The 72,089-nt window shown below is 37.8% G+C and overlaps 1 non-coding gene across 1 annotated transcript; it reads left to right on the top strand.

Moving 5' to 3' along the window:
- The first annotated feature begins 35,792 nt into the window (after positions 1-35,792).
- On the top strand, positions 35,793-35,900 carry LOC136302800 (U6 spliceosomal RNA). The gene has a single exon (XR_010724143.1). It is a non-coding gene; the product is annotated as a U6 spliceosomal RNA (small nuclear RNA).
- The last annotated feature ends 36,189 nt before the right edge of the window (positions 35,901-72,089 follow it).

Genomic DNA, 72,089 nt, shown 5'->3' with positions numbered 1-72,089 from the left:
ATCAAATTCCATATTATTCTGTTTTCTCTAATTTAAGAGCTTTCCTTTCTGTATTATTTAAATATGCATCTATACATGATAAAATATTTTACTTGTAACTGGTTGCCTATTTGCCAAAAGTATTTCTTAAATCCACCTTCTCCCACAAAGTCTCTCATCTCTGATCTACATAAAAGGTGCATCATGTTAATTCAGATTTGTTAAAAAACCAAACCTGCTCAGCTATAGGATTAACATGTATATAGAACACCACATGCAGTTTGTATTTAAGGTCCATATATGCAGCACAAGTTGCATATTTGGAAACTTATAGCTTTCTGTTATCGTTGGCATTGAGCTAACTAAATGTGATCCTAAAATGATGACAGTTGCAAAATCCTGGATGCTGAAGCTCACAGAGTACCCTCATTGAGGCTAAAGCAAATGATAGAAAAGGAATTTTGAAAGAATAAAGTAGAATAATAACCAGTGAGTGATGCCTTTATATTTGCTTTCTCTGGGAAACAAGGATATACAAGTGAAAATCCAGGGGCCACTTTCAGAGAAGGGTTTGCTTTTCATTGGAAAGGAACAGGTTTGTTTCATGTGTGAGGAGAAGAAAGGTTGTAGCTCCCTATTCCACTGACCTGGATAGCCCATTCCCACACTGCTGCTCTGCAGGATCTGGAGTGACTGATACTGGCCAGCAACCATGGCATGCTCTTACAGTCTCTATCTTTTATGAAGTACCATAGGTGCGCAGAGAGAACCAAGGCTTTTGCAGGGGAAAATTGCCTGAAAAACAGTAGAGGTAAGAGTGAGTGGGAGCAGATGGAGGGCTGATGTGTCTCCAGTTCCCGGCAGTGTTACTGTAGGAGGAGGCACTGGAACTCCTAGCAGTTCCCTCACTTCTTACAAGTCGTCCCAATGAAACCGAGTCTTTCTGAGATGTTTTGATAGGCACCAAGATCTGAAGAGGTGGGCAGGAAACTGCTCAGGGTTCTTCTCTCAGCTCTATTGGGGAGGATTTCTCAATAAGAAGACAGATAATAGTAGCTGTATTAGTACATGAGGGAGAAAAGTAAACCTGCTACACAGTGCAAGCTTTTGACATCAACAAATAAATCATAACACAAAGACAGCAAGCCCCAAAGGTCTTTTATTCAGGTGTTGTAAGTTTAAAACAAAAAAAAAAAAGTCATTTATCTCAGGTAGACTCTGTTTAAATAAAAGGTTCTTGGAAGACAACTCAGCAAGCATATTTAACATTAATGGGATTGGGAAGAATAATTTATGTACATTAGAAAAAAGGAAGCCTAAAAAATCACAAGAACTGAACACAAGCCAATTCAAAATTATTTAGGATCTTGTACAAGTTACAACAGTGCATTCCGTGACTTGTAGCCTAATATCAAATACCTTGAGAAGTTTTTACAAAATCAAAGACCAGACACTGCTCAGCATGTTAGATCTATGGTGAATATGAATCAGTTCCACTCTCTTTTCAGACCTGACCACCATTCCCATGCCAATTGGTTGAAGTTAAATTATACAAATTAAATGCAAAATGAGAATGCAGCAAATAGTATGCACTAAAAAACATGTAATTTCAAAAATGAACATTAAATCACTTCTCTTCCCCATCTCAATCCCTCAGGTACTTCTGCTCTGCCAGGTATCATGTCCTATTGTATCTTTTCTCAGACCACAAGACAGTAGACTTGGACTTTATTTATCTGTCAGAAATAGGCACATCTATAGTCTAAAACAACCTTCTGGCTAAATTTGGATTCTAGTCCTGTTGCAGAATGCCACCTTCCTCAATGAACAGTGCACTTGGCAATAAGGCAGGTTTGGTTTTTTTTTGTTGGTTTTTTTTTTTTTTTCTCCTGGGGAAAGTTGCTGTTATAAGGTACATTAGGTTATTAAGCCCTGACTTTAGAATAATAAATAAAAAACATGCTGTAACTGGCAAAGTTCAATCAGACACATTTATAACAGTTAGAGTACTCATCCTGTAAATCAGATTTTCAAGGAATGTGTTAAATTTTCCATAATCAGGGATCTTTAAGCCAAGACTCAATATCTTATTAAGAGGAATATCTCAATTCTAGCATAAAACCTTAAGCCTAATGCAGGAATAAGTTGGCTAGATCTGTATGGTCTAACTTATACTGGAAAGCAGATATCAGAGTGATTTTTTGTGAACTTTTATCTATGAAAAGGAATGGTAATAGTAAAAATATTAGCATTACAGCTATCTAAGTAGTTCAAGTTACACATGAGAGTCCAGAGTTAAGATTATTTAAACACTCAATTTTTAAGAATACTAGGAATCACTAGGAAAATGTGTTTTGATGGACTCTGTGGACAATATCCTATAGCAAACAGAAATTTAAAAAAGGAGTTATTCTACGTCAGTCTCTGAAAAACAGACAAACAAACAAAAAAGAACAACAACAACCCAACAAATCAACAAAGAGAAAATAAATTAATCAAGATTGCAAATGCAGGAGAATTACAAGCTCCAAATGCTGAGGAAGGATTTGTTCACTAAGGAAAGAAAAATCAACTTCATTTTCAGGAATGAAGTGGGGATACTTTTTTACTACAATTTCATTTTTCTTCAGAGATTTGGTTCACTAGAAAATCCACTTGGCACTTTTTTCATCACCACCATTTATAAAACTGCTTTCTTAATGAAGATGATCTACTAGGAGACAAAGGCAGGAAAAAATTTAGAGCAAAGTGTTTTACTGAAGGTGGAGTAGGAAGTAACAGTCCATGGAGAGTCCCATAGATGGGGAGCTTTGGGGCAGAAATTTCAAAGACAGTCATTGTTGGCCCAATGTTGTCTTCTCTAAAATCAGTGGAAAAACAGTGTTCTTTTTTTGAAATAATGTACTTTAATGGAAGCAAAGCTAGTCCGGGGAGAAGTGTTTATGATAATTAAACCTTTTGTGTTGATTACCAAAAAACATTTTAAGTTTAATGGTACAGTAGTAGATGGCTATCATCATTCCCAGAGCTTTTCTTTGTGATAATTATTTGTCCTGGTTTCGGCTGCCTGCTGGGTTAAACCACGTTATTATAAATCCCTTCCCTTCAACAAGGAGGAATTTTCTTCGTCTGTAGCTTGTATGTTCACTTGGAATCAGGGTGCATAAGCCTAGCCAGGTAGCTGGAAGAAGCATGAGACATCAGAGCCCCTAGTGATTTTGTTGCACAGAATATCTTTTTAGCTAAAAATACTGAATTGAGTGCTTTAACATACATTTTGGCATCTCCTATCACTCTTGTCACCTTTTAAATTCCAGAAAGAAACATTATTACTTGAACGACCCCCCTCAGAAATTAATTTCCATTGTGATAATGCTGTTTAATCTCTTCACTGAAGTCAGCCTACCCTAACATTGTGTCTCATCACTAGACCCAAGCAAGCTCTTCCCCAGACACAGCCACCTGGGCTGGCCAAAGCACAAGAGCTCACATGCTGTGTGCTACTCCAGGTATCAGCTGCCAGAGGATCTCTGCACAGCACCAGATTGGGCATTTTCAGTCTTCTTACTACACCAGCGCATTAAAAATCATGCACTAGGAGGGAAGTACTGTTCTTACTCCCTTTTTACAAGCAGAGAAAGATGATAGTAATTTGCAGAAGTGTTCATAACTATTATTATTTATTATTTTCGCTGTGATAGCATCTATGAACAGTCTGTGGCAGAGCTGGAAACAGAATCTAGCTCTTGTGAGCTTACCAGTCAAGTGCCAAAACCACAAGTCCTTCCTTCCTCCCACACTGCATGTATTTGTAAAGAATTATGCTTTTAAAAAAATATATTTGTAACTGCTACAGCAGTGTTAACTCCCCTACTCCCCCTCCCCTAAAATATTCGGGTATTTGGTGTAGGAAATTAGTTTTTAAAGGGATTTTATTTATATTTTTCCCCTGTAGATCAATTTAATGTTTTCTCCTTTGAAAAGCCCATGAATGGAGGAAAATAATTACCACAACACACATGCACATTCCTAGCAATTACTCATATGCTCATAGTCGCACATTCATGTGCACATAGTCACAAAATTCAACTTGTAAAAAACATTGATTTCCAGGGTACTCTCAGTTGGTGACTGATCAAACGCTGAAAGCATTTAACCTCTCTCACACTCTACAAAACAAGTAAGAGGAAGTGAGGGAAATAAAAAAAAAGAAACTAGCAGGGTTTCAAACAATGGAGTCAAAGAAAAAGGTCTGTGTACAGTTTTTTTGCCACGACCACAACAAAATGTAAGTCTTTTAATTTTTCTTCCTATAGACACCCATATTGCTGTGGATCCTGCTTTCAAAAGTCAAAGTGGGAAAAAAGGGCAGGAAAAGGTCTTAGTGAGCCAGGATAGGAGGAGCCCTTCAGAGTCTTTTAAAATATGTAAATAACTTTTCTGTTGAATGTGTCTCTGATTAAACAAAGCCATTATTATTAGCTTTTAAAAACTGTAATTCTGAAATACATGCAGCAACTTGCCAAGTAACAGCGCTCAGGACACTTGTTCCCTATTCTTCTCGCTCTCATCCTAGTTTTCCTCTCTTTGCTATCCATATTATTCTCATTCTTAACTTTGGGCACCATAATGATTAACCCAGTGGAGCCCAGGTCCTTGACTTGTCTTCTAGAGGCTACTGCAACATGAAGTGCATGTACCTAGCAATAATAGTAGTCTCCAGACAGCACTGAGCACGGTGCTTATTACCATGAGTAGTCTCATTGAAGTCAATGACATTGCTTTGTTCCAGAAGTAGTTACAGTGCAGTTAATGGCACTCTTCATAGTGTAAACACCACACCCTATGAAAGTGTTTAAAACATCAGGACTTTATAAGCTGTTCTGGCCAGGTAATCTGTCTTTATTTGTCATGCTGAGCATCACATATGATTATGACATGATGTATTACAAATTAGAAATGCAGGAACTTCAGCTGTTAGATGTAGGTTTTTTCACTTTTATAGTTGTTTTACTCTTTATAGAAACATGGAAGTTATATTAGAGCTGGAACTCTAAAATTTCTCTGATTTATCTATGTGCCCCATAATCTTATGCACGTTTTTCAACTGGACCATAGTTCAGATGGCCATAATAGGACCACTGGATACATTTAGTGTTTCAAGCATTGTGATACTTGATTCAGAATTTCCAAAGATTTATCTGTCTTTGGATTCAAGGGGTTAAAAAAAATGTCATTCATTAAAAAGAGTAACTCTCAGCGGGGCTTTTTGTGCATGTAGATTTGAAGATCACACTGGAGCTGCAATTATCTCCTAAGTGACCTGGGTCACTTAGTGTTTTTTTCAATCACTATGTGCTTCCCCGAATTTTTTTTTTTTGGTTGGTTTTTGTTTTATTTTTGAGGAAGAAAGAGTTGAGTTTCAGTACAACTGAGTGTTTGGCAAAGCAGCATGTTTGTTTGGAAAGGACTATCTTGCACAGCTATGACTGATTTACAATCAGGTGTGGTGGCCAAAAAGATTAATGAAGAAGCCAGCAATTCTGTCCTTCAGTAATTTCAGTGAAAATTGAACTACCCTGTATGCTGGGAGAGAAGTTCTTAGACAAGCAGGACATGGCATAATATTAGCCAGATGGGAGATCTACCTACATGGGTTTTCCTCCTAAAGGAGTTGAAGTTCTAGAAGAATGGAGAACATCATGTGCCTCTGTGTGTGTGTGTGTGTGTGTGTGTGTGTGTGTGTGTGTGTGTTTGAAGCTGGAAGTGTTTCAACCTATATGTATGCATCAAATTCCTATTTAGGAATATCTTTTTAAGTGCTTATGTATTCTAAAATGCTGCAATGAGAAGAAAAGCAAAATGGATAGAGTGGAAGGTGAAATGGTGAGAGGACGTAAAATTGCAGGGGGTAGGTCAGAGTCACCAGAAGACAAGACAAATACACTAGATTATTCAAGTGGCTAAAGCTTTCTTCTTGTAATAAAGCTCAAAAAGAAAAAATTGCACAAATGATTATACATTTTCTGATAGAAAAAATTCTCTTTCATTAAAAAGAAAAAAACAAAAACAAAAAGTAACTCAACCCAAATAGATCCAGTGAGAAAAACAAAACGAACCAGAAAACTCTTTTTTTAAACTGATTTAGGGTTGCTTAGACATATTTTGTTTCCTTTCTGAGGAATAGGTGTGGCAATTCCTGAATTTCTGAAAAGCAGGGAATGCATGTGCAGATCTCTCAGTTTAAATTTTTGAAACCTGGGGAATTCAAGTTTTTATTTGCCTCCATCTGTCCTACTCTCAGGCACTTACTCAGCAGCATAAAAAGATCATCACATCAACAATTTTTGAAAAAGTTATTTTTTTGTGTCTTCAATGCATTCATCCTTCTGCAGGTGACTCAGTCTAACACTTTTCTTTGACTTGCCAGTCTGTAAACCCACAGAGACCACACATATCTCCCATCTAGCTGATGATGATCTCAGTACCCTACCACTGGTAATGTACACATGACAGTGCAGAAATGAGGTACACAGGCTCTTCCCAGGTGCATCAGTATCTCTTCCCTATGATGGTGAATGCCGGAGTCACTGACAGGGATTCACACACACCCAGGGAGATACAGCTGCTCCCCAGTCACTTCTTACAGCCCATCCTGCTGCACTGCTCCATCCTATCCTTCTGTCTCTGCACATACACCTCATAGATGAGAAACAGGAAAGGCCCTGGGGATTCCCCAGCAATGTGCAACTTCCACAGGGCAAAATTAGGCTGCAGGTCCTAATGTAATTTAACTGTTTGCTTTCCAGTTTTCCAAAGTCTGAAATTTGCTATATCTGTGCTATGAAGTGAGATAGAAGGCATTTTTTTTAATTACTAAACCACTGCTTGTTAAATATGTTAAATATTGTATGTTAAATATTCCAGGGAATGACTTTATAGTGGGTGTATTTGTCAGTGTTTTTCAAGTCATCACTGCAGAGCATATGCAAACGCAAAAGATCACATTCATAACTCTGAGTATTTACTCCATGAGACTGATTTTAAGTGCTGCAATGATTTGATTATTGTGTAGTTTCAGTGAAAATAGTTCTAGTAACTTGGTGCTTCTTATAAAAGTACTTTTAGCACGTATATAAATGAAGCAGCTATTCAGAGTTTGAGTGGTAAATACGTTTAAGAGGAAGCAACTAACTCTTTTCAGATGTATTCTGCAAATAAAACAAAAGACAAAATAGCTGATGTAAATAGGAATTAAATGTTCATGATGATGAGCTGGGGCTCATATTGTATCTCAGAAAAATACATATATCTATCATGTAACACAGACAGTATTTTTAATGATCCTTCATGGAGCTGTGATGGCATATCTTGCACAAGCTCCTGGAAGATCAATTAATAGTTAGGATAAAAGGGCCAAAAATCCACACTGCTGTCTTACCACCCTGAGGCTTTGAGTTCAGCAAAGAAACACAACCCTTGCCAGTAAACTTATCATCCAGGGCTTTGCAGCTGGCAGTCTGTGGAAAGCTTGCTTTAAAAGCTAAGTGTCAAGGTGTGCTCTGAAGCTCCCAGTATGTTCAAAATAGGACCAGGTTCAGGTTTAGACACGCTGTCAGCAGGCAAAGGACTGGGCCTGCTCCTGAGGATGCCCAGGAGCTTCTTTTGGCACATTTAAATGTTAAGGAGCATAAAAGTTAGGAGGCATGTCTAGCCTTTGAGCCAGCTGGAATACGCACTTGTCTCAGCAGCACATTACCTCCACAGCCCACATATGCGCCGCTTCCAATCAGTAAAACAATAAATTCCTTTCAATCTCCTGTGGCAACACTTCCTGAGACATTTTAGTGAGCAAAGTAGATGCTGCATGTAATACTTGATTCGTGACAAACCACTGTCACTTTTTAGGGTGGCAAGGTAAATGTATGTACAAGTTACCTGAAATGTCAGAAAGTAGGTCCCAAAGTAAAAGGATCCTGTGGATGTTTACTTTTGGCAGAGGTGGGCAGTGGGAGGCTGCTGGGCCTTTCTGGCACCAAAGGTAATAATACTCTGCTCAGCTATGCAGCACAAGTGGAAAGCTATGAGCACTCAAAGCAAACAAATTCCCAAGCTCTGCAATGCCTCGGTGTCTGTAAGGGACAGGCAATTTCAAAACAAAAGTTTATCTCTTTTGTTAATACAGACACTTTATCACTGTTGTTAATACCAGGCTCTTAGATACTGCTGTGAAATGATAGCTGAATTCACTGATCCATGTTTACATGCAGTGAAGAGACAGCAAATATATACTAACAGCCTGGTTTACTCTTAATGTAGTATACACTAAAATTTTGAGAGACAATGCAGTAATAAATCCCATGGCAGTTATTTTTCTAAGCTCATGACTCTCCTTATAATTGTTATGCCCATGTCAAAACCTCAAAACGTGGAAAAGGCAGCCTGATCTGATGGAAATGGACAGTTGACAGAAGGCAGATTGCATTTGCTTACTGGAGAATGATTCTCTTTTCCAGGCTGTTTTGTCCTTCTGGACAAAGTGCCAAAAATTATAGGTATAAATGGCAGTTTAAACAAAGCTCAGTTTAAATTCAGATGCTAATTGTGCAACCAGACTGCGTATCAGCACACATTCTGGAGGCACAGGCAGAGGTCTCTTTCCAATCCCTGCATTTGAACCTGGTGGAAAAATCCATCCCTGCTTAAAGGTTTCCTTAAGGAGAGACTAATCTCTGTGACTAGGTAATTATGACATTTTGTGTATCTCCAATAAAATCAAGTGTCTTTATTTTCAGCTTTAAAAGGATAGTATTAAAAAGCCCTAGCCACAGAAAGCTTGTTATGAATATGACCCTTTGTCCCAGGTAGGTATTGCATCAGAAAGAACAGTGGCATACTTGTTGCTTAATTTTAGAAGGAAAAAAGGTTTTAAATTTCACAGCAAGAGAAAATATTAATATTTTTATGTGGAATAATTTCTGAAAATAACTGCTAGTAGAAAAAACAGAAGCACCTGGGGATAGTATCTAACATCCCATGTGGATTACTTGTTGAGGATTTTAATTTTTCATACCAACATACTTGTTCCCATAAGAAACAGGTCTCTGTTTTCTTTTAAAAAGTGTGTCTTTGCTGGTTTTACAGTTTTTTCAGCTTAAAAACAATAAGGAAACTACTTACCTGTCACTTCATTAATTTATGCAAGATATATGTACCATAAAAAGGATTGGAATATATCCTTTTTCTTAGGTCAGGTGAATATTTGAAGCATAGATACCATAATACATAATACTGAGCAGGTGTACCATATGAATAGTGGAAGATAACAGAATCTTAGCATTAATAGGAATCAATTCCCAGTTGTAACCATTTCCCAAAGGAATACAGTTAGAAGTTAAGCATTTTATTTCTATTCTTGTGTCAAATTTGCCTCCAAGCAGATATTTTCCCAGATAAAAACTCTAGCAAGTAACACCTTGGGATCTCCTAGGGTCATATTCCCTGCTCTTGAAAACATTTGTGGGTGTTGGGGGAAAAAAAAAGGGGCGAGGGGGGGAGTAGGGTGGGAAAAGAAGGAAAAAAAAATGACTGTCTCTCTGGATTGAACCTCAAAGGCTTTCTTGACGCAAGTGTTACTTAGACCATGTGAACATGGTTTCCATTTTTTAAAAAAACCCTCTAGATTAAACCATGAACAAACTGTCCATTGAACTTTAATGTTTCTTTGTTGCTTTGATGGTTAGCAGATTTCTGCTTCATAGATTGCCTCTGCCCCATACATTCTAAAAGTGAAATGATACATTGTAATTCAAATGATAATTGTTTTGATGATTTAATTGATAACAGACAGAGGAATAAAATCTCTGTTTTTCTCTGCCATGCAGATGATGTAGCTACATTTCTTAGTAAACATCTGTGTATAATTAAGGGATGTTGCACTAAAACTGTATCTTCCTTACCTTTGCTGTGGGGATTTCTTGAAGCTCTGTAAAATAATCCTGATTCAGGAAAGGAGAAGTTTCCTCTTGTTATCCAAGGATTATTTATCTTTACTTTTAGTGATTTAGGTGCCAACTAAGAGTTATCTGTCCATGTTGTTTTTAACAACCTTGAGACCAATCATGACACATACCCTATTTTTTTTTCTTTCCAAGAATCTCTGCAATCTCATCAGTTTACCTTAAAAAAGAAACCTTAATTACTATATTTTAGTGCACACAGTACCTACTGTATGGATATGTTTTTGCAACTGCAATATTATGTGAAAGAAAGCAAAAATATCCAGTAGAATCACTTCTAGTCCAATTGTTTTATTGTGCAGTAATACTGTATTTTTTAAGAGTTGCATCGTTGTATAGACATGTAAATCAAAAGCAAACCAAGGACTGTTCAAACCTGCTCTGCCTATGTTGCACACAGGGAATTATTCATTCAGTTTATCAGCCATAAAAATAATTGCAGTACATTCAAAACTGACTGACATCTTTTATAATTTTTAACACTAAAATGTCCTGGTAAAAGAGAGCACTGCAATAACAACACCTGATTAGTAGACAATCAGTACAGTAAATTACAGTGTTTGCAGAATAAAACAGGGCTGAAAGAGTTGTAACTTTATGTTAAAAGACTTAATTGTAATTTTGCCTCCTTTTCTCCCCTGTAATGTCTTAGCAATATCTTAAATAGTATGTCTATTCCAAGCTTTGCAAAAATGTCCTCATGACTGCTATTGTCCAAAATATTCTCTTGCTTATAATTTTAAGATTCAAAATAGCACAAATTTCCATCAGTGTGTGGATATCTCTTTCACATACAGCTAAAACGACTACCAATTTTTGGGAATAAACAAATGTTTACAGGAAAGTAAATAGAGCATTTGTTTGTCTCTGTATATAGAATTCCCTTCTCCACCAGCAAAAGAGCAGTTACATGCAAAATGCTATCTACTGTCAGTAGACATGGAAAAATAACTTCAAAAAAAGTTGGATGTCACGGTAAAATAAATATCCTATTTGATTGGATTTTGTGAGAACATAATTTGAAAATATTGACCTTTGATATCAGTGATGCTGCTTCAGAAGTTTTTAAAGTAGTTTCCCAGTATCTAAAAGCCAGGATAAATCATGTGAATCTTCCTGAGTATGTTGTTTTTCTCTGCCATATTATACATAATAGATCTTGATACTTGCATTAGCTCACATGAAAGTCCCAAGGTTCTTGATCATTGGTAGTGATGGACTCCAAGAGACTCTCTGTGTAGCTGTTTGATGGCCATTCCATTCCATGAAAATCATCATCAGAACTAGACAGTGATCTCGTAAGTATGGGCTCAGACAGGCTGGAGGGTACCCTTAAGAGCACGTGGGACTCTGCGTGTCTGAGCACGCCAGGTAGATTAATTCCCCACCACGTCTGCCCAGATAAACAGCCTACAGCATGATTGAGAAGCCGTCTGTCTTGAGAAGCAGCCAGAAGGAGAGGATCTAAATCGCAGTGCAGAATGCTTCTGCTCAGGGTGCTCCAGAGACTGCTCTGCCTGAGCAATTTTACCATACCATAGCTTTCTTATGAATTACTGTGTCACAGATATCGGTTTTCATTCTTTTTTTTTCTTTTTTTCTTTTTTTTTCTTTTTTTTTTTTAATATGGAAAATCAATTAGAAGAGAGGAGCTTTGTGAGAGAACAGACTACAAGTCAATTCTTATCTTTGATTCTCCTGTCTGGATTCCACATACTTGACCATGGGTCGATAACATTGACAATCTCAGCTCAGGAAAGGATCCCAAATGTGGAGCAGCAAGGAGTTACATTAATAACCACCACTTAACTTGGTCTTGTTCCCTCAGACCAACTTCACGATTACTGCCAGACATTTTTGCATGGTGCCTGTTACCATCTATATCTGGCCTATGAATAAACAGAGAACCTCAGTTTTGAGCACTGACAGTCTCTCACTCCTTGAGAAGCGTGTTTATTTATCACCTCATTAAGCTAAAGAAAATGAACAAAATATAAACAAGCCAAGGTTTTGGGGTATCACAAGGGTGGTCTTCTATCGGTATATAAAGAAAATGCTGCAGAAAGATGTAAGCTTTGAATGGTATAACAGGCAGAACTCTTCTTTAGTGCAATCTACCTTATTCCTGTTGCTACTATTATCAATCTAAATTTAGAGAAATATGACAAAATGAAAAAGGAAATTATATAAACAAGGACTTCAACTTAAAAAAGGCACACTCTCCTTCAGTAAGTGCACATGTAGTTCAGTATTTCTCTTGGCAAAGTTTAGGCATGTCTCTAGTTAACAAATATATTCTGCTGTCAGCCCTTTTCAAGAATTATATTTGATGCTGGATGCCAAATAACTCCTTTAACTATTAATAAATAACTCACAGGTATCTTAGCTAGTGTGCGCTTGAGGAATTATGCTAATAATACTTTCTGTGCTGGAGACAAGGGAAATTCCCCCCATGAAAGTTCTACTTTTGCTGACATGTTCTCTAAGCTCTTCTTTCAGAATGGCTTCATTCTCACTAAGAAAGCCATTTAATCTCGTGGAAAATCTGATCACCATTTATCTGCTTCTTGCTGATGTTGGTGAGAAAATTCCTATTGACTCTGGGAAAGGAAAGAATATGGATCCATCAGTTTTGGAGTCTTGTCTAGCTGCTTTCATTACCTTCATGATAATGAGTCTTTGCAATTTGAAAAGAACAGAATAGTCTCTACCCTGTGAACCAAATTACACTATATATTACATGCTACCTAACTAACAATAAAAGATTTTATAGGTAAAAAAGAGCATTAAATGGTACTGTGATTTTTCATGTGGCTTGCAGAGAAGAAAGGATCTCTAAGGGATACTTAGAAAAATTATACTCCAAATCTCAAGGTGTGTCTCTTACTTAGAACATTATTTTTAGTGGAATAATTTTTTATCATGTTTATTTGAATCTATTTCAAGCTAGTCCCTTGTAAGCGCTGCTTTGTTAATGCCGCAGAGAACTAAATGCCTGTTATCTCAATCAGTCCTCCTAACACTGAAGTAATTAATCACTATCAAGTAATACTAGTAAGCCTCTTTTCACATACCATTTCATTCCTAAATTTAGTTAATCCAAGAGAAAATTTGTGGGGTAAATTTCATCCGAAGTGAAAGTTTGGAATAATATTCCTTTAGCAAGGAAAACTACCCAGAAATCAAGAGTTTTAAAAGTGTTTTAATTTCAGAACACACACAGGAAGGGATTGCACCTTGACCACCAAATTCACTGTTATTTTTCACTGTTAATATGCCACAGAGCAGGAAAGAGGAACATGCAAAGACAGTTAATGTAAGAAGGAAAATCATGAAAATTCAGATGACCCTCTTGTCTCTACTTTTGATTTGAAGATCTGATGAGTAGAAGAAACCTTTTTCTCATTTCAGTCACAATTTTGTATTTTCTATATGGTTAATATATTTATTTTTTCCTTGTGAATTTTCTCCTAGGAGATGTTAGACATCGGTCCCTCAGCTTGAGGTTTTGACTCTGTGGGCACATGGGAATTTCAGTCCCCAAATCCAGAGAGTGCTTTTACCAGGAAGGGGAAAGTTCTGGATGACTTTGCCTTTCTCTTTCCCATGTAACATCTTAACAATCTTGTTCCAGAGAATTGTTTAGTGGAGTCTATTTCATCACTCTTCTGGAAAGGATGATCAGCTGAGCAGACTATTATGCAAACCGTCCTCTTCTCTTCTTTACCAACAACTGTGGAATGTTAGACAATTCTACCTTACTGCCTTTATATTTATTTAAAGCTTTTCCCTCTGCACTTTTTGTTCCGCTGATGGTTATTTTACCATGTTCCTATTACTTGCAATAGCATCTAATTTCACATGCTTCCTTGAGAGATTAAACATTTTTCTTCTTTCAAAACTTTGGATTTATTTTACGGTGGCTGCATTTGGTTGTGACTGCCGTGGCCAGTTCCACACGCCCATTTAGGTACTGCTCTCACCTGGTGCCTCTCTCATCACTTCCATATTCCTTTCTTCCTCCACCATTATTACTTGCCATATATGTGCCTTTTCTGAAAGTCAGGTCTTCTGAGTTTAGCATTACTAATTCTGCATCAGATTTGCCACCCTTAATCATATAAATGGATGTGATGAGTACCCATAAAAAAAATTCCACTCATAAGCTTTCCCACACATGTATCTCAGTAATCCAACTTTAAAAGAGTTTTGTGTTAGCCTCAGTTTTTGAGGTCTGTCATGACTGGTTTTCATCAGAATGTATTCAATGGTAATAAAGTCTGAAAATGGTTATCTTCTTGAATTGTAACTACCACATCTTTCTTTCACAGCTGGCAACAATCTTTTAGCCAATCACAAACATGCAAGGTCATTTCTTCTGTCAGATTGTTAAATGTCTGCAGTGAGGTTGTGTTGGAGTTTTTGAGTGAGATTTGCTTGGAGCCTGATATTAGGGACATGCTACAGAATTACTGATGTATTTTCATTTTCTGCTGGAACAGCTGCAGGGAATCTTCCATGTCTCTGCTTGATTGAATGGTCATACCAACAGTTATTCAACAATCAACAAAATTAAATGAGAAGTTTTCTGACTGTTTTATCTATCATCACTAATGAAAGAAAAGAGTCCAAGGGATCTTTGCTCACCTTCTCAGTGCTGCATATAGTAATGATCAACTTCATGAGGGACATTGGCAAATGCAGAGTTTTTTCCTCCCTTCTCTTTTTATTTAGACATTGTCTGTGTCTACCCATGCTTGAATTACATCTAATCTTTAGATGTGCTTTTCTAGTTCACTTCTGGGAGTACAGGGGAAGCTGACTTTTGTATTTCATAATGAGGTGATGTAAAATTCCTGTTGTTCCTAACAGCTGAGATCTATATTGATTAATTAAGCATCGAGACATTAATGTATCAAGGATCAAAAAATTGTAAATGATAAGGTAGAGGTACTGGTTAAGTTTTGTCCATGAGAAATGACCCAAGCTCTTTCAAAATGTTTATGGAGTTATGTAGCAGTGTTAACACAGACATATTTGCAAATAAGTACTTTTTGACAAAACAAATCTTTTCTCACATACAGGACAATCCACCTACTTGGGAGTTACTTTGTCCATTATTGAATAATTAGTAAAGCTTTGCTCTTGTACTGCTTACATTTTAATCTGACTCTTATATATTGTAACAAAGGAAGAATTGTCCGCCTGTCCTGGAAAAACATCTTTGTTTTACTTTGGGTGTTTTTATCTTGACTTCAATGGAAAAATAATTAAGAGGACTGAAATATTTGTCATCAGCCCTTCTTCACTCAATCCATTTCCTAAGGAACTCACAAACTTAAGACAATATATATGTATAAATGTATAAATACCATCAAATTCTGCAATTTTAAAATGGTAGTATTCTAAGAGGACTTATTGATGCTCAACCATGACCATAGACCGGGAAACCCTGCATGCTGCCCAGCACTTCTTCCTGCAACAACAACTTATTCCTTTCGCAAGATCAGGCACTTGCATAGGTTATGCTTCTGCATGGATGTATGTGCTAAACATCTGGAGTCTGGTTACTTAAGGGAAGCTTATTTTCCAGAGTTTCTTTTTCCATTCTGAAAGACATGAAACAGTGAAGTGGACTGTTCCATAGTGGGGAAAAACCTATCTCCCTCATGAGTTGTTGTGGCAAAGGCAGATCTGCTGAATACTCTTGATTTTGTTGACCTTATAGAATGTGCAAACCTGGGGAAAGATGCTCTGAGATTAGTCTACTCTGAGAAGACAGACTATTACAGCAAAAATATTACTGTTAATAGCAATAATTATATCTCATGAAAAGAAACTTAATGATAGGGTTAGATACTTCTTTGATGAGATAGTTTTCAGTTAGAGGAAGATGTATGCACCCTGATTTCACTGGAACTAGAAGAAATGGAAAAAGCATTAAAACCTTGCTCATGATGCTGTTCCCAGGTAAGGCCCATGATCATTTCCTATTACATATTCCCATGCTTTATCCATCACCTATTTTCATCTTCTTTGTCCAGGGCTGTTAGTTCTCTTGCTGCTTCTCCTCCATTTAACTCATATAGTCCGCAAAAAGGTTTGCATCCCCTCAGGGTTCTTGGGTGGTATGCTTCATATCTGATTATGTAATATGTAATTCATCTGGCATAAACGAAATGTAACTACTGAAAACAGGAGCCTGAACAAGCCTATGTGATTGCTCAGCCTTCAGCCTAATGCTCTGATTTTCTTAGCTACACAATATAACACTTCACCTTATTCATATATGACTTCATCACCTATTCCTGAGCACTCGTTGGACTTCAAAATATTAGCATGAGATTAGAATATACTTAATGTTCTCATTCCAAACCATATCTTTCTGAATTTTTGGTTTGGTTTTAGGCAGATTTGTGAAAGATTTAACTCTCTGATGAAGATTGGTTAGCTCCACTGGAATCCACATAACTTGCCCCCTTGGAGAAATAACTCTACCCTGCTTAGACAGTCCATGATTGAGTGAGCTCTAGGATAACTATCTACCTAACAATAAGTTTTATAATAGCTGCTGCTTGTAGGGAGATATTTGCCTTTTGTAGGGAGTATATCATAATAGAATGAGGGAAATGCTGAAAATACCATTGAGTTTGTTCCAGTTATTCAGTGTCAGTATTGCCTCATTCTCTAGATTGCAACAGTCTAGGAAAGGATGATGCCACCCTTAACTTCAAAGACTAGCTCATGGGATAATGAATATTACCTTAAAGAAATTAGATAAATGTCTTTCCACCTGAACTTCACTTTTTCTTTTGTTGCATAAGTAAGTAAGCTGCTGGCAATAGCTAGTATTTTTCTGCTTGGGTTTAAACACTTTTAAAGTCTTATGATTCAATGTATATGCTAAAAATGTTGCAACATTTTCAATTACTAGAGTTAGAATTTATAGTTTTATCTCCATTTTTCAAATATTGAACTTTTCATTAGCCAACAAAGAAAGACATTTAAATAGTCTCTGCCAAAATTCTCCAAGTTTCTGCTGGCTTTCCCTTAACTACTTCATTTTCCTTCAGACTCCAGCATAGATTCACAGTTAACATTATCTAGCAGTCTGCCCAAAAATGAATATCCTCAAGCATTAAATCTTCTCCTTTCTTCTAGATTCTCCTGGACAAGTCTAATCTTCCAAGAGAAATTTTAACCACTGCAGCCTGAATGGCAAGTGCATTCAAGGGATTCAGTTTATAGACTAATTCATCAAAATTGCAGTCCTAAGTAATAAATAACGGAAGATTATTAGAAGGTATGATCTCAGCCACTTATCTTTTGGATTTAGACTCAATTATGAAAAAAAGAAGCAAAGATGTCAAACTGTGTGAGTACTACAAAATATGTGGCAATTCAAGTGAAATCTTCTTTGCTTCAATATGATTTTAATATAAAAATAGCTCTTTGGAAAGTAAGTCTCTTGAATTGTTTTGTAAGAAAACTAAATTAATTGAAAGGTAGCCAAAAAAGTCCCATATCATGGCTCAGTTTCATTAAAATGATGACATTAGAAATGTCATGCCATATAACCTTGAAGTTATGAATCTATCATATGATAGAGAAAGTTTCTGGACTTCCAGAAAATAATGTAGTTGGAATTCAGCTGCTGTAGAATTAATTGTTTTGCTCAGACATCTAAATGATCATGTGAGGAAGAGCATGAATGAAAGAGGTGGACCAGAAGAATTAGCTCAGTAGTCTCACACTGAGCTGCATCTGGTAAAGAATATTGGATTTGGATCAGAATGTCATGGGGAAAGGTCTTGTTGTTGAAAAATCATTGCAGAGTATGTATAAAAAAGTATGCATTAGTAAGTTGAATTAGTACAATAGTAAAGAGTGGTGGAAAAACTTCTGATGAAAATATTTTCCATCAGAAAATGTGATTTTGTCAAAATGTGTTGCCTTTACCAAATTTCTAATCCTACATAGGTTCTGATAGGAAACTTCTTGAACTGCTAAGTTTCTTGACAGCTTACTCCCCAAATCCTTACCAGTTTGCCTGGAAGACTGCTTGTCAGAAGTATCGTTTCTGAATTTTTCTGTGTTACAGGTTAATTGGTTCCTTGAATTTCTGTTCATGAGAACTGAACTACAGGTTAGTACCAGGTAGGTTCTCACCTCTTGACTTCTGTCTCTGGGGTGTTATGAATGACTCTCAGAGATCTGAATGCAATGTGGCTGTGACTCTATCTGGCTCTATCTGGTTTTCTTGTTGCCCCACTGAGAAGGACAGTGTTGCTTTTGAGTTCTGATACTGCAGATATTTCAGAGGACTGATCCACTTTTTGTATTGTACCAGGTCAATTAGTATTCTTTTAAACAGGAAAATTGTTACAAAGACTCAGACTAATATGTCTGGTAGAATTTGTGTTTGGTTCAATGGTTGTAAAAATCAGCTGTGTTTTGAGTGCTTGCAATCACATGGTAGATTCTTCTTAAATATTGTTGAATGTTGGATTACAAACAATATTAATAGTAAATGAAAATATTCTGTAACTTCTGAATTACAAAGTACAGATGAAATTCAACTACAAGACACACATTCCTCTTGCTCTGTCTCCGCTTTGAGAACAGAGAAAACTCACAGGCTTTTCAGACTCAAGCTTAAGAAGAAAAAAACTTAGAAAAAATTAGGTGTGCAGGCAGGAACTGTGTGTGTATCATGAAAGTCCTGGAGCCCTACATTCCATAATGACTGAAAGAAAAGCTACAGAATAAGATTCACCTGAAGTATCTTTCTCTTGAGCCTCAGAGTCCCAATGGACTCTTTTCTAACATTTAGCTTCTATAGATCACCTTTGTGTCAGTTGATTAGGCCAACAAGACTCATGGTGAAGTATCTTCAAAGTTTCATTCTTCTGGATTATATTCCACTGTGTAAATGGTAAGCAGCATCTAGAGAGAGAGAAAAAAAGTAGAATGACAGTAGTCAAATGCAAGTAAGGATTTATAGGTAGATCAATACACTAATTACTAAAGGTTTTAATACAAATAATTTACAAGATTTTTTTTTCCAATTTGTCTACTGTTTGTAATATTGCAGTATTCATGGAATATGACAATTCTCAAAGTGTAACATAAGTTGGCTTAAGTAACATAAACATTTCATAGAAGAGGCAAAGTTTATAAATTACTTTTTTATGAAACAATTTTCCATTCAAATGTTCTTTCTATGAAACTGAAGTGTTTTACAGATTTATGTCAATATTGAAAAAAACCCCAGAAATTTAATTATCTATGAATAAGAATGGAATAAGTAATTTAAGTTTGGGTTTTGGGGCCTCTGTTTTTTGTTTGAAGTTTTTTTTTGTTTTCTTTCAGGGGTAGGTTTCGTTGCTTTTTCCTGTCTACTAAAATTAAAATTCTATGAATTAGATTTTGCTTAAAATTTTTCAGGTCGGTGAAATTCAAATGTTTCTATGTATTTTTTTAAGAAATAACCTTTTTTTTTTTTTTCTGCTAAATGTGCATCTTTTGCTCCAGACTCTCACTCTTTCTATACCAGAGAAATTTTATTTGCCAGTTAGATGTTTCCAACTCTGAGTTCTCATTGACCTTGCTGAGAAGTAAAGATACTCAGTTCTTCACAGGAATAATCATGCGATTGCTGAGTTCAAAGTTTTAGTATCATTTTTATTCTTTAAATCTAAAAGCGAAAAAAATGCCACAAAAATTTACAGCAAGAATGCAAGTTATATAGAGTGATTTTTCAAAGGGAGTAGCCCATTGCTTTCCTGTAACTATGGATGGTTTCTGAATGTAGAAAATAGCTGCTTCTCCAAAGAACTCGTTTTAAGAATGAGATGGGAATTTTAAAAGCTATTTTTTAGGTGTAATCAAAATAATCTAATTTTGATGTAATAACTTTTTAGATTAGGGTTTTCAGCTTGGTGATTGTGATAGTAACCAGCATTTCCAGCCATTCAGTCTCCCTTGATACAGGGTTCTCATTCCCAGCCTGTGCTGCCCACTTCCTCCAAGATGAACATTTTTTAGGGGAAATTCTTGAAAATTGTATTTCCTTCTTCCTCAGGTTTATTTTAGCCTAACTGTTTCCATGATTTTGTTCACAGTGTGAATGTAAAAATCCCTCAGTTAGTCCATTTTTAGATGAACAAGCTGGTGACAATAAATAACTTCAGTTCTTGGGTGAGGATTTCCAGTGCAGTCTCAGATTAGATGTTCTCCTCTCTCTCGGTACAATTCCCAAGCCCCAGCAAACCCCATGTTGCAGTCATAGATTAAAGTTGAAAAAAACTTGTCCTTAGTCAGACTTCTGTAGTTGAACAAGTGAGTGTGCAGTATTCATGTACAATGAATGTTATACTTTCTTTGAGGGAAGGGGAAGAGGAGATAGAATACAAACCAGTTATTAACATGTTAACCCACCAAGTGTTTACAACTGTGACAATAAATATGTAAACTGTAGCTTTTCTGTCCATTAGCCACTTCACTTTTCCACTAAAGAAAGAAAGCTCCACTCAGTGTTGCCCAATCCTTTAATGTGTCCCATAGATCTTTTTCAAAGACTTTCCAATTTATAAATACATCTTTTAAGTTATGAGTACCAGGATTGGACATATTTCAAGCTTCAATAATGCCTGGTACATTAGCAATATCGTAATAAGGGAAAGGAAGTACTTTGCCTTATTATAATTAATAATTTAATTAATTACAGCAGAGGTCACTGTCAAAATGAGAAATAGGTTCTTCTGCTCCAGGCTCTACACTGTCCCCAAAAGGAGGATGCTGCTGCAGCCTATATTCTTCTGAGCTGAATGTCTTTGTATGTTTGACTGTATGAAAACGCATATTTTTTATTTGTATCCCAGTTAGTGAGTGAATGAAGCTATATGGTCTCATTCTCATCTCTACATTCCAGTTTTCTGTAATTTCTGTTCAACCTGGTGAAGTATTACTTGTGTATTAGAAAGCACCTTTGACTGTATTTTAGCTTTTCTGTATACTCCCTTCATAATTGTCCTTCTGCTCTCTTTATCAGTTGTCTATTCAATCCCTTTTTCCCATATTAGTCTCTATGTATTGGTAAGTTTAAGTGCACATACACAGGGGCACACAAATATTGTATGCATGAGTATTTTTAAGAATGGCTTTAATTTTCCTTCTAAGCTAAGTTGGCTTATTACCAGAGCAGTTGTCCTTCTTTATTGATTGTGGCTTCTGGACATCTAGTAAAATATTCTTAAACAGTTTCTAATTATTCAAATTTTTCTGTTTAAATTCTTTCTCCCAGTAGATTTGGCTTTATTTGTTCTCAACTTTGGAAAGCTGACTCTTTTAAAGCTCCAAGTAATTCAGTAGCTGCCATAAAAATTCTGAAACAAAGCCCAAGGAAGGTTCCTGACCTTCTCTTGGTTTGGTTCCAGAAAGAATATGAAAAGGAGGATGATGCACAATCTTGATTAAAATTAATAAGTTTCTGAAAGAGAAAACTAAGTTTTAGAACTCATAGTAGATTTTAATGGTTGGGAATCCTGACAAGGATTGAAAATCCTTGTAGTTGATAATGCTGGACATCTCATGAGCAGTACTATTGAAATGGAAAGTGCTGATATCTTGGAGAAATGGACTCTGGAATGGTTGTCTGTGACAGTAGCGTGAACTCCCCTGTTTTTAACCTATTCATTAGTACATCTCATTATGACTGAGAAATGCCTGTGTTATTGTTACCAGAACAAAGATACCAGTTTGATTGTTACTCTTCTGCATCGTGGTTCTGTCATGGTTTAACCCCAGCCAGCAGCCAAGCCCCAGGCAGCTGCTCGCTCACTCTCCCACCAACGGCACTGGGGACAGAACTGGACGGGTAGAAGCCAGAACACTCATGGGTTGGAATAAAGACAGTTTAATAGGGAAAGCAAAAGCTACATACACAAGTAAAGAAAAATAAGGAATTTATTAAGTGCTTCCCACTGGCAGGCAGGTGTTCAGCCATCTCCAGGAAAGCAAGACCCCATCACATGTAATGGTGGCTTGGGAAGACAAACACCACCACACTGAATGCCCCCCCCCCCTCCTTCCTCCTTCTTCTCCCTAGCTTTGTATCCTGTGCATTATGTCCTGTGGTCTGGAATACACCTGGCTGTGTTTCCTCCCAGCCTCCCAGTACACTGTATTGGGTTGGTATGCCCAGGTTCTGGGCATACAGGGGTGGCTTCTGTGAGAAGTTGCTGGAAGCTTCCTCCAAGTCTGACAGAGCCAATACCAGCTGGCTTAAAAGTGGACCTGCTGCTGGCCAAGCCTGGGGCAACTGGAAATGGTGGTAATGCCTCTGTGATAACATATTTAGGAAGAAGAAAAAAGTTATTGTGCAGTTGTAATTGTGTCCAGAGAAGAGCAGTGTGTGAACATGTGAGAGAAACAACTCTGCAGACACCAGGGTCAATAGAGAAGCAGGAGCTGCTCCTGCCAGCAGAGCTCAGATTTCCGTCCAGCCCATGGTGAAGCAGCTGTGCCCCTGCAGCCTGCGGAGGTCCACGGGGATGCAGAAATCCACCTGGAGCCTGGGGAGGAGCCCCACCTGGTGCAAGTGGATGCCTGAGAAGAGCCTGTGAACCCATGGGAAACCCATGCTGGAGCAGACTCCTGGTAGGACCTATGATGCTGTGGGGGACCCACACTGGAGCAGCCTGAAGAACTACACTCTGTCGAAGAGTGACTCATGTTGCAGCAATTTGTAGAGGACTGTTGCCTGTGAGATGGACTCACCTTGGAGAAGATCATGGAGGGACCCCATGCTGAGGCAGGGGAAGGACTCCTCTCCCTGAGCACTGACAGAAACATCATGTGATGAATCGCCTGTAACCCCCATTCCCTGTCTTCCTGTGCCACTCGGGGGAAGGAGGTAGAGCTGGGAAGGAGGGAGGAGTGGGGGAAAGCTGCTTTTAAGGTCTTATTTTACTTCTCATTATCCTGCTCTGATTTTATTAGTAATAAATAAAAGGATTATCTCTAATTCAAGTTCATTTTGCCTGTGACAGTGCATGGTCTGTGTCTGTCCTTATCTCAACTCATGAACCCACTCTTCATTATATTTTCTCTCCCTGTCCAGTTGCAAAGGGGAGTGATAGAGAGGCTGGAGTAGGTGTCCCCATCCAGCCAGAATCAACCCACTACAGTCTTTTTGGTGCTGAAACCTAGGAACAAACCGGGGACCACTATCTCCTCCCCAGTGTGGCAATATGAAAAACAGAAGAGGCCTTGGCTCTGTGTAAACCCTGCTCAGCAATAACAAGAACATCTCTATGGTGTCAACCCTGTATTCAGCACAAATCCAAAACACAGCCCCATAGCAGCCTCTGTGAAGACAGTTAACTCTGCCTCAGCCAAAATTAGCACAGGTTCTAAGGGAGAATACTATACTTCAGTTTTAAAAACAGAAAGTGAAATCATTTCATTCAGAGAAATAGATCCTGTAGTTTCATTTTCCCATGTACATCACAAACTCTAAGCATCAGCTATACTTGGCCACGAAATAAAAGTGTTCCTTGAGATCTGGACTGCAGAATTGTTTCGAGAAGAAACATTCTTCATTTTCTCAGCCTGGCATATTCATGTTGTATTGGTTAAAAGCATTCTGAAGAAAAATCACCAAATATGCGCTTACAAAAAAGGTAGCCAATGATGAGAAAAAAATAGGAAGTACAGTCCAATTGTCCACGCAGAATCAAACCCTCTTATTACTCTTCCATTGCCTGTTAAGTAATTATTGAAAGAACTTAAAGTTTTCTCTCAAAACAATACATTTTAAAATTTAGATAGCTGTTACTTGGGAGTTTTAACTAAAATTCCAAGGACAACAATATACACTGTTTCTATAGATATTTTTATTAACATAATGCAATGTTTGGTTGGGCTTTTTCTATTTAAAAGAATTCTTCAGATATATTCAAAGACATTCCTGTGAACTGTGGTAAGAATCAGAAAGGCCATGCTACCACTGCCAGGTCTTCAGAATTCATAACACTTTTTAGCACTTGGCCTGGTAAGAACGTTGTGTGGAAGGTCAGCTGATAGCCCACTTGACTTTTTTTGAAAGCCCAGCTTCTTTAAAGTTTAGTACGAGTGACCAGGGTGAAACTTGCATGCTAGATCACATGAAAACTTTTCCTACATGTAAAATAAATGCTTCTGCTCTTGTTTGGTTTTTCATTTGTGCATCCATTGTGCTTTTTTTTTTTTTTTAACTTCAGATAGAAATTATGAAGAAAAATACAAATTTCTTCTTAGACCAATTCTTTTACGTAGTTGAACAGTCAGACAAACAAAAACGTTATTCAGGGTATCCTAAACAGTTGTTTCTTCATCTGTTCCTTCAACTATTTGCAATTGTCTTCATTCTTTATTTTGTAGATTCTTTCTAATCTTCACTATTTCAGAATTATAGGGGTCAGCTTGAGAGTTAGAATTCTTTTTCTCATGTTGTAAAATTTCATTTGGAAAAGCCAAGGGAAACAGCAACAATATACTCAGGAATTATTGATGATGAAGGGAAAACTAAAATTTGATTTCCTTACATCTGCTTCTAATAACTTTTCTAAAAATTATATTAGTGGATCAATGTTGAGTTTTCATTTCTGTTCAGATACTAGGATCTGCATGTATACTTTGCATCTTGCGCCCTTCTAACCATGGTTTTGTTGTCTCCATTATGCCTATCTCTCTGCTGTAAAATAATTTTTTCACAAGAAATTTTTTTGCCAAATATTCCATGGTATTCTGTGGTAAACTAATCTTTTGTTGGAACACAGAAAAAATTACATTGTGAGAGTCCTGCTTGTACCCAAGTGCCACTATGATGTGAATTGTTTCAGGATGGAGACCAAGCTGAATGCTCTTTCCATGTTGCAGATCAAATGGACATGTTTCACAGCAACACAATGAGTCAATTTTTTGGAGCTGTTTTGAAGTCTCCATTCCATCTCATTCAATTTTCAGCTGCCTCCACTTGTTTAGCCTCTTATCAGCTCACATATATCGCAAGGATAAGACACTCCTTTAGCCAAGTTAATTACACTGTCTTCATCCCATGCAATCATGAGCAGGCCTGGTTATTTTAATCATCTTCACGCCTACTTTCTTATACACATTTTGCTTCCACAGTAGCCATTCTAAAATGTGTGAGCTGGACCCTTGCCTAGAAGTAAGCTGATCCCTGCATTACCCTGAAATGTTCTCACTGCGTTTGCTTCTAATTGGGTAATGTGAAGCACTGTTTTCATATGTTTTTCGTTCCTTGCTATCAAACGTTCCATGCTTTTTTCATGACATGATTTATAAGACTTCCTTGTCACCTACATTCCTGCCAATTCTCCCAGAGATTCATCTCTAAATTGTTCTGTTACTTCCAAAGTCTCACCCTCATACTGCTGCTAATTGAATATTTGCATACCCTGTTCCTTCTGTCTGGAACTCCCAGCCCTTTTAACTCACTGGATGTCCTTTGCCAAACACTTTTAAAAGTCAGGCTGAAACTTTCCCCTTTGAATATTGCTTTTTGTGTTCACATGTAATCCCTTTCAAAATGTTCAGAGCCCAGAAATGTTTCCACATCCAAGTGATCAGAAGTGAGAGATAACAGCAGGGTTTCAGGCCAAATCAGATATAGAACGATCTGTGAACCTGTCATTTCCTTGTAGAATTATACAACAGTGACAATCTCATGATGATTATGTCACATACACTGACAGAAAATCAGGATGTCCTCCTTGTAAAAACAAATCCAGGAGGTCCTTTATATTCCTGAGCAGGTACAGGCCTGCCACATTTACATGCAGCAATATATTGGATAGCTTAAGTTGTTGGAAACTGAAAGTCTGCAGTTTAGCTGCAGATAGGAATTGTTCAGTTATCTAGTTTCAAAGCAGTAAGTCCATGAATTAAATTTAATGTAAAAGTTGCATGATTAGCAAAAAGTTAACAGAAAATCCTTCCAATATGTCCAAGGACGCAGCCTGATCTGCTCACATCCCTTTCTTTCATCACGTTTTCAGCTCCTTCTGTTCCTCTTTAAATCTTGCTGAGTCTTGCCACAGATTTTAGGTCTCGTCAACCTACCAGTGTTGTGCCAATACATAAATGACATTATCAACTTAACATCAGAAGCTGCTATTAACATATCAGTGTAATCGCCGAGATAGAAGCAGTTTAAAAAGATGATCAGTATAATACCTGCCTGTCAAATTAGGAAAATAATAACCCATGGTTGTGGGTTTTTTTCACCATATTAATTCTACACCAGCATTTCTGCTAACTTGATTTCATAGCTTAGTCGTCACTAGAGTTGCATTGGAGAAATACTGAATTTCTGGGAACTTTAAAGAATAAACCATGTGCTTACCAAATAGAAGAATTTAGTAAATAAATGGCATCAATGATTGTTATGAACAGGAATTACTTATGCAAGGTTTTTCAGAATTGGAATAAAAACTTTGCTGAAAGACAATAGCATATTAAGAATGTAACAAGAGATTAGCTGTGCAATAAGGACAAGGACTGGCTTTTAATTATCTAGAGATTTCATTGCTGGTCAGACTCCCTTCATAACTACCGCAGAGGGGGCAAAAAACTATTGAAGTCACACACAAGGGTCTAAATTACCTGCCACACCAGCATATGCCAAAGGTAATGCTTGCAAGTAGCTGGACTCGCATTAACATTTGACAAATTTCCCTACTGCAAAATTTAATAAATAGAAAGGGATCTTATATACTCTTTTTCATTGTAAATAGCTTACTGAAATGATAACCATGGTTTACTTTACAGTTTTGTCTTTCAGAAGTTTATTTCACCTCCTGAAGCTTCTTTTGATTTCTCATTGTACTTGAGAAGGGGTTTGTGCCTTCCAACATTTCTTAGGAGGGATACATGCCCTAAAACCTTTCAGAAGTGCAACCACCTGAAACCTTTCAGAAGTCCTGCAGGCAAGCACCAATGAAGCAGCAGCTGTCTGCATACTCTCTCAAGGAATTAGACAAAATAAATTCAGCTTTGTATCTAGATGCTGCAATTAGAATCAGGAAAAGAGGATGTTAATGGTTTAGATGTAAATATTGAAGTGAATATTTTATTACAAAAGGCAGATAACACAGACTGTTACATGCACATTTATTACTCTATTTCCTCTGTTGATTGTGTCTCTTGTGTGATTTTGGAAGGGTTTAAGTAAATCTTAGGTTATGAGTTCAGTTCTTAGCACTAGATTTGATAAAAAAAAATCTTTAAGTAAATTAGTGCAAGTTCAAACTGGCACAGTTTATTTTAATGTTTTCAGTTTAGGCGTCCCAGTATGTGGCAGCTCACCGTGTGCCCTGCTGGGAGGGAGGAGCTGTGCCTGCACAGGAGCTCAGGGCCACAGCCATGAGCAGAAGCTTCTGCTGGGAACTGCTGAGGTCAATCTGACTTTATACTGTGCATGTATTTCGAAGCTTTCACTTCAGGCACAGAAAATATTTGCAGGTGGTGAACAACCTACAGCATATCATGGAATAAAAGAAGGAGAAGTTTCACTTTGCAGCTCTTAAACACAGAAATCTTCACCTTAGTGAGTTCCTAGCTGGGTCACAGCTGGAACAGAAATTGAATGCCCAATATTGGATAATCTGATCTTAAGGTTTCAAATAAATGCAGAAAGGAATTATAACTGATCTCTACTCACAGAGAGCTACTGAGCACACAAAACACATATTTCTATTGTAGTTGCTTACATCAGATTTAATTCTGGCCTCACATTTAAGCTTTTACATGGTTTTAAATGCTTGCTGCAAAGTCAGATCTTTGAGAAAGACATATGAGTGGCAGAGAATAAATATTTTACATGGAATAATTACTTATTGCCTGAAGTCTTTGGCATGCTATCCTGCAAGAAAAAAAAAAAAATTAACACATGCCAACCACACCTACAAAAGATAAGTACCGTCACAAATCATACTCACTCATTCCAAGATTATCATTTGATAACCACTCCAAATTGCTGTTGAGATAATAGCACATCTTTTGATGTTACTGGCAAAGTGCAGGTAAAAATATTTCTGTGTTTGTCTTTCACCATTAGAGCTAAGATTTTACAAAACCTAACACAAAACAAGAGCCAAAGTATAAGAGGAAGAATTCTTTCTCCTAGTAAATTAGACACATTTCAGCATTCTTTGGGGGAAAAATGCCACCTACTAGAAATAGACTATTAAGTGAAAAGTGTATAAACACAATTAATTTTACTAGGCAAACTTTAGAAATATTTGGTACAATCTATTTAGTTTAAGCTTAGTTTTCTTCAAGGCTTTTGGAAAATACTTGCAGCAGAATAGGTTCTTCCAACAATGAGAGAAGCTAAGTAACTTCTATCAGAAAAAATACAAATGGTGTGTATCTTCGTGACAGATTTCCTTGACACCTCAAGTTCACATCCATTCAAATGCTGCCTCTCTAACATCCCAGGAAGCTTGAATCAATGTCAGGTTTACACCAGTACAGAGCAGAATATCTGGTTTATCAGTTTAAAACAATGGGATCCTTTATGCAGGGAGATTGTGACTCACTGCCTTGTTTGTCCTAGCTAATGAGAACTAACAGCACTGTCTGTAATGGATGTGCCATGGATATTACTGTGGGAACGTGCCTTCAGGAAGATATCCAACTATCTTCAACTGTGTAGTCAAAGATGATTGTTATTAAAATAATTTTGGAAACTCATGTACAAGTTGTACTTGAATTGCACAGTGAATAAGTTAGCGATTGTTCTAACTTATCAAAGTTGTTCTGCACATATGTTCAACATGCAGCTTGTTGGCATTTTGGTGCTCTGTACGTGTGTGGGGAGAGGGGTGTGAGCAGACCTAGTGTGCTGACTCATCTTGATAGATGGATTGGGTTTTATCATCATTGAATCAGAGAAACACTGCGTGGTTCTCCAAGATGAAATAGCTTGAGGGAAAAGAATAAACATCCTGCATCGGACCTTACAGTAAATCAGACCAAGGAAAGGCTCAATTCAAGTGACTGGAATCTTGTTCAGGATTTCTGCCAAAGTTTGGTACGCCATAAATGAAAATCTGCAGACTAGGAGATGAAAATCTGTTAAAGACCCTTGATTGTGTATTTGCTGTGTGGGAAACTCTCAGGGGCAACTCATCTCCTGGTATTTTTGTTCCCCTTCTAGGAAGGCAGAGATCCAGAGCAGAGTGTGTAGGCTTGACCATTTCCTGCAGGAGCAGAGTGTTGAAGAAACCATCTGGGAGGAGAACATCTTGGTAAGGTTCCTAAACTGTGAAGAGTTATAAATGAAACTCTTTGCACCAAGCAACAACAGCAACAGGTATTTGGACACCTTCAACATTGTAATAATTTCTTATACATTTCCTTTTAAGAAGGGCTGTGATCCTGATTTTGTGTTTACTTTGTTTGCTGTGATTACTGATTCATCTAGAGCATACAACCACTGACAGGGTACAGAGGCAGCATGTGCTTGTTACCAAATGAAGACATGCATTTCAGATTATTTTACAGGACAAAGTTTTGCTGGAAAGGTCAGGACTATGAAGTATTTAGTAGGAAAAAACACAGATAAGATAAACCATAGAAGCTAGCAAATCTGCTTTTCAGTTATTCATAACGCTTCTTTTCCTGGTCATGCATGTTGTATAATGTCTGTATGTTCTCCCGCATGCACTATAAATTTTGTACCCATAAAAAAATATTTGTATATGTCCTATTGCCCTCTATGGATAGCGGGGGAAGATCTGAAACCTATCCCTCACCTTAGCTAATAGGAAAAGTTTTTAAATGTGTAAAAAGCTTCCTTTAAATCTCTGGTGAGAACTGCTACATTGAAATGCACCCACCATGAATCATGTCAGGGGCTTTTATTGCAGAAATGACCAGGTGTAAATGAGCAGAAATTCAGTGAAGGACTGACATGCAAGTGCTCTTTATATTGTTACAGACTGATTTGAAAATGCAATCTTCACAGAAAAAAATGCAGTAAATGTAAAGAAAAAGAAGATAAATTGAAATAATAAGTGAAAAATCATGTATTTTCAACCAGAACATAAATGTTTGCATTCTGAAAAGAAGCTGAAGCACTGGCTGAGGTCTTCGTGTTTCCATTCTTCTCTTCTAGCTTAACTCTTAAACTAGAGCACACCTCCTCTAATACAACTGTGAATTTGTTTTTCCAACAAAAACATCGACATTTTCCATTAAAACAAATTGCAAAAACCATGAAGGGTACTTTAATCATAAACCAAAAGCAATAAATTTCCATTACTGAGAACTAAAAGGGCAGTAGATGCTTATTGGACCTTTCAGGTGAGACGCAGAATGGGAACATCATGGAGAAATGGGATGTCTGCAATATCTTTCCACTGTGCTCATCCACTACAAGACAGTGTGCAGGCTGGTAGTAACATCTGTGTTGTTACTTAAACTGTCTTAAAACGCAGATGCTAAGACCATTTGATTTCCTCAATCTATGAGGCATAATATAGACACAATCAGTCTCCAGTCTGTGCCCAGCTTCATCAGAATTGAGCACTACTTACCTGTGCAGTATTTTTGCAAACTACATTTCTTATTATTATAACCTGGAAAGCTGATGTCTAAGAAAAAAAATTCCCATGTAGCTATAATTAAACAGGATTATGAATATTAAGTAAATTGATAAGACTTTCAAAAAATTTTATGGATAATGTGGTTCAGAAAACTGAAAAGAAAAAGGAACTTTTCACCTAGTGTGGAAATGAATTAGGAAAAAATCCCTAAAAATAGATCTTACAATCTAGATGATATTACCATCAATAGATACCTTTCTGCTATTACTATTCACTGTCTCATATGTCCCTTATTTCTCCCAGCAGAGAACCAGAAAGCCTATTCTCTGAACTGGACTGACTTGGCATGCTGTACTGGGAGAAACCTGCCTACCTGAAGAAGGGCAGCTAGGAAAGCCCTGGTAGCAGGGCTGAGGGAGGTCACCTTGCTGGGGCTGTCTTTGCATTAGGGAACCCTCAGTAAACCAGGTAACCTATGGAACAAGAGGAGCATTGACACATGTTTGGGGCCTTGTGCAGGATGAAGATGTAATTAGCCATTAAACATTTATAACTAGTATTAATGAGCCATTAAAAGGATGGGAAACCCTGAATTGCTGTTCTACTCCTTTACACTTATTATCCTGTGACATCTCAGTGGATTTGGGTTGGGAGTATTTGCTTGTTAACTTTCCATTTATCTCAGGCACGACATAGGTAATCCAATAGTAATCTGCCCCACAGAGCCCCTACACTGCATTACTTGTCAGCTGCCTTTTGGAAGCAGTTCAGCCTGTACACCCATGGCAAACAAGATGAACAGTTGGTCAGTGGGTTGTCCGAAAAGGCAATGGACTGTGTCTATTAAAGTATGTTTGGCAGCACTCTGTCCAGAGTCACACATCACACACAAAACTTCTTCTCAGTTGGAAACACAGACAGAATAAACTCACGACTTTCTGGCAGAAACTCTGTAGACATTTTGTTTTTCTCACCCTCCCTTTCCCCTTGGTAAACAATGTATTATCCTCACTGGAAATGTAAGGCATACTGAGACACATATCCTTGGTACCCATGTGGGTGAAGAGGCAAAGTTTTGACATCCTCCTGAAAAGTGTGCCGTTGAGCATTTGGAGAGTAAATAAGAACTCCAATATCATTCTTCATTTTCAAAAGTACCTTTTTTCTCTACATATTTCAAAACCCAGCGCTCTAAATCCATAGAGGCATGTAGTGCTTGCATAGAATGAGAGATGCTTGGCTCTTAAACACAGGACAGGTCATACAATCAAAATCATCCTTTGCATACTTGTAGTCTAATGAAAGTTTGGCATTAAAAGAGGCTAGAAATTAAATCCCCTATGTAATTTAATCAAGCTTTGGTATTCTTCTGAAAATTTAATGTTATAATACATTTGATCTCAGTAAATATTAACTATCTGCCTGAATATCACTTGCCACATTCTGACACCAAATCTCAACAATACCTTCCTTGCATTGTTTGGTAGCAAGAAGGGGCCCGGCTGAACTGACAGCCTTAAAGTGTTTGTTGCTACCCTAGAAGCTTCTGGACAGTCATTTACAGTGCCACTACAATTATTTCATAATGCTAACACAGCCATGAATTTGATATGAAATTGCATTTAAATTAAAATAATTCTCTTTCAGTTCAGCTCTCATCTAAGAAGTACCTGAGCCTCTTGATTCAATCACCTCACTATGTCAGATTGCCTAGAGCTCATGATAAAATGGCTCTAATTCCCTTTTTTAAAGGTCATGTAAACATCTGTGCTCAGTGAATTAGATGCAAATTCAATTCCCTATTCATAAAGCTTCCTAGTTAAGTTTCTTACCTATCCCTCAGTTGCAGGTTGCATCTGACAGCAGAATATTGACTTTTGAACTTTGGTCAAAGACATAATTTAACAAAGAAATAACAGCCCCCTGCAATGTAGAGAATACAGACAAAGGGAAGTGAAGCTACATTTTTTCTAACAGGTTCTCATTATGTAGGTCAACTTACTTTTTAACATGACTGTTCCATGGTTTTATTTGGGGTTTTTATACTGTGTTTTTGTAGGTGTGGTATGTGCTGAAGAACATTATATAGATATCTAGGTACCCATGGATGGGTTTTATAGAAGATGTTACTGTAATTAAGAACTGCTTGAATGTCCTTCCTAACAAGGTGTGCTAAAACAACAACAACAAAAACAAATGGAAATAATGAATGTCAGTTTTAAGTCATGTCCATCAAAGATTGAATCAAACACACTGAACAGTTCACCATTTCAATAATAATAACAGAGCAAATATTTTTGATTCTGGCATTTCAGTTCACCTATAAATAATAGTTTCAGTGCTGATTTTCATAATCCTCCAAAGAAAGTTATGACATTTATGGCTGTGTGTTAGATCTTTCCATATAAGTAGTGACTAATTATCTGCGTACACTTATTCTGACTTTTATTACCTCAGTTCATCCCGTAGGTCTGTGCAGAATGGTACCTTATCTCTGACTGGGGCTGATGATGGAAAAAAAAAATCAGCAGAGTGTCAGCTTTCCCCAGACACCTACTTGTAGTATCCTGGAAATATCTGGTCTGAAATAATCCTGAACTCACTGTTTAGAACTTTTCTGCTGCTCCAGACTCAAAATCTGAGGATGGTAAGACCCAGAAAGTCACCAGGTTTGTGCAACAGATTTTGCAGACAATGAAATCTCAACTTCTGTGTTCGCCTCTGGGTTTTCAACCTCTAAGTTGCACATTTTCAAGAGTTTTCAAGACCAGGACAACAGAAACATCTTTCAAGAATGTGAAAATCTCAGATGAAAACACACAAACAAACAAACTACAAAGCATCAAGTCACCCACATCTGTTGTCATGCCTGGTAAACCACGAGATATAAGAGAAGCTATGGGATTTTCTAAGGCAGACTGTTATTCAGGGAACTTTGATTCTTACCACAGGCAGTGCTTTTCCAGGTGCATCATCCTACAGCCAAACCCTGCTGTGGGAAGATCCACAGTTCTTGTTAGGCCTCAAGGCTTCTCAAACTGCATGGAGTTACAGCACTGTTAGAAAGGAAAAGGGAAGTTTCTTGGTACAATGTTTTGCTGAGTGCCATGACAGGTTGTAACAATGAGGAAAAGGTAGTCAGAAAAACATTTCTAGGGGGCTGATAAAGAACCAGCATAGATATAAATTCATCATTCTTATCAATAAACCACTCCTTGCAGACTCTCCTGGTATGCCTACCAAAGATAAGGCATATAGCCACCTCATGGGCACTGCGTGAGATGAACCAGCACTCCCACCCTTAGGTCAGAACAAGAACGGGGTTTTAGCCATTTATCTGCCTTGAGGTCCCACTGGGATCTTGGTACCTACATTTTTTTCCTTTCAGAAATAAATGAATGCAAAATTGGCCAGCAGGTTTCTTAAAAAAATAAAACTAAATAGTAACTGGAAAAAAGATTAAAGGAAATTAAACCTAACAATTAGTGCATCTGAATAGTTCATATCTTCTGCTAAAATCAAGTATTTCAAACCTTGGTCTTACCTGAAAAGTTTAAAAAATTTAGTCAAGAAGGTCTCTGGACCACTAGAGTTAATTTTCTTTACCCAGTCTTGGGAAAGAAACGATATTCAAAGGAACTGCTGACTTGCCAAAGCAATTGCAGCATTTAAAGAAAATGGCCCAGGAAATGATATATCAGTTATTCTGATTCTAATCTTAGGAAAAAAAAATAGAAAGCTGGACAAAGTCAGCACTCTATCAACAGGGAATTATGCGCTAAAAATAAAGCAATATCGTTCAACGTTCTTTCAGAGAAAGTAGTTCTTGTCAAATTATCTTCTTTAGGATTTTCTTTTATAAGATTATAGGTCTGGTTGACAAAGGTAGCTGTGTTGTTACAGTCTAATCAAATTTCACTGAGACCTTTGACGTACTACACATGACATTGTGTTTTAAAATGCTGCATTATATGTAATTAATAGAGCACAGATTACATGATTTAAAAGCCACTTGACTGATAGCACTCAAAATGTGTGCATTAATGGAAAGGCATTAATTATCTGGGCCATTACTAATAAGACACTGCAAGACTCTTGGTCCTAAGCCATTTTAACCCTTATTTGAAAATAATCGGAATTCTGGGCACAGTTTGAACAGGACAAAATGTTGATACTGTGAAAAGCAATCGGGAGTCAGTTGTTAGAGTGCGCTGAATCTCCTGGATGGGTGGCCTGAATTCAGCAGAAGTCTGAACACATTGCAATACTGTAAAGAGGGACCAAAAGCATGTTGTGTTGTGGAGCTGCCAGCCCATGCCCCCAGAGAAAAGAGCCTATGCATCTTCGGAAGCATGAAAAACTCAGCAGAGTGTCAGAAAATGGATGCAAAGGAGAAACCTAATCTTTGACATTCGGCAGTTTTTTTATGGGGAGTCAAGGTGGTGCCAGAGTAAACCCTGGAGAAGTGAGTGAAGAGGAATAGAGCTGAGAAGACTATTTGTATCCTTTAGGGAGATTTGTGGGGCTAGAGCAGCTGTGGGGAGAGGAAGTTAGAGAGGGGGCAGTGAGTGGGGAAGTGGGCATTTCTGAAATGTGGCTCCTGATGCTTTTCATAACCCTCAAGCCCATTACCCATCCTGCAAGTGTCTGACCATGGCTACTCACATCCAGCACCCTTCCCATTGCCACACTCAGCTCCTCACCCTGCAGCAGCTGGAACAGACTAGAGGGCTGGCAGCCACCACTGGGACATCAGATTTCCCCTCTCTAAGGACTCCCTAGGGGAAACAAATAATATAGGTCCTGTGGCTCGAAATCAAATGGTACTTGTGGTCCTTTCTGGCTTCAGAATCCATGAATCACCCCTTGCTTCCTGGGTGAGCTTTCCTTTTTGGTTAAAGGTCTACTGGGGAAAAAAACAGAGCTGATTTCTAAACTCTTAGCAAAACTCAAATGGTCTTGTAGGTCAGATAATCTCAGCCTGGTTAGCTTTGTGTTCCTGTGCCTCTTCAAATGGTATTTGGTGTTTCCCAGAGAAAAAGGACTGGAACCAGTAAAAGGACATAGGAAAAGGTTGCAAACGTGCATGCAGGAATCCTTTTTTTATAGCTATTTACAATGGCCAGGATCTCTGTGCTTAAGCTCTCCATGACATTGAAAGTAAAGATGGTGTCTTGTATTTCACTTTGGTAGTACATTCATAAAAATTGGAACGATACAGAGAAGATTAGCATGGCTTCTTGGCAAAGATGACATGCAGATTCATGAAGGGTGACAAAAATTTTTTGAGCCAACAATGTGCCCAGCAGAACTAGGAAAGTGTTTGTCCCTCTGTACTGGGCAGTAGAGAGGCCACACCTTGAGTCCTGTGTCCAGTTTTGGGCCACTCATTACAAGAAGGACATAGAGATGTTGGAATAAGACCAGAAAGGGCAACAGAGTTGGTGAAGGGTCTGGAGCACAGGTCTGATGAGGAGCAGCTGAGGGAGCTGGGGGTGTTTAGCCTGGAGAAAAGGAGACTCAGGGGAGACCTTATCCCTCTCTGCAACTCCCAGAAAGGAGGCTGTAGCCAGGTGGGGGTCAGTCTCTTCTGCCAGGCAGCCACTGACAGAGAAAGAGGATGTGGCCTCGCGCTGCACCAGGGAAGGTTCAGGCTGGAAATCAGGAAGAATGTCTTCACTGAAAGGGCTGGCCGGGGGAAGTGGTGGTGTCACCATCCCTGGAAGTGCTCAAGGAAAGGCCTAATGTGGCACTTAGTGCTGTGGTGTAATTGACAAGCTGGTGATCGGTCAAAGGTGGAACTTGCTGATCTTGGAGGTCTTTTCCAACCTAAATGATTCTATGATTTTATGATCTACTTAGTTTATGGCTCGATATATCTGGAAGAATTTCAGTCTAGTATATTCTTTTTAAACATTAAAACATTTCTCCTAACAGCCAATAGTGAAAAAACCCACCCCAAAAGCCTTTACTGGAGTTTCATTTAGTGCATAGATCAATTAGTTAATTGCTCCAAGCTAACGCAAATCCTCAGCACTTTAATTTTCAAAATCTGAACTTCTACATAATTTTATTAATAACCACTACCTTTATAATGGGCCAAATTAAGCCAAAATCCTTTGTGCAAGGGGAAATAATATTTGGATTTAAAAAATCCATGTGAGACTTGAATTTGTTGGTTAGGACTCAATACTTATTAAAATTAGACAAAATTCAACAGACCTTTGATAATTACATCAAAAGTTTGCATTTATTTGATGTGGATTGTCTATATTTCATTGTTACTGTCTTAAAAGATTATTTATGTTCAAAGAGATAGAAAAGAGTATTAATATTTAAAAAGTGGAACTGTATGGGCAAACACTGATTCAGCATATGATTTGATTTAATAAATGTTCACTTTATTCTGCTCAAAACCATGACTTGTGACATTATTTTTTGCATAAAGAATGAGCTACAAAGATTCTTAGTAAAATATATTTCTAGTGGAACAAGAAGTTTAGCTTGTTTACTGGGGACTGGATTCAACAGCATTTGCTTAACAAGCTGGGCATTAAGGAACCACATCAGTCATATTTTCATTCCAAATTTGCCACTGGTTTACTGAGCAAAGTTCCTCAGAGGAAAAAATCTGATTTCATAAAAGATCACACACACCAGCCTTAACAATCTGAGATGCTGTACTGAAAGTTGTCTGGAAATTCAGCATATTTTATGCGAGAGCAAAAAAGCTCACAGCTCACAGCTGAGTACGTGGAAGGCACAGCAGTATTATAAAAGGGAGCGATTACCAAAGATGTCTAGAGATAAAGTATGACCTCAGCTAGAACACTCTGGTATTTACTTTTCCATTCTAGAGAGAGTTATACAGCACTTCATGATTTCAGTATGCAAAGAAGCAAGGTTTCTGAGCAGTTCGGCAAAAATCCTCAGTTGACTGCAGGCTGGGAAAAATAAAAAAGGAAGGATCTGAATAAAAATCATCTCTGAGTGAAAAACAGGAAGCAGAGTGCAGCTATTTTTTCATTCCATCATGCAGAGGATGTTTATTGCACTTTAAAGGTATCCACATTAAAAAACCCAATTCAACAAAACTAGCAACCAAACCACTCCAATATTATAAAGTTCCAATTATTTAGGAAGCATTTAAATGACAGTTGACTGTGTAGCCTTACTGCAGACTCAGTGTAGACAGCAGAGAAACTTTGTCTCATCCATTCTTATTCCTCTGCTCTGGTCTCATGAGACCCCACCTGGAGTACCTCCAGATCTGGGATTCCCACAAAGAAAGGACATGGGCTTGTTGGAGAAAGTCCAGAGGAGGCCACAAAGACAATAACAGGGCTGGAGCACATCCTGTGATGGTGGGTTGGGAGATTTGGGGTTGCTTGGCTTGGAGAAGAGAAAGCTCTAGGGAGACCTTGCAGCAGATTTCCAGTACCTAAAGGGACAACAGGAGACCTGGAGAGGCACTTTTGACAAGGACATGTAGTGACAAGGGGGAATGGATGGCTTTAAACTTAAAGAGTATAAGTTTAGATTGGACATAGGGAGGAAATCTCTGCAAGGATTGGACGAGGTTACCCAGAGAAGCTAAGAATGCCCCATCCCTGCAAGTTCAAGCCCCAGAATGGGGCTCGGAGCAACCTGGCCTAGTGGAATGTTTCCTTGCCCAGGGTGGGAGGATTGGAATGAAATGATCCCTAACATCCCTTCCAACACAAGCCAATCTATGATTCTATTATATATAGGTAACAATGGATTTTTTACATAATCTTCGGTTCAGGGTGCCTATTTTTCTTTCTTACATATTTGAATCTCTTACTATATTCAGTTATTTTATTTATTTTAATGGTACTCCTTAAATATTATTCCACAAAATTGAAGTAGGGTATGATTTTTGCTCTTCTTTGAAGTCTAATGATGGCATTGAGAGACGTCTATTGAAAGACACATTAACACCTTGTTTTCGCACAAGAAATAATCATTAAAGATTCTTAGTTTAATTAAGTAATACATTTAGCTTGCTGGCTGATCATTTATCATTTGTAACAGCTCAGTTCAACGTATGGCTCACATCAGTTCTGCTTGCAGCTCCACAAACAAAAGGAGTATCCCAGGGGTATCCTGTGAGTTAAGGTAGTAGGAAATGCAAAATTGCTGACTGACCCTCCTTGCAATGCATACAATGTATGCAACCAAGCAAGACAAAAAAGCTCTGTGTATTTTCTACATTGCAAATTCCTGTCCACCCAAGCTAACCCAGCTGCAAGAACCAGTCCAGCTGTAGAAGCTTCAAGTAGTTCTGAGCATAACTTTGAAGAATGAATTCCCTTGTGCTGCTGCAGAATTGCTCCTGGTGCCTAACCTGCTCAGTTATCTCTGCAGTACTCACTTACCCACAGAAAACATGCCCACGGTGTCAAAGACTGCAGTAGAATCTGTCTTGGTTTTACTTGGGCAACCACTGTTTTGTTTTTAATCCCACAGTGTTTTTGTTTTGATCACTCACCTTGAACTTCTGCAACAAATAGGGGAAGAGGTCTATAAAACGTTGTTTACAACACATTTCCATTCAGTATACCATCCTGACTGAGTCCCAGGCTCAGGCCTTGTTATGAGTGAGGTAAGAGCACTGGTGGGGGAAAAAATTATTGAATGTATACAGGTAATTAGAGCTTGGATCTTTGCTTACACAAAGGGCTGGTGGAGGCAAGAATGCAGGCTAATATTCTTTTAACGTGTTACCTTCAAATGTAGTGCCTTGGAGGGTTATGTGTGTCTATGTAAATAAAACAAAAGCCAGAAATGCCAAAGTATAAATGGACAATACTGAACTCCTGAAGATGGCAAAAGGCAGGCAGTATAGTTTGTTTTCATGATGTGTGATTCCCAGGAGCCACAGCAGATTTCAGCAGGGGAAACCTACCAGAGAAGTCCTCTTGGATGCAGATTACAAGATCTCTTAGGAGCTCTCTAGGAGTAGAGAAGGGTTATTAAAAAGAGATTACTTCCAGGCTGTGACAAACTTCTTGGCACAAGCTAAAGGTGACTTTTCAGATGTTTACAACTAGTTTGATAAGATTTTCAGAAGGATATCATTAAGCACCTCTTCAGCACTGAGGGTAAACTTTTCTCAACCTGCAGGTTCTTGAGACAGATTTTGAATGTGCAAAAACTTAACAAAGTAGCTGGTAGTTTACACTTTAATAATCAGCATAGCAATATAACCTGTTAATCATAGTTCCAAAGATGTCTGAAGTTTTCCAGGAAGAAAAACTTCATGTGCATACCAGACATCTGAAATTAATAACTCTACCTCAAAAGCTACAAAGCTAGGTGGAAGCAAGCACCTCATGATTAGAGTGGTTTTGGTCCAACACAGCAAAATAACCTTATTGGAAAGTCAGTTCAGTGAAACTGTATTTTTTCTTAGTATAAATCAACAATCATGATAACAATCTACTCAGGAAAATGCCAGATCTCAGGATGGTTAACTAATCAGTATATGTCTTTGAAAGAAAGAGAAAAAAAATTAATTCCCTCTTCTTCGAGTGAGCCATAGATCTGCGAGTCTGACATTTTCTTTGGGTAAAGTTTTGTGTAGAGGGGTTTGCAATTATGTTTTTAAGTCTAAATTTCACTTCAACATGTAAAGGAGTATTTAAAGGGCAATTCTCAATAATCAGGAAGATCAGTGCCTAGTCTCCTGAACTGGAAAGTATTTAGAAACTAATTACTGAAAATTCTGCTCATGCAAGTTCATGTAACTCACTTGTTTATTGCTACACAATAGAGAATTGATGAACAACGTAGGTGGAAAATACTGTTCTCAATAAAATAAAGATGAGGGAAGGTATTAATGTCTCTCTCAAATATGTATATTTATCTTTGATATTAGTGTGATTTCCATTTGCGCATGATAAAAAGATCAACATTAGAATTCTAAGGGTTAATGCTAACATAGCTTCCCTTTTTACATGCACAAATAGCTGGGAACAGTTTTGCAGAGTATGTTATTTGGTAACAAACATGCATTTAACTATCAGACTAACAGGTACATTAATGTATGTTGATGTTGACATATCCACATTTGCACCCATAATTACTTGCAGATGTGGACTATGGCCACAAAAATGGCCATATTTTAGATACTACTCTTCAAGTCTACAGTATATTTTTATTCTCTAGTGATTCTGGCATGAGATTTTTTAAAATACTTGGATTCCAGTTAGATTTATGCCCCTAACTCAGGCAGGTGTTTTTTGAAATTTCACCTTGAAAACACACTTGGAGTTGTCACTTTTCAAATGTACACAAGAATTCCATCTGCCTTTTCAAATTAACACATCTCAGCCTTTGACTTTTTTATCTACAGGAAGGTTATTATGAGATGTTTCTTCCTGCACTTAAAGGTTTTTCTCTATTACTTTGCCCCCCTTGGGGCTCTTGAACTCCTCTCTAATCACAGAGGGTTCTTCACGGTGCTCTGCTTACATGCAAAGCAAGAACAAGCAAACAAAAGCTGTTTGGGTACATCATCATACTTTTTATAAATTGGTGAGAAAAAATAGAGAAGTTGCTGATTTATTTCACTACAATAAGAAACCCCGAAATCAGGAGAGAGGGAGGAAGGAATCCTCCAAATTCTGTCCTGTAAATTTGGATCAAAGAGAGGGTCCATGGTAGGGAAGAAAACAGAGTAATAATGGTGACAGCGCTTACAACTGCTGCAGTGCTTTCACAATGGTACTGAACCATACTAAACACCAAGACAATGGTGATTTTATGGCCTCATGGAATGGCAAAGAGACATACTGCAGTTATAAAGCAGTTATAAATGAATCTGCTTATTCATACAATGGTAGTCCATTGTAAGTCCATAAGTCTAACAGCTCTCTGACTCTTAGAGAGTCAGTATTATACTCTCTGCCTAAGAGTTTAGGTGCCCAAAAGCCTTCATCATGCCATCATGCATCTGAAAACAGGCCAGATTTCACTCTGGTGCTCCTTTTACCAGAAGAAATATCAGAAATCTTAGGAGTCTCTTGGCAAAGCTGGCAGTGGTTGCCTGTGGCCGCTGGGTAAGGCAAGTTCTGTGTACAGCTGTAAAGCCTCAGATGCCAGATGAAGGAAACCAATATTGAATGATAACTCCTAAATGTCTCAGACTATCTCCCATATTTTGTCCTTCATCCTCTCATCCCTTCTGCCTATCTTATAACAACAAACCCAAAAGGATTTGATGTGCACCTAATCAGCCACCAAATAGAACGTGACAGAGCCACATTGGCCACATGGGCCACTGGCTAACTCAGAAAGTTGTTTTCCTAAAAAAGCCACAGGAATTTGATGTAAAGGACACTGATGTCATTGTTGATATCCTTCCTTACAGTCATCACCGCATTGAAATGGCTGAGGGCCTAATGTACTTTTGGTGTAAAGTATGGTGTAAAGTTGGGGGCAATTTTCACAAAAAGCGAATATGAGGAATTCTGGGGGAATACCTGTGCTTATTGGGAAAAACACAACTACAGATCATAAGACTTTCTTTTATTCTGCAGGCTAATGAGGTCCTAGGAGTGCTGCAGAAGAGACACATCAAGAAATTAATCTCTGGGTTTTACATGCCAATCAAAGTTAGGATAGCATCCTCAATACTAGATGAGTTTCTGTGCTGCAGTACTTTTATTAGGGTCAGAATCAAAGTAGGAAGCCTTTTATGAAGAACAGTGGTCTAAGACACCAGTCTAAAGCCAAATGGACCCTGGAACTGGCCTCACATAGTTACTGAAACCTTTTCTCCTTTGCACAGGTGACAGATGACAGTCCTTATGCCCCATTCAGTACAACAAATAGCAAGAAGAGAGGGATGAAAAAGCCAAAAATTAAAACCAAAAGGTTTTAGCCCTGAGGGGAAAGATAACAGCAAGAGAAAATGAAGTGCAAATGTTAAATGCTAGTCATGGTGCTTACCACACCATTGAAGATGTTGAGATATAATGGTGATATGTGTAGTAAAAGAATCCATCTAGAGCAAGGGTGGACTTGTTCATGGAATTTTGGTGTTTCTACATTCAACCTTCTCAACATGTAATGCACTCATGCCTTCCACCATTGTAATTAGTTATTTCATTGGTATGTTATGAGACTAACAAATGCTTCTACATTATTTTGTGTTCCTCAGAGAGGGAGGATTTTGAGCTACACCCAATAGAGATGAAACCAGGTTTTATAGAGATAAAAATATCAGAGAACAACAATTCCAAATGGAACATAGATATTGAAGGAGACTCAGTCTTAAAGACAAGAAAAAAGAAAAAAGAAAGTTGGAGGTCTAACTTACAGTGTGGAAGCTAAAGAAATAAAAGAGTGTAGTAATGTAATGACTTGTTTGGGTCAGGACCATTTTGTGGAAGGATAGCAAAAAAAATCTAAAATGAGAAAATAATGTAGAACCAGTGCCTAGGTGAAATACTTTTTATTAGATTCATTGATTGGGTTATGATTTTGAAAACAGAAAATGAACCTAAATCAAGCAAATAGAAACTGATTCCATTTAAGATAAAGCGATAAAAAATCAGATATTCCACCAAACATTTACAATTCAAAAGGACAATCTTTGATGAACTAATGGAAATGTTTAATAAAGCCCTTAGAACTAGAATCCCAAGGGATCTGGCTATAGATGGAACCTGGAATTTCAAAGTCAAAAGTGTTGAATCTTACAGAACATTTTACTTTAAACTAGAGAAAAATTTGAAAGAACTCTCCAGTAATCCGGAAATGAAAGATGCTACTTTAGGCTGTCAAAAGAGTTTCTGTGTTTGGCCTGGAAGAAGATATTGAACTATATGCTATTTACTTTTTGAACCATATAAATTGAGACTAAAATACACAAGGAAAGAAGTTGGTTGGCTTTGCAGTCAAGGTAAAAAGGAGATTAAAGATAATCTAGGTGTGGCCGAAAATGAAACAAATTTTGCCTCAGGTTTCAAAAAGGACAATTATGTTGATTTGGGAGGAAAAACCAGAACGTTTCATGGCAGCTTTCATTTACACACTCTTGTTATCTCAACTGTGGTGGAAACAGAAGTCATGAATCTTAATGCACTCAAGTCAGGGGGATTAGGGGGTCTTCCTTGCTGGATTTATGAGAACACACCTTTCAAATCAAACACCAAATACTCTGCCTACAGTTAAAAGAGGAGAAAGTAATCAGGCATCTGTAAGCCTGTAACTCTGTAACTCTGTAGATTGCCTTAGGACATATTTTGAAGGAAAAAATATTTAAAGACAATTTAATAGGATGTAAAACAACAAGGATTTAATCAAATGTAGATCATCCTAGACAGAGTTTCTAGACAAAGGAAGAGCACTGGATTTCATATATGAAGACTTCAGGAAATAGTGCCAACTATGAAGCTTGCAATTTAAAATCAAAGAAAGGAGTAAAGAATCTGTGATGTCAAGTATGAAACTGTCAGGCAAATACTGGTAGAGGAACTGGATATTAATTACTGGTAGAGTTCTTCAAGATTCAGTATTGAAACAGATGGTGATTAATAGTCTAATGTCTGCTTTTCACTCAGGAAGCAAGGAAGCAAAATACCAATCTGCTTATACCTCTCAACTTGGTACTTTTATCAGTAGAGGATAACCAGGATATAATACAAAGTATCTGTATATTCTTGAGTGACAGGATAGCAGCTCATAACAGAAAGTTCTGCTCCAGGGTGAGAGCTTATCAGCTGAAAAAGTTGTGAAAGGACTTCAGTAGACTAGCTAATTGCAGAATTATATAAGTTGCCAGTACAATGAAAACTCCCACTATGGTTGTATTAGGTTTATTTTTAGAAAAGCCTGGGCACTGTATGATGTCTTGCAATACTTTCGAACTTTTCATTATACATGTTCAAGAATTATGAATTAAAACTTAAACAACAGAAAAGAAGAGATATTAAAAGATCATGCCGGCAAGATACATGCTGACTGAAAGAACACGGCCAAGAGAAATAAGACTGAAATATAGACTGTGATGTGCTTTACATCTGTGAATACAGGCCAGTTAAACATCAATAAGTACTACATTCTTAAGGACACTGGTTTTGATGAAAGTTAACACAATGGCAATAAACTAGAAATGCATTTCACCTAGAACTTACTAGAACATTTCTAGTGACAGAGAAAACAAAGGTACTTTGTGTTTTAAGCTAGAACTTCAGCATTCTAATGCAGTAAATTCTATGATCAACAATTTTAATGACTGAACTCCATAATTCTTGCTACTTCTGTATTCCTAAATGAGAATAAACATTAAGTAAAGTATTATAAATCACATGTCTGAAACCCTAGTATCACCTAGTCCAAACTCAAGAATGACACATTTCTTGTTTACATACCTACCAATCTGGAGGCTTTTACAGCAAAAAGCTTGATCCTGAGAACTATGGTTAGTGCAGTGGAAGCACTTTGGCTTTATTTCTTTTTTTTTTTTTTTTTTTTTCTGGCTGAGCATAATAGTGAGGAACTTCCTATACGGCTTTTATTAGTGCATGTGTTCTGAATCCCCAAACCTAAAATTTGCATAATTGTCTAAAGATCATTGGATGTGTGTGAAAATTTCACAGGTTGAAACCCTATAAATGTAAACTTACAGGAAGAAGAACATGGTATTTGCTCAGAATTTCCAGAAAACTTAACAATGTAACTATCTCTTATGAAAATAGGAAAACAGGCGGGAGGGCAGAAGGAAGGAAGGAAGGAAAAGAAAGAAAAGAAAGAGAAAGAAAGAAAAAGAAAGAAAGAGAAGAAAGAAAGAGAAGAAAGAAAGAGATGAAGGAGAAGAAGGAGAAGAAGGAGAAGAAGGAGAAGAAGGAGAAGAAGGAAAGAAAGAAAGAAAGAAAGAAAGAAAGAAAGAAAGAAAGAAAGAAAGAAAGAAAGAAAGAAAGAAAGAAAGAAAGAAAGAAAGAAAGAAAAAGAAAGAGAAGAAAGAGAAGAAAGAAAGAAAAGAAAGACAGACATCAACTCACTTCATGGTCACTCATGTGTCAAAGTCTTCCTCACCAGCTTAGTCCAGCCTGTCTCTTCACCAAACCATATGACGCTTTCCCTCATCTTACACCACCCATTCCTCTAGTTTTACTTTTTCCAGAACTAATTAATAACACCTTCTCGTCACTGTCCTGCAGTGTCCATGCACCTCTGCACCCTCAAATTGTGTAGGTGGGTCAAGGACTTTCTAGATTTATTTAATCTGTCAGAAAGCAAGACTATGACTGATATTTAGGTCAAATCTTATATCTCATTAGTATAACTTGCTGACATAATGCTGCATTATAGTCAGGCTTCTGCATATGACTTTTTGTCAGAGTTGCAGCCTGCAATTTTAAAAGGAAATAGCCTTGAAACTATTATAAAATGAAAAATCTTAACTTTATCTTCCTTGAAGTTCATGTCAATAGACTTTGAAATGTGTAGAATTATATGTCCTATATGTCATGGCTTAAATAGATCATTCCAAAATGTCAGTATTTTTTGTTCTCACTTAGCTGTTCAATCACATTTCTACACTGTACGTGAAATTATACTTCTTTCAATTCCTACAGTCTTACAAATACAAAGAAATTGTAGAGGTTAGCAAATGCAATTATGATTAAAAAAATCTGTGGCATTTCCTTAAAAAGCACTCTTAATAGTGAAAAGTTTGTATATACACCTAGCCCCATACCCCAATCCAAAATTAAAACTAAAACCAACCCAAACCAAGACAAAAAAAAAGAGACAGTTTTCACAAATTGGAAATGTTAATAATTTACTCTATGTTGAATAATTACAAGAAGTTATAGTGTTCTAGCTAGAAATAAAAATCAAGTCAATGATATTATGTGTGCATGATCAATTGTCATTTGTGTTGGAGCTGCACCTTCTTTTTTTAGATAATTTTGGTAGTTATTTTCCAGTTTCCATCTGGAGAAGGCTGAACACAGAGTATCTGATTGGGAAAAATCATACTGGCCATTCAGAAAGAGAAAATTCCAGTCACAAAATAAAACTGGCTGGAGAAGTAATAACTGAGGAGCGGTGTGGCAGTGAGGTCTGTCAGTGACAGAAATCACAGGAGGCAGGCATGAACAGCCTCCCTGGCCACCTTGCTCAGCAGTCTGAGGAAACCATTATGTTCTGGCCAAAGAGAGAGCAGCGTGGGGAGGTGAAGAAATCCCAGTATGAGAAATGAAGTAGAGAAAGTCAGCAAAGCTGAGGGTAAAAAATTCACAGGGTTTGCAATGTCACCTGTACATTAAAAGCTGAAATTCTCACTGAGTGCAATGGCAGAGATAACTGGCTGGCCCTTCAGAAGTGAAGGCTGCCTTCCTCAGAAGTAGGAAGGAACTGAGAAAGAATTGTTTTCCTTCTTATCATCAATGTTGTCCATTTCCTTTTTGCTCTATGGGCTTTAAATTTTTCCGGTTCCATTTCTGTCCCTTCTCTTCTAAGTTGTTTCTCTTCTAACTACAAGGACAAGTGAAAAAACATCATCGAAACAAGAAGACTGAGCAAGTTGAATGATTTGATAGTCTGGAAATTATTAAGGAAGTTCTTTCTGATATAGTTGGAAACACAGCTATAAAATCTGGTGTTGTCAGATGCGATTTTTTGACTTTGAAAAAACATTGTTCTTGAATCTTTGGGCTAGCAAAACTAACTCAAGTCACTGAGTAAAATGAATGATTTATCCATCGCCTAACCAGCAATATTTACTGACCTTTGCACATCGATTTGGGCTGCACAAAAGCTGTATGGATGTGGAAATGAAAACCCCAAAGTCCGTATGTCTATTCCAGGTCTAAATTCAGATGCACTCTTAGGAATTCTGTAGCATCGCAACTGGTGAACATGCATCTTTCATCAGCTGCAGAATGGGGTTGGAGCATTCTGAAGGATTACTACTTTTATGTGCTATTTTGAAAGAACAATTATTGTACGTGTGAATCAGTAATCCAGTGGTATTTTATAGGCAATCAGTTTTGTGATATTTATTCATTTCCTCCATCCCCTGTCTAAGCAGCTTAGGGAATTTCAGGGGGAAAAAAATGAGAAAATGATGAAAAATGCATAGTTAAACATTCAGTCATGAAACACTGAAGTAAAGGTTTAAGCAACCTAAACAAAACTAATATGTATTCTTGGCATATGGATCAAGTCCAAACCTTAGACAACATTTTTCATTTCACCATACAACAGTGTGAATCTAGTTTCAAGGAACAATATCCATAAAAAATAACAGTTATTTAAAATTTTTTCAGTTATCCTTTTTTTAAAAAAATAATTTCTAATTCATAAATACAATGGAGAAGGCTGTTTATATGAAGTCTCTCTCAAAAGAAAGCATTTAAACCAAATATCATGCTAGGAAAAATTTGCAGTCATTAAGAAGCTTGCTATGTAGTGACAAAATGCTCATTTCCAGTCCATTTCCAAGAACAGCGAGTTTGGTTTACCAAACTATCTAGGTCTACATCCTTGCCATCAAAAATATTACAGGAAGCCAAAGATGCTGGCGTTTTTCTGTCCAGACCTGGGTGGGTATGACGATCGTAGAAGATTCACGAGAAATTACTTGCCAATCTGTTGGTGCCCTCACATCAGCCTTCATAGTCAGCCCATACATCAGAGGAAAGGCAGAGGAAATGGTTGCTCTGCCTAGCATGGGTTGCTGTCAAATAGCTCAGTGAGGTGTCCAAACCAGACCTGTGAACTGAGATGGCCTAATGTGCCCCATGAGGCCATGGATCATTTCTGCTGCATAAAGGCCTCCACTGCTACACCTCTTTCAGCTTTGCAATCTGAGTCTAGGAGTAAACTAAATCACCTGAAAATAGTTCAGGCATTGATGTATGCAGCTTGCTTATGGACTGAGAAGCAACAAGGATACCTCTCTGTTCTCTTAAAATTTCTTTTAAATCACCCTGATTCTTTAAAATAAAGCACAGCAATCAGCTAAAATAATTTAAATGGTTTGGATTTTCTGTTGAGTAGCACACAGAGACATGTATAAATATACATATCTATGCAAATTCAGAGAAAAGCTGACACATCCTTTTACCTTTTGTGAGAGAATCATTAAATTTTATGTGCAGGCACCTCTATTTTAAAACATGAAGCTAGCAGCAGAACTACTTGGCTTTTCCAAAATCTTGCCTCAGCCCTCAGCCTCCAGATAAAATATTAATTGCTGATACTTTTATTACAGAATCACTTCATTAATCCCAGATACTACCCCCATATATGAATGCATTATAAATCGGTTCTGGGATTCATTAATCGACCCAGTTAATTTGATCCCTAAAAGCCCATAATTGCAAATGTGTAAAATAAGTTGAAAAAATCTGTTGTGAGCAGACGTTACCTGAACGGTGAGTGTAAAAACCTTCTATAAGCCTTATTCCTGAGATTTTTCCTTTTAAATTTAAAAGGCTTTAGAAAATTTACGCTAAAAGAAGACCAGGAGAGTAACGTGTGAAAACCAAGGAGAGCCGATAACCTTTTATACCAAGTTATTTCATTTATCTATGTGACCTAATCTAACCTAATCTAATTCAAAACCTCCACTGGTATCTGTCAGAAAAGCATGTGTAGCAAAGCAGGCTGCAGTCACAGAGAGAAAAAAAAAAAAAAAAAAAAGTTGAACAAATGAACAAAAAAGGCCTGAATTCAGCCCTTTTTGAATTCCAAATTGCGCTTTAAAGAGTCATGTATGCCAGGGGGTGTACCTCTTAAGAGAGAAAGGTCTTCCACTTTGGAGGAGAGCAAGCGCCCTTAGTGTATGCAGCACCCAGGGGAAAAAGAGGTTTGAGAAGGTGAATGGCTGAGTTTGTATGTGTTTTAATAAAGCATTTCATTTGGAAGGTTTTTGCAGCATTCACACAGATTGAGTTTTAGGGAGGAAGTGACTCTGCCTGGCCTGCTCTACTGTCAGAGGAAATAAGTGAAACTAAAATGAAGTGATAATATACTGTAGGAAATTTAAGAGAAAGAAAGGCAGAGGAAAAATGGCAATCTGGGACCATACAGCTGATCCCCAAAATAGACACAATGACCAGTGCCAAAGTAGCTGCCAAAAACAGTAGATTGTAAAATTACCTAATACCTATGTCATGTTTACTTTATATTTACATTGGGGAGTGGGCTCCCCAACAGACACAATACTTGACAATATTTTTGTTCACTGTCACTATCATTATCCACCATCTGCTCTGCCAAATTTCCTTTCTGTTCTTTTTTGTGCATTCATCAGCACAGTAGTAAGTAACTACCTTAATGACTGCAGCATATTGCTTCTGGATTAGCAGCAGATATTGTACTATTCCTGACTTATGGACAGAGCTGTAAGTAGGAGACCTGGCAGGGGGTTCCATTTAAAATCCTTTCCTCTTTGCAAAAGGAAACAGAGTACCTTGGAATTTTTTGTCCAAACTCACTAGCAGGAATGTGATCTATGGGTTGGCTTGGGAAAAAAAAAAAAGTACCTCCTTCTGTGAAATTCAGTGAAGTACCCGCCAGCTCCACAGAGATGGCTGAATTCTGACAAGATGTCTTAGTGTGATGGGTAGCCTGAAATACTGGCAGAGAGCTCTGCTTTGCTCAAAACCACAGATAGAAAAAACCACAGCTTTGAGAAAAGGGCAGCTTTTGAAAAGGACACGTGTTTGCTGACTGAACCTTGTGGGTTAATATGGTGACCCACAAGCACAAGAAGGCCTTTTTGTCTTTGTAGTCTGTGGGTAGATGCAGCAGCGGGTAATCCAACCCTGGCACATCTTTACTTATTCTTTGCTTTGAGGCCATCTAAAGTGAGTTCTCCAAAACTTATCTCAGTGCTCTTTTTATGTGTGCTGAGCAGACTTTTTGTTATCGAGTTTAGTCAAATACTGAAAAAGTAGGCAGGGGTGGGTTTTTTCCTTCTAAAAAACTGAAAAGCAAACCACTTTTTTCAGACATCTTGTACCAAGATAGGGGCAGGTAGGGGATGGGAAGGGAAAAAGCTAAGTAAATGTGAAGAAAGAAAAAAATGCAAAGAATAGCCAAGGGAAATTTGGACTGGAAAGATGCCTCAAGAGTATCATGGCATAAGGAAATATAGCAGAAAAAGATATAGATGTATATACATTCAAAATATATTATGGAAAGTTTCCTACTAAAAACACATTCAAAAATAGTTACTTCTGATTCACAGAGAGAGGAAAAATGAAGTGATCTTAAGCTTCAGGGATCCTAGGATGGAGTGCTGCCAGGCTGCTTGAATGCAGGCAGCTTCAATGCAGCCCAGACAGGCGATGGGCTAAAAGGCATAGGAGCCTCATTCTGTTCCCACTAAATTCAATGGCAAATTTGGACTTTGAAACAGGCATGGAGTGAGCAATTGTATGTAACAGTCAGGGACAGCAGCAGTTAGCAGTGGTGTGAGAGCTTTGTTAATATGCTTGTGCCTGGATCTGTCAGTGAGATTTTCACTCCTCTTGGCTAACTGTCCCTGAGGCTGATTCCACCAGCCTGTGGAAATTAATCTAAAGTAAAAGAAAGACCAGAACCCAAAGCTTGGAACTATCAGTATGCAAAAAACTGGTGCCATAGTGACACTTTCTTAGGACTTTCACAGCCCAGAGCTATGACCTGACTACATCAGCACCAGTATGGAAAGATAAATCAGAAGCGACTTAACTCTTCTGCAATTGTGCTAATATACACTGACGGGGAAAGTACTGCATATTTCTTGATTTTAGCTGCAGAATAATTCCAAACTCATGCCAACCTACTCAGCAAGTATATGGCTTGGCTGCAAATGTTCCTAAGTTTTAAAATGTGCATTTGGTGCAAACATGTGAGAAGCTCAGTAGTACCAGCCTCTAAGGGCCTCAGAGTTTTCCAGACAGTCTCCTTCAGGTACGCCTTTTCTGATTAAATCACATATTATGAAGTGTAAAAGCAAACATTGCTAGATGATTATTATCTAAATATTACTCTTCTTTATACATTAGCTTTTGAGAAGCATTCTGGATTGGGTGTTTTCTCTCACAGCCAGTGACAGGAAGTTGGACACTACTATTTTTTCTCTCTTTGGTATTTTTGGTGCATATATATATATATATATACACACACACGCATACATATATTTACCATTTTATTGTCATACAGAATGAAAGGAACTGTGCTTTTACAAACGACAAACTATTAAATATGGTCATTGGCTAAACTTCCAAAATTAAGTACCCTTTTAATGTGTCTCAGGGTTCAAGATACCCAGCCCTGAGATTCCTTCTAGGGGATCTAATTTCATACTGAAGTGCGTTATTAACTGAACAACTGCAAATGGAGAAAACTATTGATCACATGGGAGAAGACAGAGGATCTAGAGAAGTGAAATGCATACTCTGAGCTATCACAGCAGGAGGTAAAGCTCATACTGGTGTTGCAAGTGGGTCTAAGTGGCATAGCTCAGAAGTATGTGGTGTCAGCTCGTGGAAATGCACTGGGAGGAGGTTTGAGGAGGAAGTCTTGCAAAAACCAGGTCCCTTGGCTTTAAGAGCTTTGAAAACCAGCAGGGACTGCTTAAAATAAATCCTCTAGTTTATAGACAGCCAACATGAAGGGCTCAGGCGAGAGTAATATGAGCATGGCTGCTCAATCCTGCGAGCGAACATGATGCTGCATTGAGGACTAGATGTAGTTTTGATGTTTTTCTCAGAGCTAATAATGGAAGTAGCAATTCACTTTCTCCAGAGAGAGGAGTGGAAGGCATTTTAGTAGCTTGAATATATTTGTGCACGGGGGCCAACAAAAATGGCAGGATAGGTTCAGAAACTCTTCATGGAGTTGTTTTTATGCACACAGAGTGGCAGCATTTAGATCCATATTGTAAAGAAAAAAATGAATGTTTTTTTGGAGCAGCTGACTGCAGAGAAGAAAGATGGTAGTACTCTTGTGGGTCCTATATCCTTGTAGATGCACAATGTCAGCTTCAGCTGTCTTAAACCAAACCCACAAACCCAAAGACAGTCCTACTTTTTAATGACTTTCTGAACTTCAGCAAGGTCATATGCTTTTGGACAGTAGGAAATTGTTACCCAGTCATGTTTCTGAATTTTCCTAGTATCACTACTTATGTGTGTAGTTGAGAAAGACCTTCCTTTTATATCTCTTGAAAAGGGAGAACATAACATTATCACCACCTTTTTTTTAGTACAACTGCAGAGAGACAGCTTTGCTAAGATATTTAGACATTTACATCTTGTAACAGGGTCTGCAGAAATGTTACAGGTGTTAGACAGGCCCTTGTTCCTCATTAACAACTCATTGTTCAAGTTGTTGCAAACATTACTCTACATTATGAGACCTGGGACTTCAGAGAGAGTAAAGTTCTACCCAACTCATCACAGGTCTGATCCTCTTAAAATGAGAGCATGCCTAGTTTTAAGATAAAATTTAAGAAAAGTGTATGCTCTAGGATAATGTCCAAATTCTCACTCAGCAGATGAGCCTGCTGTAGCTCAAGATGATCTGTCAGTCCCCTCAGCTGGACAGGGGAGAGAAAATATAGCAAAAAGCTTGGGGGTCAAGATAACGGCAGAGAGAGATCACTCAGCAGTTACCGCCATGGGAAAAACAGGCACAACTCAGGGAAACTTAGTTTAATTTAGCTCAAATCAAATCAGGGTAGGATAATGGGCAATTATCTTCAAACTTTTAAAACCTTCTCCCCCACTGCAGCTGTGTTCTCCTCAGTGGGAGGACTCCTCACTCATCCCCTGCCCCAGTGGGGGTCCCCACCATGTGAGGCACTCCTCCATGAACTGCAATGTGAGTCCTTCCCATGGGATGCAGTTCTTCATGAACTGCTCCCACATGGTCCCTTCCTCAGGGGGCAGGGAACAGAGGGTGCCCACATGGCTTCCACAGCTCCTTCAAGCACCTGCCTACTCCTACTTCAGGGTCCTCCATGGGCTGCAGGTGGATCTCTGCTCCATCTTGCACGGCCAAGGGCTTCAGGGGCACGGCTGCCTCTCACAGGCGACAGGGCAATCTCTGCCTCAACACCTAGAGCACTTCGTCCTCTTCCTTCCTCACTGACCTTGGTGTCTGCAGGGCTGTTGCTCTCACATATTCTCAATCTTTTCAGCTTTCATTGCCATGTTTTTTCTCCTTAAATACATCAATACCTGTCTTGGTTTAGGAAGACAGGTATCTGCTAGGTAAAATTACAATCAGAGGCTCTTTGGCAAAGATTTGGGAAATAGGAATAGCAGTTTTTTACTAGTATGTAATACAAAGCAAACAAACACAAAAAAACTCTCCCCCCACCAAACAACTACAGCATTAATGACAAACGACAACAGTACCAAGAACCTTGAGGGCTTTGTTTCACAAAACCCAGGGCAGTTTGGTTTCGGTGTCCCTTTGGATCCTCAGAGCACCAAGCTGGAACAGTGGAAAAGTCCCGGGCTGGTAGCTGGGATGGCAGGGTGTCCCGGCAGGCAGGGGCAGGATGTCCCGGCAGCGCAGGGGGTGCAGGGTCACGCTGCAGCAAGAGGAGCAGCGCCGAAGAAGCCGAAGGCGAGGCAGAAAAGCGGCCCAGCTTCCGCGAGTGGCAGAGAAAAACTCAGGATTCAGGTCGAACCGGTGATAGTAGATTTCCCAGGACTGGATCCCTTTGGCCACAGTGAAACTCCTCCAGCCAGCAACAGCCGTTCTCCGCTCGGCGTGCCTTGCGGCGGCTGAGCTCCTCGAGGAGCGGCAGACACGCGTCTCCCCGAACGCCGGAAGCAGAAAAGCCCGCCGCTGCCTCAAGCTTTGTCTTTTACTTGCGTTATCTCCCCCTTCCACCTTTTGTCCACCTCTTTGTTTCGGTTAAGTACTCTCAAGTATCCAACACTTGGTCTCCTTGGTAACTTGTGGGGAAAAAATTCTTTAGAGAAAAAAAAGGAACAAACCTAACCCTCAACACCACAGTCACCAATGTGCTTGGCCTTGGCCAGCAGTAGATCCATCCTGGAATTGCTGGCATAGATTCTGTTGGACATGGGGGACACCTCTCACAGAAGTTTCTCACAGAAGCCACTACCAAAACCTTGCCACATACCTTGTCTTGGTTTGGAAGCTTATAGGATTGGTGTGGAGTCTATCTAAGACTGGGATGTACAACCAGGACAGTGAACAGATAGCACAGGATCCTTGAGTATGTTTAGGCAACTGTCTAGCTCACTATTCAACATATAGTACAGACTAATATTTACCTTCCTACTCAGGCTATCACAGCAGATTGCAGGTGGCTGCTTCTTTGGTATCTCAAACAAAGAGGCTGTGTTATTCAATACAATGGTTTGCAATGAGAAACCCTTTTTTACTTTTTTTTTTATTTTATTTTTCTTTTTGTGGCACTAGGATTTTGCCAGAATCACTTCCTTTCTCTCCTTTCCATCCCCTTGAGGTACAACTAGAAGAGATCTATTTTTCCATGAGTTTCTAAATGAGAAACAAGAAAAGCGATCTGGAAAGCATCACTGAGCATACTGAGTTTTTAAATTCCTATTTATTCTGTGTGAGCACAGTAGGATGAAATGCTCTTTAGACCTTTAAGTGTGCTTGAATTGTACTCAACCAATTGCCATTCCTTGTTCACAAAGGCTATTGAAGTAAAACTGCTCCCATACCCACTAAGTTGAAAGGAATCCTTCAAACACAGAATTACTTGTATTGTATGTACATGAGAAATTGTTTTCCTGTCATAAGGTTATCATAAAATAAACAGCAGAATCTGCATGAAGTACACATCTGACTCATGCCTATTCATTCAGAGGGCATGCTGTCTGCACTTAGCTCCTTTTTTCTTCATTATGTCCTTCAACATATGAAGAGAACAGAAAGAGACAAAGCAGATCCTGACAATATAGTATCTGACCAGAAGGAATATATGCAAAGTATAGGATGAAAAGCCTTTGACATATTCTATAAACAATACATACAAATATCTCCCATCAACAAAGGCAAATTAGGAGGAGAATCAGCAAACAAATATCATAATAATATTAATAATAATAATAATAAATCAAGTATTTAAATATAATTTTCATCTATCTAAAAGTTGCATTAATCATGACTTTTGAGCTCATCAAGAGAGGACAGAGTTGAAATTTATTTCATGTAAAATAAAGGCATATGTTTGATCTAAACACAAAGTCTAAATTTAAAAAGTCGGATTGGTTCCAGTCAGCAGAGGAAAGTAGCAGTTTTAGGCACAGTTCTTCAGCCTGTTTCAAATATTACTTTTGTGTGAGTTAACTGTTGAACTCCCATGCCCAGTTCTTGCCATTTAATATATGGAGATCTAGAAAGTCAGCTCAAACACACCCTCTAGACTACAGGCATTAAAGATCAGTATGATGAATCCTATCATGGAAGTCCATGAAGTCTCCCAAGGATGTAGGATTGATACTTATTCTCAGCAATTATTCTCTTTATAGAAGGCTTGAAGAACACTCAGACACATTTGCAACTTATTTTACATGTAAAATGTAGAGAAGAGTGTATTATGAATATAGATAATTACTATTATGAAGATAATATGGAGAATGACTATTAGGATTTTAGTGAAGTTCTGCCTGATCATTTATGGAACACAAAAATAGAAAAGTAGAAAAATGTGGACATTTCAACCAATCTTTTGGCCACACACTCTTAAGAAAAACTGAATCACCTTACTATATAAGTAAATATCTGGTTTCATTCGAGAGAGGCAAGATATAATTTATCTCCCAGGGCCATTACCATGAAAGTATGTAATTCACACTACATCCTGTTCCACTTTTTACTAAGACCAAAATGAACAAAAAGTCAGTATTTCCTATATTTTGCTTAACAGTTCTCAACAGCACATAGGAAGGAGTTTGGAGAAAATTCTCTACATTGAGGAGTAAAAGGGTGTGGCTAACCAACACCCACAACTATGGAAACTGCATTAATTCAAAAGCATCTTACCAATTTTATCAATACTTTTAGTCATTATTTGAAAACATCAAAATGGTCGGCAACATCTAAGGAAACAAAATTATCTTTAATTTTTTGTGATTTCATCATCAGAAAATCTCAACGGCTCAACTCTGCCAAGAACCTAAAAACCTAATCAATATTCTCACAAAAAATTTCAGATACCAGAATAAACTTTGTGTAGATTTTCTGCAAAATTTGCAGCATTTTAGCGTGCAATCAGTGCAAAGAAATATTCATGAGGCAGATCTCTGCATTATTTGCCAGCAACTAATCAAAACATAAACAGAAGCAAGGAGTAGGATGCATGTAGAATGTGGAGCTATTTATCCTTTCTCATCTGCAGTATTTTGTTAAAAATGTATTCAATCTTTATGTTTATTAATCACTAATATTACTAGAAATTAATTGTCAAGTACTTTGCTCATTACATCAGTTTATCAAATATATGTAGGTTATGCTCCCAGCTGGAGAATTCAGCAATGTCTTGAATGAATCTTCTACACGCTTGTACTTTACTCAATGACACTCAAAACAATTTTGGTCAGATGGCAAAGATTTATTTTGTCACATTTGTATATATTTGAAAATCATGTTTCCTAGATTAAGATTAGCATTGAAAGCCATTAAGATTGTTTTTATATTCAGAATTCAGCATAGCTTTGCTAAAAGTTTCTTTTCTTGAGAGCTGAGTAAATTTATTTCTGAATCAGAAACTCCTGCATATGTAGTTTAGGATCTCATTCCCTTTTTGCAGATTAATGCTTTTCCTTTACTTGTTATACATACCATGAAAATTTCTGGAAAACAAAATTACTTTTTGAATTGCCTTTTGGTTTTCCTGTTGCTGCTTTTCACACAACCCATTTGTTCTGAGTTGATGCTGTCATGGGTGAGATATACTCTGCATAAGAAAAGTATTCTTGCCTAAGTATAGTAACTCTTGGTCTGTGCTTTACAGTTTGGGACTCTTTTTTTCAGTACAGAAGAAGATAGCCAAAATATTTCATTACTATCTTTATTAACAAGTTGAGGTATTGGGGGTTTTTTCTGTTTGTCTTACCCAAGCCGTCAAGCTATATTTGATATTAATCCGATCGCAACTTTGAGCACTCCATTATTCTCAAGACCTATAGAAAGCTATACAGCATATAGCTTCAGCTATTGCTTTAGATATAGCTGTATTGCTTTATCTTTCTTACAATTAATCTATACTGTATATATATTTTAACTAAGTCCATTAATTTTTTGTTGGTAAATTTCATAGGGATGAAAAAAAATTTCATTCAAATGTTGAAGATCAGAAGGACATTTCAGTTACCAGGTTTCCTATTCCATCCCTAAATTGTACCTGTATCAACAGCTTTGTGAGACAAGATTTATTGACACCAAAAATACATTTTTCAACAAGCCATCAGTTTGATTTGTGGAGGCAGGAGCATGCCAAGTTGAAAAGTCTATAAAAAGTAGTGCTGAGTCTCTGTTTTGTCCTTGTTGACAACAAAGATATCTTGTGTGATTATAGCTTTTGGTATTAAAAAAACTCAGAGGCCAATTTTTGCCAGGTGGCTTGGTAGCCTGGTGGGGCTACATTTCCCAAAAGAATTCAAAATCTAAGGTTCCATTTTATTTCACTTCAGAGTAAACTTAGGCTTGGGTATTTGCTGCTAATTTTTCACTTCACCAAACATGAGTTTAACAATGTCTTCAACTTATAAATAGGGATGTATTAAAAGGCCAAATCTGCCAGTGAGGACATAATTAAAAAGCGTGGAGATGTAACAGTTCTTCAGGGCCTTTTCACAGCTCCAGCCTCACATACCCAGACACTCAGACAACTTCTTGAGCAGTAAACAGGAGTGGATTAATCTTGTGTTAATGCATCAGAACAAGGACTATGCGACCTGGTGGAATGAAACACAGTAACATACAGATGAATGCCACACTTCGACTGACACTACAGCACAGGTACAGCTTTGCAGTCCAGTCATATATATGCCAAGGCCTGAAAACTCATCGCCTCAGTTGATGTAGTGACAAAATCTGGCCCCATGCTGTTCAGAAGCCAGAAGTTTGTGCAGACCACACAGTGCCCTAATTTTTCAGGCTAGTCTTGTATTTCTCAAAAGCATGAGACAGAAGGCTTTTTCATTAGAAATAAGATATCTGTAGCTGCCTCTCAGCTGCACATAATTTCTAAGTGTGCTGTATTTTGAAGTATGACAGGATTCAGGTGACCACAGGGAAAGCCTTCCCAATAAAATACATTACTATGTATAGATAGTCTGGCAGCAGAGTAGAAGAAATAGAACAGCAGTACTGCAGAGGCCCTTTACATGGTCTCATATATTGTGCATCTGGTACATAGAGTGTAATATTACTTTAGAAGTGCACTGGCACCACCAGACGTGATATGTGCATTTTCCTATTTATCTGAAAAGTGCTTCTTGGTGTCTGAATCCACTGTTGTTTCTGAGGTTTTGTGACCATGATCATTAAAGGAATGTGTTTTTTCAGCAACTTAGTTATGGCAGAACACAGTACTTGGTAATTTGTACAACTTAATAGACATTCATATAGCTGTACAACTTCAATTCATAATGACCCTGGGAGGTAATGTAGAGAAGATAAAGTAGAAAGTATAAGTGAATTGGTGTTGCCTTTTCTAATAATTGTAAAACCCATAATAATAAAGAATATAGTAATGATAATCTGCCGGTGCTCACCAGTCCACCTTCAGTCCCTTTCTCAAATGAGATAACAGTATGACCATAGGAACAAAGCCACCTAACAGCACAGCAGCAAGCTGCAAATATCAAACTGCAAATCTCACCCTAAGTGCTTAAAGCACTTAGTCACTACAGAAGGAAACTGAAAAGCTCATTTATTAAATCTCTGTCCTAGGAAACCCACATGGAAAAAAAAATCTAAATCTCATACAGAAATATTCTTTTGCTAGGAAGACATATCTGACATATGATGCACACCTGTGAGGTGGAGATAAACTAGGAGATAGAAAATTTTCACTATATTGTATAAAGAGATACCAAAACAAAGCCTGTTGGTCTCATTCCAAATCTCTCAGTCCTTATTAGTTACAAGATCAGCCAGGGGAACAGCTATTCCACAATGAAAATGGTCATAAATGTTGAATTTGGAAGTGCCTATGAATAAAGTGACTTTCCAGGATACTTGTGACGAAGTAAATAAATTTCATTCAATAGGAAAATGGTCCTTGCAGTTTCTGAGAGTCAATGTCCTGTGATTTAAAATATATAAAAGGTTGATAGAACTCAACTGTCCTATGCAGTCTGATCTTTTTCAGTTGTTTAAACTTATATCATCTCTCCAGAGCAGCTAGAATTTTCATTGAATTTCTGTTACTGACAGAAGAAACAGGCCACAATCCAGCAAAGCACTTAAACACAGCTTAGCTTTAAATATGTGAAGTTGTATTGAAACCAATGAGAATACTCTCATGCTAAAAGTAAGCACATGCTTAAGTCGTCCACTGGATCAGGGCCATAAAATAATGCAGTTTTGCTAATAAATAACTTGTCCATCAGGATAATTTCCATTGAGACTCATGGATTTTTTTATTATTATTTAAAGCTACTTACTGTCAAAAGACAAGGAAATTCTGATTTCTTGTTCTTGTTTCTGATCTCTTGGTTGTGTTGTTGCAACAGTGGTATGAGATCAGAATCAGAAGTGAGGCTTCTAAGAGGGCTATGTTTCGCATACAGGACTAATTTTATGATCCAAGAGGCATTTTCTTGTGTGTGCATTCACACAAGCAGAACCTGGAACATTTTCTTAGCTGACATAAGAAAGTTTCCAGAAAACAGACATACAAATTAAAGCTTCTGAAAGGATAGACCTAATTTTCCTCACACACTAGCCTGGGATTTTAACTAGATTTTTTTTCCATGTACATACTGTAAACCTTATGTTTTCTAAATGAAGAAGAAAGAATAGCTTAAGCATGCTTGTCATCTGGATATATCTCTTTTGTCAGGATCCAGATAAAAGGGCTAAATTTAATAGCTTTCTTCTAGCTGTCTTAATTCATTGCCAAATAAACATACTCTTCTTTATTGTTTTACAAAAAAAAAAAAAGTCTGTTTGGTAAAACTTATGTAACCTACTTTTACTTCTTAAAAAACTGAAAAAAGGGAGATTTTTTCCAATGGCATGAAAAGCCAATTAGGATTGCCAGGAAAGTGTGTAGGGAAAGCAGGAGTATGCCATTTGGCAGAGTGGTACAGAAATTGGTACCTCACCATCTAGAGTCAAATCTGGTATGTGATGGAGTTGATCTCTCTGCTAATATATTACATTTTTGAATGATGCCCGGAAAATTGTAGCATGAGCTGTAAACTGCCAGAGAGTGACACTGGAATTATAAACCCTTTGAAGAAGCATTTAGACAAAATAAACAGAGGCCAGACCATAAGAGGCATAATGGGCTGCTTCCCTTTAGTCAATGCAATAAAATGTTGGAGAGAGTTGACACTGAAGGGGAAACTTCAGGTAAGTCATGTTCTGAGTGACGAACACAGACTGGTGAAAAGGGAAACAGATCTGTTCCAACAGAACTCTGTGCTTAAAACATGGTATGGGAAAATACTTCAAAGGAATAAATTTTTCTTAAAATAAACTTCTAAACACTTTGCTTTCTGCTTTGCAATTACTTTATTGATAAATATGTTTTATATTTAAAAAATCAAGAATGTTTCTAATGATATTAAAGAACCATATAGTTCATAATTATTACAGTTACCATCCAAGTGACTGAGGGTACTGTGAGATGTCATAGCAGCTGTTGGGCAGCGCACTCAGCTGAAGGGACATATTTTTAGGAATATATATTGGAAAGGGGAAGGAAGAGAGTTTGATTAAAATGTAGAGTGTATTGGGTTTGTGTGGCACGGCTGTGGTAACAGGGCCATTAGAGGAGTAGCTTCTCCGAGAAGCTGCTGGAAGCTTCCCCCATGTCTGACAGGGCCAATGCCAGCTGGCTCCAGAACGGATCCCACTCCTGGCCAAGGCTGAGTCCAGCAGCAACAGTGGTAATGCCTCTGGGATAATGTGTTCAAGAAGAGGGAAAAAACAGGGCAACTGCCTCTGAAGAGGCAGGAGTGAGAACATGAGAGGAACAGCTCTGCGGACACCAAGGGCAGTGGAGAAGGAGAAGTAGGAGGAACAGGAGGCGCTGCAGGCGCTGTAGCAGAAATTCCCCTGCAGCCCTTGGTGCGGACCATGGTGAGGCAGCCGTGCCCCTGAGCCCAGGGAGGTCCATGGTGGAGCAGAGATCCACCTGCAGCTCCTGGAGAACTCCATGCCAGAGAATGAGAGAATGACTTGGTAGGCAACTGGTGTCCATCCAGGATCAACCAACCACAAAGAAAATTACTATTTGAAGTTACAGAGGCCAAATGAAATCATGGACAAAGGCTCATCTCTGACGAAGGAAGAATCAGGCTCTATTTCCTTTCACAATTTAAGATTTCATAAGGAAACATTGAAGTACTGTATTGTGTCTGCTATTTGACATCTAGATGGCAAGTGATCATAATATTCTCAGGAAATTTTAATCAGCTTGCCTTTAACTAAGTTGATACTGAAATTTTTCAAGTCCAGCACTGTCAGCAAAGCAGATGCTCAAATGACATGAGGGAGCAGGAAATGGATTGTGGAGTGTCCAATAGAGAAGGGTTTATCTACATAAAGAGGATGGGACTTCAGAGAGACTATGTTGAAGTGTGTGCATGTTGAAGGTGAGTTTTACCAATAGGGGCATTTGCAAATATAGTCACAAAATAGCAAATCTGAAATTTAGCTACCTGCAGAGGTAAAATAGACAGCCAATTTGCAGCAGTTCCCAAAATGTCAATTACTCTCTTCTATTATACTGTAAATACATCATCAATACATCTGTGAAAAAGGATTTCACTGCTCTTACAAGTGCCCTGTGCATCATTAATCAATTAGGCCACAGTGAAAGCCCAGAGTAAGAGCTGAGCAGCAGCTGGTGGAGAAATGGTTCCCGTACTTGAGAGGTAACATCTCCTACTGAGTTTTGCCACAGGGTGAACATCAGAGTTTAGCTGGAGTATAGCTGCTGGGAGAAACAACTACAGCAGTCCAGTCAGCAAGGCAAAACATTCCCTTCAGAACTGATGAATTTTTGAATGCTTTTGCTTTGTCTAACATGTGAAACTGGCAAACACCTATGTAAAAAAAGATTGGCAGCAAACCCACTCACCTGATGTGTGAAAATGCTGTGAATGGCTTTTGTTCATGAATTTTATTTATGCAGTGACTTCAGCACAGAGAATACTTGAATTTGCATCTTCTAGGCTTTGACAGTGTCCTGTCTGATACTTGAATGAATTTATTTTCATTTTGTACAGAAATCTCTGAAGACATACCTTTTCCTGCCAAGTTCTTGATAAAATGTATGTATTTCTAATGAAGAAATCTCTTTTTCAAGCATGAAAAGTTTTCAGAAACTTCCTTATAAAAAAATCCCTAGAATTGCCTCTTCCTGAGGGTGCCCCACATCTTTATAGACAAGTTTACAAGATGCCTGCCAAGAACAGGACTGTGGTCTGGATGCCTCTGTCATGAAAGTCTTAAAGAATATTTTACAGGAAATATGTGTTGTACTGCACACAGGTAGACATATTATTACAGTAATGAAAGCTCTCCATGGAACTTGTGCAAATTAGGTATTTTCTGAAAATTTGTTCCCTCACAGATGACTGGACGCTGTCATGAGTTCTGCTGAAAATGTACAGGATGGAACAGAATCCAGTTTCTATCCGTATTACCAGTTTTGCAAAGCTATAACGAGAAAGAAAGAGTAAAAACTAGTTGGACAAAAACCGCCAAGTTATCATTCAATACCAATAGATTTTTAACTTAGAAGTCCCATTTTAAGAAAGTTCCTTTTTAGAATAACACTACTGTTTCAAGGACTTATATAAAACCCAACACTGTTGACCCACCCTATTAAATAGTCCGACTTCACTAGAAAGAGCCTCTTACAGTGAGCAGGTGAGAAAGAAGGAGGGCTTTGCTTAAAAGCCTAGAAGATTTTGTAGTTAATATAGGATGTATTGTACACGTTCAGACCAAGCCTGGGATTTGCTGGATCTCAGGAACACTCCTAAATGTGGGCAGTGTGTCCCAACTATCCCCCTTTTCAAGAAACTGGCTTCTTTTGCTGCCGCACTAGGCAGGAACTGTTTATCTTGGGCTTCAAGTAGCCTTTTATAACCCATTGCTCCTCAAGATTATTAGTCCTCCCATTTGAACAACTGCTGTGCATACTTTGTATCTTTATCCTACCATCAAGGCAGGAAGGAGTCTACCCTGACCTTGCTCTTAAACATCATTGAAAGATCAATTAAATAAAATAATCAATTAAATAAAAAAATACAGACACGTTCTACAATTTAAGCTGAAAAGTTTTCAGAAGCAAAAGAAATATTAAGTATGGTTAATTATTTCTTTTTATTCTTGGCTCTAACTTTGCAGCTGCTCCATACATTGAGTTCCCATTGTGAACCCTGTCTGTAAAAAATTGCACAGAAGAGGGAAAAGCTACACAAAAGAAGTGAGGAGGATTGCAATCATGAATATAACAAGAACACGTCTTTCAAGTACATCATCAAAATTTAACAAATCAGCACAGGCATTTTCAAAGTTCAGAACCCATCAGTTTTCAAAGAATGGATCAGGTTTTTTTTATCTTCCTTAACCCCTGAATCACTTCCAGGAGCATAGCCATTCCCAAAAATACATGTCTTCCCTTCCCAAAATATACTTTGCATTTCTCGAGCTCCATGTTTCCAAAAGGAAAATGAGAGAAGCACATTAAACTTTTTGGACAAGGAAGGTGGTTTTTATGGCTTGTGAGTGTGGATTCAGGACTGGCAGGACTGCCTGGTGAGTGCTCCCTGCTCATCCTGCCCAGGAGAACGGGCCTCTCACTTGTGTTGTGAACAGCTCCATTGTGTCTCAAGAACAGAGCTCTCTATCTCAGAGTGCTCTTGCTGTACAGCAGCATCTAATTTGTGAAAGGATGGACAACGGTATTATGAACCACCCATTTTATTTCTTCTCAGGACCTTCTACACTCTGCCTTTTTTTGATGAGATTTTAAAATTATTTTCCTTATAATTGCTAGTCTACATACACCAATGCTGGACTTTAAAAATAACTCCTGATTCTTTCTTTCTCACATCATCATTACTAATAAAAGTTAAATTTTCATTACTGCTAGCTTGAAAAACTAGGAGACTTATAGAAGGGATGCTGTAATAAAATGTACTCATTTTAAAATACCCATATCTTGCTGTGAATACTCTGTTTTGCCTAAAAAACCTATATTAAGTTCAAAATAACATTTCCCCCTATGTATCTTATGAAACAACTTTTTTTTTCATGAGCAAATCCTATATTAAAATAATTTTAAAATTATCTGTTCAAAAAAATATAATGGCCTGTGTTTCTTCCTGCATTTGGGACAGTACAAAAGTGCCCGTGTGATGTTGTACAAAGGCCATGCTGATACATTTTCAGGATGACCAGCATAACTTACTCAACTGCTTTGTCACCTGAAGAATACAGCCATCCCAACTCAGCTGCCTAACACGTTTTTGCCAAAGCAGTCACACGTGCTTTCCTTGCCATGCCCCATTCTTAATGAGGAAGGAATTTGGGAAGACTGTCTCTTGCTCAGTCACATGCTTTGCATACAGGGCACTCAGTCAAATGACTTTGCTGGGACCCCTATATTATCTAAACACATCCTGGTTTTAATTGCCATTCTGGAATCTGTCTGTGCTATACTTTCTGTAAAATGGCATTAGAAATGTTGTGGTGAACACATCCAGAGCGTACATGAACACATCCAGAGAGAGGCTCTGTAAACCCTTCCATTTGACACACCTGCTTTAGAACTGATATTCAGAAAATGAAATAGTGACATTAATATCACCACTGTATAGAGATACAGATTAACAAATAGTATAGCACTAGTCTATACAGTGCTGCGTGAAGACAGTTGCGGATGCAGGATTGAATCAATGTCCATTGTAGGTTTGAAAAAGTAAGTTGCTGCCTATAAATATTTAGAAATGTTGTGGGCAGGTAGATATTTGAATGCAAAAAAAAGGTAATTCAATATCAAGCTGAATTGCAGATGGTGAAGCTGGATCTGGACTTCTAAATCAAAGGAATAGTGTGTAACATGAAGGTTCAAGTGGTCAGCATTGGTTAGTATCACAACAATCATCTGTGACTCCACTAAGGTGCTAACACACCTCAGCATGGTGTGAGACTGCAAGTTCTATAACTTCAAATTGCTATTTTCATCCTACTTTTACAGCCCTATGCCTATCAGCATCTGTGATTTTCAGTCCTTTTCTGAATTTCCACTTGCTTTAATGTGATGAAAGTATATACACAAATTTGATCAGACCATCAGGGATTGTTGCACACTATTTTTCAAGGCTATGAGATAAAGAAGAAATATTTCACTTCTAATAAATACCCATATACAAACAGTTACTTTTTTACAGATAAGAGAAAATGTAAGAGTAGTAATAAATGGGAGAGATCTCAGCTCTATATGAATGAACAGCAGAAAATAGTCATCTTATTTGCCAAATTTTTAGCACAGTTTAATAGAGGATTTTTATTATAAAGTGTCACACTGGTGGTTCCTGCCATTTCAGTGGCATACACTGACAGTGAGGGAATATACAGGAAGATATTTTTGACTGGGTTTTCACTATTGGATGATACCATTTAGAAGGAGGGATGGTTTTATTTTGTCATTGTCTTTCTTCTTTTGTTTAGTGAGAAAGAAAAGAAGACAATGCTTCTATGACTCATTCTTCTCATAAAATCTCTGACTTCGATACTTTAATAGTCATGCTCCCCAGCTTGTGGAACAGTGGGTAATGAATTCGTAATCCTGGCATGGCACCTTCTGTGTGGATAATTCAGTCCCTCAGCCCAAGAATAGTTGAATAGTTGGAAGCAGAGATTTGTAAGGAGTCAGGTCTAGTTCAGGTGGAAGATCAAGGCAGGGATTGTACACTTTGGACACAAAAGGATAAATACAATCATCTCTTTAAGCCGGTAACTAGCAGTGTCTCCCATGAAATAATGGTAAGTTACTCTAATGACCAGACTATCATGATGAAACCTGAAAAACCTTGTTCTCTCAGTGAAGTTTTACCTTGGTGATTGGTTTGCTGTGGAAATTCTGCTGTGCATCCTTAGATAGTTTTCTGTTGCTTTATTTAATTCTTTCTAAATTAAAAAATTTGTGAAGCTCAGACAATACAACTCTTTAGAATCAATTGAAAGCTCCCACCTGGCAGGAGCTGCAGCAAGGTTATTCTGTCCTAATCTATTTCTCAGATGAACAATTTTTAACTCTATTTGTGGCAAGGACATGGATTCAGGAGGGAAAGGGGGGACGGGGAAATGTCTCAGCACATGGAGCTTATGAAAATAGTGACCTTACAATGATAATCAAATTCCACTTATTTATTAGATGCATCTATTTTTCATTTTACACCACCAAAAACAGTAGTGCTCATCTAGTAACAACCTTACAAGTTCCTGTAGTCAGCAGGAGGACAGTGGATCTGGGTTTAGTGGGAGTGACTGACATTTCTTGCAGATACGCATACAAACTCCTCATCACATACATGTCTGTGTTCTCAATTTATTGAAAACATTTCCCATGGCCTAGGTTGCCATCAGAAAGCAGTCATTACTTGGGATTAAAAGCTAGTGAGACACAGTATTTTTGTGAAATCTGACAGTGAGCAGGATCTTGCTAAGGTCTGGTACACACTTTGAGCAACCAGTTTCTTGGCCTGGTCATCTGATTATCTGCCTGCTTTTTTCCTTGAGTTATCCAATTTTTAATCCTCTTCAATTTTCCAAAGTAGTAGTCTCTGATACAGAAATCCCCATATGTGAAAAGTGTCAATGTAATTTTGCATTTGTGTCAATATAGAAAGAGAGCAAGTTTTGATGTTTACATGAATGAAGACTTTTGCTTTTCAGCTAACTTGAAAAAAAAATAGTGTATTAAAAAAAAGCCTCCAAACAACAAAAACACCAAAAAATTCAAACAAAATGAGAAGAACCACTTGTGATTGTGTATGCATGTAGGAGAAGGATGAAGTTAATGTAGCTTTTAGAAGAGGCTTTGGCATAGGATCAATTTCCCACATTCTTAGTAGGAAACCATGACTATTTCTTCTTTGCCCTTCCTAATCAGGTAAGTTGCACATCCCCTCCCAGACTCTGCCATGGCCTTACACACTATCCCAGAACCCTGTGGGACTCAAGTATATGTCTGATCCTCTGCTCTGCATCGTCTCTCTTCCCTGCCTCTGACATGTCCCATACACTGGCATTCAAAGAATCTTCTTTAAGAAGCTGTCCTGTCCTATGCCCCTCTTTTTTTTTTTTTTTCCAGTTCCCTTTCTGGGGATGTAGAGTCCCTGCCTGTCACCTGGCATGCTGTATTGACTCTTTTATCAACCACAAAAGACAGAATTCTTGTTCAATTCTTAATTACAGCATTGTATTAATTAAGCATTTAGGAATGGCACATTGATTTGTATCAAGCAAGGTGAAGTTTCCAGCTGTACCTCTCTGATGGGTATAGCTGCCTGTAGGGTCAGACTGTTTAATTCACTCATAAACCAGCTACTGAAACACAACTGTTTCTGCCTTGGGTTATAATGGAAAACTAAAATCAGTGTCTAGCTGTGACCCCAGATTTAGACTTTGCAAATGACAGATATTATTGCTTTACTTTGCAAAGACACTGAGGTTTGCCTTTTAACTGAGGTGATAAGAATGCCTTCAGAAGATCTGTAACAAGTTGGTTGCTGTAATGCAGGTGAATATACTGTGTTCAGACTGAAGTCAGACCCCAAGCAAGTCTTATTTATATTTAATTACTTTTTTTTCTGAATTAGAGAAGAGTGAGTTATGACAGGTAGCCATAACCTCAGAAAATTCTTTTACTGCAATTCTTACAGGGCAGTAGGAGACAGAAATGCAGAACTAAGTGATTCTGATTGAGTAGGTGTAAAAATGAGGATGTAGTAAGGCATAGTGATACTTTCCCTCTCTGTACTTCAGTATAAGCATCTAACTGAAATGCTACTCAGCTGATGGAGAAATGAGTTACTATAATAGTTAAACTCGCTGTTAATGATGCATGATAGCCTTATACGATTTCAGAGCCATCTGAAAAAACTCCATCAAAAAATGAGTCTGAACATGTTCTCGTTTTCTCAAAGCTCCACCTTACACTTCTTGTTAGGTGAAACATAAAGCAAAACAGCTTCTTCAGATTAGTAAGCAGAGAAACAAGACTGCATCTATCTTAATTGTGCAATAGCTTCTCATCATTAGAGCTGAACAATGCTATGAAAATACAGCATCAATTGAAGGAACGTTGACTCATGGCTCTGAAGACACTTTGAACAGAGGGCTTTCTTGAAACCCTGTAATTCTGCTCTGCTCAGTTTAGGCTCAGCCCTCCAGGGCAAGGAAGCATGATGTCATTGAGTCCTCATGAGATAAACAATCAATATACAAGACCCAGTGAGTTAGAGGGGACAGAACAGCACAGCCATCTTCAAAACATTTGATAATAGGGCAAAAAATGGTAGCTTCACTCTGATGACTCACTTAGTGATTAACCACAGCATAGACAGGAATCAGGAGAGAACTTTATAAACAAATGAAAACCTGTGCAAGGTCTTTCTCAAAGCTTTGCCAGTAATTATTTTCTAGATATAATTTCCTCATTTTTTAGATTCAATTCTACAAAGTAAACTCAGCTGTGAAGGTTTTAAAAGTAGGAATATGAGTAGACATTTTATAGTGCTGAGCTCCTTGTGATTTCTTTGAAGATCCCAATCTAATTCTAGGCTGATAAGCTGTAATTCAGCTCCATACTACTTCACTTGATAGACTCTAGGTAGCAGACCCTAGTAATTCTCTTCACTGAATGAAGTCCATGTAATGCATAATTCAAAAGGTTAGAATAGCCCTTGCAGTGGCTTTTGGCCATAAACATTCATGGGTCCATAAAAATTATATGCAAACCATCTAAGAATTAATTTTGCTTCTGGTAGATGAATAAAACAAACAAATGGGAACAATATCTAAGAAATCAACAGCCAAGGTAGCTCCCCGAAAGAGCCTCTGCATAGTCCTCGACAATAGTCTTTTACGGTATTCTTTGATCCAAGTCCAAATAAATGACACAAACACCATAACGATGACTGAATTTGAACACATATAGGAATACCATGTGTTCGGCAGTCAAGTAAAACACTGTAATAGGAAGATCATGCATCAACTTATGCATCAGCTGCATAAGTTAATGACATGGATCTATCATTTTATTAATGAATCAAAGCTTCAATCAGCGTCTTCCACCGTAAAATTCAAGGAGATCCCTAGTTAGAAAAGAAGTTAATTTGCTTGGAAGTTAGTTTGCTGAAAGCATATATACTAGCCAATGGACTGGAGCATGCTTTGATGTATTTTAACTATCATTAGCCAGGTTTGCTATTAATTATATGTCGCTTTACTTTTCAACGCATAATTTCCTTATATTAAACATAAAACTATACTTTACCTTGTGATTATACCAGAGACAGACTGTTTTATAGTAAGTGTTTGGACCTGAAAGACGATAAAGGTGTCTGAGCTCAGTTAGGAACTGAAGGTAGTCAAAGCAAACTTAGCAGGCTATGATAAAGTCTTTATGAATATAAAAATCAAAGGTGTTTGGAAAAAAAATTAAAATTTGGCATTATATCTTCTAGTTTGTACAATTTGCAATACATTTATTTTAATGTGAACACAGCAAGATCAGAGATTTTGATAAGATTTGGTGGAGATTTTGGTGATATACCATTGGGTATACAGGCATAATTCAAAATTGCATTCTTTTAACTTGAGATCAACACAGAGATCATCCCCAGACCTGTAGACTACTTCAATATCCACATGAATGCAAACAAATGCAAAGTTTTGGGTACTAGTTTTTTATTGACATCATGATTTACACAAAAGCAATCTATGAATAACCAAAGAAAGTAGAGATTTTCAATGTTTTCAGAGCCAAAGTCTAACCTGAACTAACCTAACTGTTTTAGGAGTGCATAGGTTAGATAATGGGGAAGAAGTGCAGTGGGCCACTAGTGTTGCCCTTGCATTTTGCCAGGGAACAATGGGAGGCCTGACCATGTCCTACCACTCTTATTGGACAGGGGAATGAATACTTCACTACTCTTTTGATCTGAATCCATCTTCTAATTTTCATTCTTAGTTTATTCATGATCAGTTTATTCCCATTTCTTTTGTGCTTGTTCCTTAGTCTAAACAGTTCTTTACTAGGTCTGCTCTTACACTTTTGATTTATTTATAGCTCTGTCTTCAATGTTTGCTTTACTAGGTAAACCGAAACAAAATCTTTTTGGTGTCATCATTGTAAGTAACAGGAAGGACCAGAGGACTGAAAACTCCTCCTGCATCATGGTAAGTTTTGATTTATCTTTTAAATAAAGGGATATTCAAAACTGTGAAAGTATTTCAGATGAGGTTTTACCAGCACCTTTTAGCATTACCATTGGATAATTTGTACAAAAAGCAACCTGCTTGTTAATGAAAGCCATTTCCAAAATGTATACAAAGATTTAATCTATAAAACATGCACCTAAAATCCATTAAACCCTGCATCCTTTTACCTTAAAAAAAAAAAAAAAAAAAAAAAAAAAAAAAAAAAAAGAAAAAACATTATATTTATTCACTTTTTTTTGCCAATTTCCAGATATTTTATTTTGACAAGAGTACTTTGGACATCAGTGGGAATGTCATTTGGGCGTGGCTTCTAATCCCCAAGTGAAAAAACGAAAATGTTCACGGGTTGACAAAGTATACTGGATAATGAAGTTAATTAAGTAAGCAAACAATTATGCTCGCTCACGCAGTGTTAAACTTAGCAATAGAGCCTAGAAAAATGACTATTTCATTAGCTGCTCTATCTAAGAATCTGTTCATGTCTGTTAAGAATTTCTTTCTGTTTTATATAAAAATGTAGTAAAAACCATCATGCTCCTATTCAACAGGATGGTAGAAATTAAATCAGTCCATACTCTAGGTTCTGTGTGTGGAGCTTACTTGAAACTTTGGATGTCACCAGGACATCTGATTGTGTATGTCCAATTTTCATCTGATGAAATCCTTACACAAACCAGTACACACAGGCAGCCTCACATGAGGAAATTTGGCAATATGTGATCTCTAATAGCCTTTCACTTATTCTTAGAATGTAATGAGATAATTCTCCTTAAAAGATGTT

Source organism: Chamaea fasciata, unplaced genomic scaffold (assembly GCF_029207755.1).
Source record: "Chamaea fasciata isolate MVZ Bird 193981 ecotype frontalis unplaced genomic scaffold, bChaFas1.0.hap1 SCAF_1, whole genome shotgun sequence".
NCBI classification, from domain to species: domain Eukaryota; kingdom Metazoa; phylum Chordata; class Aves; order Passeriformes; family Sylviidae; genus Chamaea; species Chamaea fasciata.
This window is presented reverse-complemented; position numbering and strand designations above follow the sequence as displayed.